This window comes from Medicago sativa, chromosome 1, assembly GCF_051527215.1.
Source record: "Medicago sativa cultivar Bolivia chromosome 1, Bolivia_mono, whole genome shotgun sequence".
Classification (NCBI taxonomy): Eukaryota; Viridiplantae; Streptophyta; class Magnoliopsida; order Fabales; family Fabaceae; genus Medicago; species Medicago sativa.
The window spans coordinates 30,398,364-30,470,452 of NC_140749.1; the positions used below are offsets into that span (position 1 = coordinate 30,398,364).

Here is a 72,089-nt window from a genome sequence, read left to right on the forward strand (position 1 = left end):
CTTAATCAAATTCTAAATCAATCTAATCATACTTTGAGTCTACCCTTTTTCAATTAAAAAACACAAACCAGCTTATTTGCCACTTGGCTTTTTCTTTTTTTTTTTCAAAATCTAATAAAAAACACAAAAACAAACAAAAAAACAATTTCTACCCCGAACTACGAGGTTTTGATCCCTCACGGGTACGTAGGCAGAGGACATTCGTCCTTCCAAATCAATAAAATGTAGATAATTAGGTCTTCCTTTTTTTAATCATTTCAAAGTTTCATTTTTTTTAAAAAAAAAAAAAACAAAAAACAAGCAAGTTTATAGCACAAAACGTTAAATAAAACCAAAAGGTTCTCGTAGAGTACTACGAATATTTAGGGTGCTAATACCTTCCCTAAACCCCCGGACCCCCCAATTTAAATAAATTTTTTCAAAGTCATGAAATAAAAAGTGAGTCAAAAGCTAATCAAATAGCCTTGATCTCCAAAAAATGACGCGACAGAAATGGCGACTTCACTGGGGATATCCTTAAGAGGGTTAAGCCTAACTTGGTTTTATTTAAAATTTTGTGCTTTGAACTTGCTAAAAAATCCAAAAAAAATATCAAAAAAATATGGAAATTCGTGTATATATGTGTTCTTCCTTCTTCTTTCTCTCCTTTCTAACGTGAGTGGTGAGATAAGTCCTACACCCGGATTTGAGAGAAATTTAAGATAGGACGGTGGTATAATCATAGTGCCTTGCCAAGAGTGAATTTTGGTTTGTGACACATATGATAACCCCACTCAACTGAGGGATCTTGGAAGTATACTATGTTGGCATGAGTATTCGTGTTTGGCATGTTATTTTCAAGTGACTGTCGAAAGTTGAGGACCTTTAGTTACCTTTAACCCCTCTTGGCCTTTTAGGACGTGGTGCGGTGGCTAATCATGAGTAATCTTGGTTTAGTTGACACGCGATACCACACTCAGACGAGACTTTCTTACGAACATTATTGGAACGGGAGTATTTCCGTAACCTGATAGTGTTCGGAAGTGGTTGATAACTCTGGGAACTTGGTAGAACCCGTGATACAGGTTTGGAACGGGAGTATTTCCGTAACCTGATAGTGTTCGGAAGTGGTTGATAACTCTGGGAACTTGGTAGAACCCGTGATACAGGTTTACTTGGAAACCATAGTCCTTACCAATGGCGTTTTTACCCTTGACTCCATCATTATGGGCCTAACCCCATTGTTTCTACCGTTTGTGTAGCATATTCATGCATACATGCATTCATTCATAAAACTTTCTTTTTCATCATCAAAACATCGAAGGACTTAGATAAGTCGTCTTGTAAACATCAGAGGTATGGACCTTATAAAGAGGGACACCAAGGAATACAATCTCCAAAAGTCTTAAACTAAACCTTAGCTTTGTTGGGGACTTTGTCTCTGGCTTTGCTTTTTCTTAAGGGAATTGTCCGTAATATTTCAAAATTATCAAATGAAACAATGTTCCTTATGTTGTTTATGATTACTTTGACAAGTCCTTCAACAAAAAAAATTGTGTCTATTTTTGCATAAGCATCTTGCATCATGCATTTCATAGTCTCAATTCCGAGTCTCACAATTTTTTTCTTTTCCGTCAAAGGTCAACCCATCTCAAAAGAGTCATGGCATCCTCGTCCAACTCGCATTTACAACACTCGAGCAATCGAAATGAAAAGGAGGAATATCTCGAACAGGAAAACCAAGTGCTTCGGGAGGAAATGGCAGTCATGCAGACTAAGATGGGCGAAATGACTGAATTGATGAAAACACTGACGGTTGCTCAGGCACAAGCATATCCTCCTCCTATCAGGAGTCAAGCCGAAACTGTTTCTACTGGCCCCGAATGGACGTTTTATGTCGATACTCCGAAGTACTCTACACCGCAACGTTCCGTACCTTGGTTCCCGCCTCTTACTGCTGGCGAAGTACTCCGTCCCATTGCTTGTGAAGCTCAAATGCCTACCCATCAATATGTAGCTCATGTTCCTCCACCTTTTGTGAGAGCTCCTCCAGCTGCCATAACTTACTCAGCACCTGCCGTTCATACTATCCCACAAGAAGAGGAACCCATCTATCATTCAGGCAGTGTGGGGGCCTATGACAGGGTTGTTGACCTACAAGAGAAGTATGATGAGATGCAACGAGAAGTGAGAGCTCTCCATGGGAAGAAAGTGTTTGGAAAAACTGCTTATGATCTTTGACTTGTGCCGAATGTCCAGATACCCCACAAGTTCAAGGTCCCAGATTTCGAGAAGTATAAAGGGAACTCCTGTCCTGAGGAACATCTAACAATGTATGTGAGAAAGATGTATGCCTATGCCAAGGATGATCCGGTCCTTATCTATTTCTTTCAAGAGAGTTTGGCTAGTCCTGCCTCAAAATGGTACATGAATTTAGACAAAACAAAGATCCGAACTTTCCAGGATCTGTGTGATGCTCTTGTGGAACAATACAGTTACAATGTGGATATGGCCCCAGACCGGAGCGATCTTCAGGCTATGACTCAGGGAGACAAAGAAACATTCAAGGAATATGCTCAACGGTGGAGAAATATCGCTGCCCAAGTCAGCCCACGTGTGGAAGGGAAGGAGATGACCAAACTTTTCTTAAAAACTCTCAATCAGTTCTATTACGTGAATATGGTCGGAAGTACGCCCAAGGACTTTGCTGAGATGGTTGCTGTGGGTGTACAGTTGGAAGAAGGAGTCCGAGAAGGACGATTGGACAAAGAAAGTGTCCCCGCTAGTAGTTCGAAAAAGAAAGAGCAGGAGGTTAGTATGGTGAAAGGGCGGCCTCAGCGAAAATATCCGGCCTATCAATATGTGGCCGCTATTACACCCGCTCATAATGCCGATCAACAACCGTATCAACAGCAACAACCTCGACAACAGGCTCCAAGGACACGATTTGATCCGATTCCCATGAAGTATGCCGAGTTGCTCCCATCTTTGCTCGAAGGGAATTATGTCCAAACCAAGCCGCCTCCTCCGATGCCTAGAAAATTGCCAGCAGGTTTTAGAGCCGACCTCTCATGTGACTTCCATCAAGGGGCGCCCGGTCACGATGTTGAGCGCTGTTATGCTTTGAGGAATGCAGTTCAAGATTTAGTCGAAGCCAATATCCTATGCTTCACAGACTTGAATTCGAATGTGCAAAGCTAATCCGATACCGGATCACGGGACCACATTCGGAAGAGGTAGTGCGTAGTTTTAGTGATGTATGGAGTGATTTGCCGCTTTTAGGGTCGTTGCTTTTTGTTCCTTCAACTATTTCATTTGTTTAAATAAATTGTTGTTTGTTGATTTTCGTTTTTCAAAAAGAATCCTTTCGTTCTGCCCGAGACGAAAGTGAACTCGTGTAGGGCTTTTTGCTTTAAGTATTGTCGTCATTAATAAAAAGTTCGTTTTGATCCCGACTTTAATTTTATTTTGTGCTTATTCTGGAAAAATGGTAATACAAAAAAACACAAAAATAATCAATCTATATCTGCATAATCATAACTTATACTTATCAAAATCAATAATCAAATCATGCATTAATAAACCCGTTGAACACATTAACCATGTACTCTTTTCCAACTTTGAGTTCGCTGTGTCCGAAGCGGAAGAAGGGAAGAATGAAGAGACTCTCGACAAGATCTCTCACATACTGGGGCATCTCAGCCCTCGAAGTTGTCAAAAATAAAGAAGGTTGTCCAGAAGATGGCATTTACTTACAAAGACTGGTATGAGATGTTACAGTTACCTTACATGGGTATCATGCTTCAATACACATTTCGACAGGGGCAACCCCCCTCCATCCCTCAGTATCGTGCTTCCCGCGGAGATCGAATTCCCGTCAATAGGGGTTTTGCTAAAATGCAAGACGACCTTGTACAACTATATCAACAGAGGTTGAAACAAAATTCCAACCAGAAGGTTTGTCCTCGTGAAATTCAAGGAGACTTTGTGCCCAAAAAGGTATTATCTTTTCAACCAGACTCCAGGGGCAAGTGGATGCCTAACTATGAAGGCTCGTGTGCAATGTCTTTCACAACTATGGATGGTGACAAACTGACACGTCCTATGAACACTGGTGCAGTCAAGAAATACTCTGTCAAAAAATAAAAAGCTCGATAAGTCGCAAATCTTAAAAAGCGGCTTAGGCAAAAATGAGCGTCTCGGTAGACTGAAAACCCGAAAGGGCAGTCTAGGCAAAAATTAGAGACAAAAAAAAATGATGATTATCCTGATAGATCGAAAACCCCAAAAGGGCGATCTATGCAAAAGTTAAGGATCATGACAAGTAACTGCATCAGTCAGCACAGTCCTCTCGGGGCATCCAGTCGTCAAAAGAACCTCTGATTCGAAGCATCTGCAGATCAAAGACTCGGAACTGGGGCATTCAAAGTTGTTAGGGAGAATAACGGTTATATGTGTTCAATGTACCCTTCCCATTATGTTTACCATTTTCCAAATTTTTCAAAGATCCGTGGAGCCATGCCATTGGCAGGGCACCACTGAATTCATCCAGTTTGAGCCTGTGCCCATTTATTTGGAACTCCTGTTTATTCTACTTGCAAAATTTCTTCTATTTTTGATGGCAATATTTGAAGCAAAAATTTTCAAAATTTCAAAATACAAAACTTTTTTTTTTTTACATCTTTTGAAAAGTGTGAACAACAAACACACTATCTTTGAACTTGTGAGTAGGTGAAGCGTACATCAGCATCCGCCTCGAGAACGGTTACACTCTGGAAGAGAAGCATGTCTAAGCAATGTGGAGAGGACCTTTGTTTTGAGCAAGATGCTGTCACAGTCCAAAAATACAAAAAAAATACAAAAATAAAAGCTCGCTAAGTTGAAAACCCGAAAGGGCGGCTTAGGCAATAGAGAGCGTCCCGGTGGACTGAAAACCCGAAAGGGAGGTCCAGGCAAAAATTAGGGGCATAAAAAAGGAATATACTCCCGGTGGACTGAAAACCCGAAAGGGCGGTCCAGGCAAAAGTTAGGGATTTTCAAAAAAAAAATTGACTGTTAAAGCATACTAGTGGAAGAACGCACTGCGCCGGTTTACAAATGGCCACTTGCTCCAGACTTTTGGTTAACAATAGGCTCTATCCCCAGGAGGCATCAGTTGCTACCTTGTGCCATATTTTTATCCCATCAACGGTTCAATTTGTTCACAAAAGTATCATCTCCAAGGAAGTTTGCCGAGTGTTTGTACTGGGATGTCAGTCCGCCTCCCATCTTACTTGACTTGTCTCGTTTCATCGAGTTACCCGTCATATACAGTTTATGCAGTCGTAAAAGTTACATTCATACATCCATTTACACAATCATACATTCATACATTAATACTTTCACATATTCATACATTCATGCATACACAATATATACACAACATCATTCATACATGGTTGCATCAGCCGCAGAAAGTCTTGTTCGGTCGTATCCTTTCGTTTCAGTCCTCAATCGTTTCAATCTGCCAGTCCTAAACAATGGACCGTTTGAGTTTACCTTTTTATCTTGTTTCAAGCTGCCAGTCCTAAATAACGGACCGCTTGAGTTTACCTTTCATCAGGTTTAAAACGATCAGTTCCAACCAATGAAAACGATCATGTTCGAGGTCACATTTTATTTTCACAAAAGTGCCATCCCTGCTTTGTCAGAAAACTAGATGTCACTCAATCTTTATCTTCTCAAGTATCTCATTCCCCGGCTTAAAGGATTACGGAATATAAAAAATGTTTCATTCCCCGGTTTAACGGATTACGGAATATCAAATCATCATTCCCCGTTTTGTCGGATTACGGAATATCAAGTGTTTCATTCCCCGGTTTAACGGATTACGGAACATCAAGTATCTCATTCCCCGCCTGGTCGGATTACGGAATATCAAGTGTTTCATTCCCCGGTTTAACGGATTACGGAACATCAAGTATCTCATTCCCCGCCTGATCGGATTACGGAATATCAAATGTTTCATTCCCCGGTTTAACGGATTATGGAATATCAAATGTGTCTTTCCCCGGTTTGTCGGATTACAGAAGATCAAAATCATCATTCCCCGGTTTGTCGGATTACGGAAGATCAAAATCATCATTCCCCGGTTTGTCGGATTACAGAATGTCGAAGAGTGTCATCTCCCGGTTTGTCGGATGACGAGGCGCCACTCAATTTCTACTTTCACAAATGTGTTATTCCCCGCGTTGTCGGATTACGGAATACCAAGTGTTTTAATTCCCCGCATTAACGGATTACGGAATATCAAATGTGTCATTCCCCGCTTTGTCGGATTACGGAATGTCAAGTGCTTCAATTCCCCGCATTGTCGGATTACGGAATATCAAGTGTTTCAATTCCCCGGTTTACCGGATTACGGAATCTCAATGTGTCATCCCCAGTTTTTCTGTTCTAGTGATGTCACTAATCAATTTCAATTTCAATTTCAATGGTGTCGTCCCCAGTTTATCTGTTTTAGAGATGTCGCCAATCAATTTCAATTTCAATGGTGTCATCCCCAGCGTAGCTGTTCTAGAGATGTCGCTAAAAAGTCTTGTCTTCTTTAAAGCTATCGTCTCAAATCACTACGGTAGTGGACGATCTTTTCCCCAGTGAAACTACATTCCCTCTAGCGGAGTCGGGTCCCTTTTTTCTTCAACGAATGTGGGTATCTCGTGTTGTTTCTCGTCTCAGTCAAGTCATATTTGTCGTCCTGCATTCATACTCGCATCATGAGCATTTCACGATATCTTAGGTCCAAAATTGGTGTACTTTTATATTTAAGTCTCTTCGATCCGTCAAATCAAAGATTCCATCTTCCAATCTCCGGACGAAGAAACTTAAATAGGGGCATCTGTCATACCCCAATTTTTGACCTAAGGTCCCACATTCATGCGCCGTTTGACCCTGATTAGTCTCTGACTTTTTAGTGGAAAATTCGGCAGAGAGGTATTTTAAAATACCTCATGTTTGGTTCCGAGTCGGGCCCTCTTCTCTCTTTATATTTTTATATTTTTAGTTTTCTTTAGTTTTTTTATTATTTGTTATTTACTCTTTAATTTCCATCTTTTATAATTTTAATTTCTATTTTCAATTTTCATTTTATCTTTTAATTAATCATTTTTCATATTTTATTTTAGTCATTTTTATTTTATTGTCCAAGTAAAAAAAAAAAACAAAGTGTCAATAGGTCATGAAAAAGTGTCCGAGGTCCAAAATTTGTTTGGTTCAGCTACGCCACAATCTCAGGATGTATTCCAAACAGTCAACTTTCTTCCTTGCCTTTCTCAGCTAAAACGCGTCGAACATTTTCAATGCTCTTAAAACCCATTCAATGCGTTTTTAATCAGAGTTAATTTCTGTCCAATTTGAGGATTGCAAAATTGTTTTAAGAAGGATAGAATCATCAACACAAAGGGGGGCAGCAGTAATGACAAATCATCAAAACCTCTCAAACCCAATTTTCACAAAACCAATTTTTAACACGCTCCACCCATCACAAACCTGCAAGAAACAAACAGCCAGAAACCACAGAAGCATTTTGCTAAACCTGCGAAACCGAATGAAACAATTCCACGCCATCACCAGTTCGTGAATCCGAACCAAAACCTGCACCAACACCGTTACACAAACTATCAGTCACGCACACAATCAAATCCACAATCACCAAAATCAATTCCAGAAATTCAACAACCCACAACTTTACCGTAAACCACAACCATAAACCCACACATCACAGCTGCAAATCCAGCAACACAACATCAAGCCAGGATCCATCTCAAAATCAATTCACAAACCATTCCCATAAACAAAATCAACCACAAAATTGACAAAAAATCCGGTACCAAACAAGTAAAAGGTAGTCTTTTTCATATTAGATTTAGGCTTATATAGTTTTTTTGTTTTGTTTATTTTGTGTTGATATATATAAAAATAAATAATGTAGAAAGAAAGAAAAAAGAATAGTGAACGAGAGAGAGAAGAAAAGAAGGATAGATGAGAGAAAAAGCATGTGCAGAATGAATAATTTGGGACGGTGGGGTTATGTATATAACCCCGTGATCCAGTGCATACGGGTGCATGTTTTACCATGCACCCTCGATCCCCAGGCTGTCAGATCTAAATCACATGGTTCTTATTGACTGACCCAGGCCCATGAGCGCCCACTGCCTGTCTTTGAGGCCCAGTCTGATTTCTTTTTACTGCACCCCCATATAACTGCTTGCACCCTCCCTGCTTTCTATTCTCATTATCTCTCATGCATTTTTAGTCCCTTCTAGCAATTTATTTTTATTTCTCATGCATTTTTTATTAGCTTAGGTTTATTATCATACATCTCTATTAATCGTTCATGCATATTTAGTTTTGTCATTTATTTTTATTGCAAGATTTAGCATGTAATTAGGTCCAATGTAAAATATAAATGAAAAATGAAAATAGTGTGTGTGTGTGTGTGTGTGTGTCTCTATTTATTGCTTTATATATTGTTATTAGGGACTTTGTGGTGACCCAACGCCACCATAAGTCCACACGCATTTATTTTCACCGCTCCGTTAGTTTATCTTCATGCTCTAATTAACCAAACCTCAAAATATTTTCATAATAAACCTTGGTTCCAAAACCAAGTGATCTTTTTCTTTTTTTTGTTTTCTTAATCAAATTCTAAATCAATCTAATCATACTTTGAATCTACCCTTTTTCAATTAAAAAACACAAACCAGCTTATTTGCCACTTGGCTTTTTCTTTTAACTTTTTTTTTCAAAATCTAATAAAAAACACAAAAACAAACAAAAAAACAATTTCTACCCCGAACTACGAGGTTTTGATCCCTCACGGGTACGTAGGCAGAGGACATTCGTCCTTCCAAATCAATAAAATGTAGATAATTAGGTCTTCCTTTTTTTAATCATTTCAAAGTTTCATTTTTTTTAAAAAAAAAAAACAAAAAACAAGCAAGTTTATAGCACAAAACGTTAAATAAAACCAAAAGGTTCTCGTAGAGTACTACGAATATTTAGGGTGCTAATACCTTCCATAAATATAACAAACCCCCGGACCCCCCAATTTAAATAAATTTTTTCAAAGTTGTGAAATAAAAAGTGAGTCAAAAGCTAATCAAATAGCCTTGATCTCCAAAAAATGACGCGACAAAACTACATCACTTAACACCCACAATATATTCTGAACTTTTAAACCATCCAACTTTGCCTCTTCATAGACCTTATTGCAATATATCTAAATCTTTTGTCTTTAGTTGATATGAAACAATCATAATCATAACAACAAATTCTGCAAAATTAAATGATAAATATTAAGACAATGAACTGGAGAATAGCATGATCCAAATAAAGAAAAAATAATAAGTATAAACATTTGCCAAGAGTTTAGTGGTTTCTCGTCACACTCTTACCACTTTGTGCTAGACGTTTGCTTAACGAAGATAGAGCAACAAATATAAGAGGAAATTAATCAAAAACAATTCGAGTTCTTTTCCTCGTAATCTAACAGAGTGAAGACATATAGAGTAGGAAATAGTCTCATATTCACCAAATCCCAGAAATTGTCCGCCACTTTGTGCACACCTTATGGAATCTCAAAGTAGGGGAGAATAATAAAATGGAAAAAGATTCATGTACACCCCTTTTCTATACACCCCTTTGTACCACTGCTTATGTGGCAGGGGTAGTTTGGTAATTTCACGCGCTAGGGATAGTTTGGTAGTTTCCACAATCTGTTCCTCTTCTCTGTTCACAGATCTGTTCTCTCTCAGTCTTAATCCCACTCTTACATCTCTCTCCCTCAACCGGACCGCTCTCCCTCAACCGTCCCATGTTCACTTCCACCGGAAGCCCGTCAGCCACGCGAAGAAGCTCTCAGTCATTGCATCGAGATCGGTGTCGAAGCTCTCAAATCCAACATGGCCCGTCTCCGTCACGCTCCGCCCTCTCCATCTCATCTGTCGCATCCGGTGCGTTCTATTCATCCTTTCTTTTGCTTTCCAACTTGTCAAATTTTTAATTCAGTTCTTTTGATGCTCACACTGCTTACCACGATCTCGATCTTCTTTTAATCATTTTCATCACGTAATTCATTTAGATCATCACTTTAATCTCCGATCAACTTGTTCCAATTCTCATTCTGTTTTCAATCTATAGATCTTAACATTATTTCAACCTTTTTTTTTCTCGACTCTGAATTGTGATTTTGTATGAAGAAATAAAAAACGTATTGTTAAGCTTTCAAGTTGATGCTGAATTGATTCATAGTAATCAAGGGATATTATGCATTTTATTCATCAATGCTATTCGTTGTATTTGTCTTCAGCTATTCGATATGGCCAACAGAGTTCTGATTCCTGCCAACAATTCATCACTTATTGCCATGATTGCTGACGAGGTAAGCGCGTGCCCATGTTGTATATACTTTCTTATCAGTGATATGTTGTCTAAAAGAATGTCAAATCAGATGATATGATAACTAGGATGCATGGAAATTGAATAGGGTTTAGCCGCAAAATCATCGTAGCTAATATAAGTTCGCTACTAGAGAATTTTGTGATATTTTAAAGATCTATTTTGCTATTGGCGTACAACTCATTATGCACCACTGCACACTTCTTAAGAAAACAAACTATTATTGTACATTTTCCTGGTGTGGAGTACCAAAAGGTTTGGGGTTTAATAGGTTAGGTTTAGGTTCTCTTGAAAGGATCAAATTCAGGGTATAGAAAATAAGTGGATGGATAGGTTCTCGAGAAAGGGACTTTCAGCCATAAGATGACTTAAGAACAATTAACTGAGAGGTCTAATCCTACCGTCTATTTGCACTTTCTTCTGTTTTGAATGTGATTCTCATAATAATCATTGTTCATAGGTTCGTGAGTTGGAGAATATTCCACACTTCAATGCTGGTAGAGGTTCTGTTCTCACCAAATGGAAGCTTCTATTATGAATGGAAATACAATGAAATGTGGTGCTGTTTCCGGTCTTAGCACTGTTGTTAATGCTGTTTCTTTGGCCCGTTTGGTTATGGATAATACTCCTCATATTTATCCAAACAAAACTTTAATATAACGCTTTACTATAACCAATGTCTTCAATCACGATAATGGTTGCAATCGCGTTGTGAAACTTGATATTGTTAAGAATGCTATTAATCAAATGTGGCTCTTGTGGCCTTCATTGCGATCACATCGCAGTTGCAACAGAGTCGTAAAAACCCTGACCTCTAAATGCAGAAAGAATATATATAGAAATACATACGTTTCTAGTTTGATACCTTGTGAAAAATACATATCTTTTGAGAGGTCCATTATTCGATAGGCCTTGTTTAAACAAAATTCATGACAATGAGGATATATGTGGATTTCATTATGAAAAAACTAGTCACCTTGAATTACTGGTGAATTTGTAAATAATGATCATAGTTTGTTGCTCATTTTCATTCATGATCTTGTATCCTTATTTTGCAGGGGGTTGAGACTGTAGATACAAGCCATTTCATTACTCCAGAAAACATTGAAAGGCTAAATCAGGCAAAAGAAGCAAATAGGGTCCAGGTATATAACTTTTACAGTACTAGTAGCATATTTATGTCACATTAGTCACCTAATGTGTTTTTTCCCTTCTCCTATCATATTGAATAACTTATATTCTTCACAAATATATAGATTGATTATACCCAACCAATCCAAAATGATACTACCAAGAGTGAAACAGAAACACCATTTGCTAATGGTGATGGTCATCTTGGAACTGTTGGATGTGTAGCTGTTGATAGCTACAGAAATCTAGCTTCAGCAACCTCAACTAGTGGATTAGTGAACAAAATGGTTGGTCGAATTGGCGACACGCCACTCATAGGTGCTAGAACATATGCCAACGAATTATGTGCAGTTTCTGCAACAGGGATAGGCGAAGCACTAATACGCGGGACAGTAGCAAGAGACGTGGCTGCAGTGATGGAATTCAAAGGTCTTTCTCTAGAGGAAGCTGCTGATTGTGTTGTACACGAGCGCATACCAAAGGGCATTGTTGGTTTAATTGATGTGTCTGCTGCTGGAGAAGTTGCAATGCCTTATAATACACCAGGAATGTTTAGAGCTTGTGCTACTGAAGATGGGTATTCTGAGCTTGCAATTTGTGCATAGACATTTTATCTACTTTGTCCAATTGTACTGTAATTTTTATTAAAAGAAATAAGATTGTTGTTGCCCATAGCCTAGTGGGAGTAGAAAAAGGTTTGGTTCTAACTCATGGGTGGGATATGTCCCTAAACCCGCAGCGTCTGCTGCTTGTACTAATTGAATAGTGGGAGTAGATTGCATAACTGATAAGTGCTAGGAAGTGATATTTTCATGTTATATTTTAAGCACTTTTGTTACTTGTTTTGCAAGTAATTTAGGGAAAAGCCGAGATAAAAGTGATAATTGCCTTATTACGCTTTAATTGCCTTACTTTACCCAATTGTGCAGGATTTGACCTCAAGACACTAAGCAAGCATGAAAAAGCCAAGAAAAGTGCAAAAGGCCGCAAGTACTACACAGCTCGCGAGGCGAGCACAGCAGCTCGCAGTGGCGAGCTTCAATTCAAGCCAAAAAGCCGTGAGCACCCTCTTGCTCGCGAGGCGAGCAGAGCTACTCGCCGTTGCGAGTAAGGGCGGTTTGACCCTCCCAGGGTGACGTGGCAGAATCTTAATGGTGAAGGAAACAGAACTCGCCATGGCGAGTAAGGCTGCTCGCGAGGCGAGCTCAAGCATAGTGGGAATTCTATAAATAGCCCACTTGCTATTCTTTGTAAATATCTTAGGAAATATCTAGGGTTTCTAGTTCTTCTTAGTTTTTCACCTTTAGATATTTTTAGAGAGAAAATAGGGTAGTTCTTCATAGAGTGATAGTGGTTTTGGAAGTTGGATCTTTATTTCTTTGTTGAGACATCACAAGTGTAATGAATCCTTCCTTTTCAATCCATCCTTGCAAGGCTTCCATGATGATGTGTAGCTAAACTCTCTTTGTTAGGATGAGAGGTACTTGATCTTGCTAAACATGTAATCCTTTTGATCTTGCAATATATGATTCTAGCAATTTATATTCAATATTGTTGTTATTCTTATGTTAATGCTTTCAATAAGATTCAAGATGATTTGGACACAAACTCTTGAATCTAGAGCTAGAGTAGTAGCAATATATCTCAGGTTAACTTCTTTGACAACTTTGTTAATCTTGTGATAATCACCATAATCAAGAGTTTAATGCTTTCGGATGCTTAATCAGGCTGGACACGGTCGATTAAGTTATCCGATCGACTTTGTTATCGTTTAAGGGATTTGGACACGAATGTTTAAACGATAACTTAGAGATAATTATATCACTTTGGACACGAAGGGTAGTTTAGAATTGATTGTGATAATGTTGTTTATAAAGTTAGAATTCGTATAGATCATTAGGTTACGTGTGACGCTTGGTTAAGGAACGCTACTCCTAACAAGTTTCAAACCTTATTTATCTCATCTTTTACGTTTTGCAATTAGTTTAGTTAGTTACATTTCAATTCAAACAAACAAGTACTCTTAATACTTGGAATGATAATTGATGTTAAACTGTCTTTGATAATGCACTAATCCCTGTGGAGACGATACAAATACTTATCTTGTTTTTGATGCTAAACTACTTCATCAAAATGGCGCCGTTGCCGGGGATTGGTGTTTAGATATCATAGATAGTACGATTGATTTATCGTTTTAAGTATTCGTACATAATCCGTAAATATTTGTCTTTACTTTATAGTTATTTGTACTAACCCCTCTTTGATGAACAAAGAAAAGTTCTTGTTAGTTGTTTCCGTTTTAGGATCACCACCTAGCCAAAATCATGGCTGATCATGGTTACTTCAACTTCTATACTCCACCCGAGTATGAATCCTATCCACAGTATCAGCAACATTCTTATGAAGATGAAAGATATTCGGAGATTGAAAATACTTTGAACATCTTCATGCAACAATCCATGATAAACATGCAAGATACCAACCAAAGATTGAAGACTTTATCACTTCAAATTGGGTTGATTCAAGCACAAATCATGGATAGCCAAGCCAACAATCAATCCACTCTTAGAGAACAAGAAAATAATCCAAACATGTTTGAGAGAGTTGGAGAGATTGTTGAAGAAGTTGTTGTTCAAAATGAGGAAGTTACAACATTAGAAGAATTTGGTGCACCACACAAAGACGAACTTCCTCAAGAAAGGTCAAATATTGAAGTGGCCAACACTGTTGATAATGGAGAAGTGATAGAGGTGGTAGAGAAAAAGGAACGGTTACTTAGCAAGGAAGAAACATTTGACCAAAAGGGGAAGAAAGTGAGCAAGGCTGAAATAGACCGGGTCATTGATGAAATTTGCGCCTTGTTCAAATCAAAGTTAAGAAGGACATGGACTCCACATCATCTGTACTTAAAGTTCATGGAATTCCTCCCAAAGAGAAGGAACACAAAGGATGATGTATTGTCCGTCTCATTTTGGCCACCCTAACGAAAAAGGCGTCGAGCTAACGACGTTAAACAAGCGCTTGTTGGGAGGCAACCCAATTTTGTGAGTTTATTTACTGTTTTTAATGCATAATAAGTTTAATAGTCATGAGCATGCATCAAAACATTCAAAACAGAAAACAAACAGAGAGCAGAATTCTGAACTGTCTCAACTCGCAATGGCGAGTGAAACAGCTCGCAACTGCGAGCAAATTGGTCATTGACCATTTTTGACTGCCTCTTAGCTCGCAACTGCGAGTAAAGCTGCTCGCAACTGCGAGTAGCTGCAGTTTGGCCAGTTTTAATCATTTTTTTTTTGGATATTGGTGTGTGATGACAATTGTTCTTAATTAGTATAGTGATGTTAGTATTCATTTTTAGTATTGTATATAGTTATCTTTTGTTAGTTAAAATTATGTGTTAGCACTTTTGGTTAATTTAGTACTTCATTTTAATTATGGAAGTTTCTTGCGTATCACTCTTGCTTAATTTCAAATCTCAGATGATTGATAATGATTCATAGTTGTGATTAAAGCGCAAAGCTAAGGTACAAGTTTCCAGTTTTTCTAAGCTTTTACTCGAATATGGAACGAGTACTTTGTGCAAATTTCATTTCATTTAGTTTTTTGCAATAATTTATTTATTTTTGAACCACGTAGTACTAGCCTAAAAGTGAGGAAACCTCAAATGTTTGTACATATGCAAGGAGACCGGATTCATTGTTTAACTCAATTGTGTTATTTTAAATCCGATATTTGTTTTAAAATTGTGTGAAGGCATGGAAGTGATCAAGGCATATTTTTGTTAATGAGAGAAACGTACTTGACCACAAATAGCCTACCTTGTGAGAAGAGCGAGTATTTGCTAACCCACTTGAGCCAAATGAATCGGAGTCCTCAATTATGAACTGTCAATTCATAAGCACAATGCTTGATGAATTTGCCTTTAAAACTTTTCAATATCCAGTTCATTTTTGACGCACTTTAGGACTCTGAGTTGTTTTTAATTGTTGAACCCTAAAATTTCAATGTTATTTGTCCCTTTTGCCTTAGAGTAGAGGAACATTCAATTAGGGTATTTGTTGATTCAAGTTGGGGAGAGAAGGTAGATGTAAATCTTATGTCAAGTACTATGGTGTAAATTTATCTTTGATCAAGACAACATGTTGTTGTAAATACAAAAAGAAAAGAAAAGCAATGTGTACATGAAAAGAAAAAGAAAAAGAGAAAAAGAAAGAAAAATCCAAAAAGAAAATAAGTTGTCAAGATCAAAGTGCTTCATGTTTAAGCACCAAGGGTTTGTATTGATTGGTAGATAAGATTGTGAATTTTAATGGTTGATACAAGGAATGTTCCTCTTTGATAGGCTTTTTGATTTCAATTGCCCCACATATGACATTTCTTTTGTAGCCAAGCCAAGTTTTAACCCTCAAAGACCTTTTGATCCATGTTTTTATGCCTTTTAAAATGATATTTGGATGGACACATAACTTGATTGGAATGTTAACTTGATTTTCGGATGTGTGTTCATAACCCTCATTTATATGTTTTCAATTGTTTATCTACTTGCAAAGAAGTGTGTTAGGTGTGGTTCGTAAATAAATGTATTATTGTTTTGAAATATTTGTCATGAACTTTGTACTTAGGACTCATCTCATGTTAGTAGTAGAATTTTAGATTAGTTGGAAACTTAGACTTGCCAGCGCATTCACTTTTAAATCATTTATCTGAAGATGTTTTCAAAAACCTTTTGTACTTGTGTCTTGTTCTATTAACTTGTTTGATTTTCAATCTTTTGTTTGAGGACAAACAAAGAGTTAAGTTGGGGAGAGTTTGATAAGTGCTAGGAAGTGATATTTTCATGTTATATTTTAAGCACTTTTGTTACTTGTTTTGCAAGTAATTTAGGGAAAAGCCGAGATAAAAGTGATAATTGCCTTATTACGCTTTAATTGCCTTACTTTACCCAATTGTGCAGGATTTGACCTCAAGACACTAAGCAAGCATGAAAAAGCCAAGAAAAGTGCAAAAGGCCGCAAGTACTACACAGCTCGCGAGGCGAGCACAGCAGCTCGCAGTGGCGAGCTTCAATTCAAGCCAAAAAGCCGTGAGCACCCTCTTGCTCGCGAGGCGAGCAGAGCTACTCGCCGTTGCGAGTAAGGGCGGTTTGACCCTCCCAGGGTGACGTGGCAGAATCTTAATGGTGAAGGAAACAGAACTCGCCATGGCGAGTAAGGCTGCTCGCGAGGCGAGCTCAAGCATAGTGGGAATTCTATAAATAGCCCACTTGCTATTCTTTGTAAATATCTTAGGAAATATCTAGGGTTTCTAGTTCTTCTTAGTTTTTCACCTTTAGATATTTTTAGAGAGAAAATAGGGTAGTTCTTCATAGAGTGATAGTGGTTTTGGAAGTTGGATCTTTATTTCTTTGTTGAGACATCACAAGTGTAATGAATCCTTCCTTTTCAATCCATCCTTGCAAGGCTTCCATGATGATGTGTAGCTAAACACTCTTTGTTAGGATGAGAGGTACTTGATCTTGCTAAACATGTAATCCTTTTGATCTTGCAATATATGATTCTAGCAATTTATATTCAATATTGTTGTTATTCTTGTGTTAATGCTTTCAATAAGATTCAAGATGATTTGGACACAAACTCTTGAATCTAGAGCTAGAGTAGTAGCAATATATCTCAGGTTAACTTCTTTGACAACTTTGTTAATCTTGTGATAATCACCATAATCAAGAGTTTAATGCTTTCGGATGCTTAATCAGGCTGGACACGGTCGACTAAGTTATCTGATCGACTTTGTTATCGTTTAAGGGATTTGGACACGAATGTTTAAACGATAACTTAGAGATAATTATATCACTTTGGACACGAAGGGTAGTTTAGAATTGATTGTGATAATGTTGTTTATAAAGCTAGAATTCGTATAGATCATTAGGTTACGTGTGACGCTTGGTTAAGGAACGCTACTCCTAACAAGTTTCAAACCTTATTTATCTCATCTTTTACTTTTTGCAATTAGTTTAGTTAGTTACATTTCAATTCAAACAAACAAGTACTCTTAATACTTGGAATGATAATTGATGTTAAACTGTCTTTGATAACGCACTAATCCCTGTGGAGACGATACAAATACTTATCTTGTTTTTGATGCTAAACTACTTCATCAATAACCATCTTTAACTCAATTCATGTTTGCTTATAAAAAATAATTGTTCATGTATCAATACCATTCAAAGTTACCATCATCCATGTAACGCCTTTGACAAATTATGGTTATATTGTTCGTTTATTTGGTTATCTGTAACTTACATGTGCAAAAAAAAAAAAAATCAATTCAAGCCAATTGTCAGTGAGACATTCTAATTTATGAAAAAATAGTGGTCACGCATATGTAAAAATGTGGTCGTTAAGACCATATATTTGGCTAGTTTTTCTTTCCCAGGTGTAAATAATATTGTTTTAGGCGAATCGAACGCATGATCTCATTTGATCACTGCACTAAAAGCATTTCCAACCATAAATAACATGTTTTACAATCCGCGAGTTTATCACGCCTAAAGACGGACAAGTTCTAATTTATGAAAAAATAGTGGTCACGTATTTGTAAAAACGTGGTCATACATATCATATATTTGGCTAGTTTATATTTCACAGATGTAAATAATTTCGTTTTAGGCGAATAGAATGCATGATCTCATTTGATCACTGCATTAAAAGCCTTTCAAACGATAAATAACTTCTTTTACAATCTGCAAGTTTATCACGCCTAAAGACGGACAAGTTCTAATTTCTGAAAAAATGGTGGTCACGCACCTTAAAATATGTGGTCACACAAAACATATATTTGGGTAGTTTATATTTCCCATGTATAAATAATCTTGTTTTAGGCAAATCAAACACATAAGCTAATTTGATCACTGCACTAAAAGCAATTCCAACAATAAATAACTTATTTTACAATTTACGATTACAATTTACGAGTTTATCACGCCTAAAGACGGACAAGTTCTAATTTCTGAAAAAATAGTGGTCACGCATATTAAAAAATGTGGTCACACATACCATATATTTGGCTAGTTTATCTTTACCAGGTATAAATAATCTTGTTTTAGGCGAATCGAACGCATGATCTCATTTGATCACTGCACTAAAAGCATTTCCAACCATAAATAAACAGTTTTACAATCGGCAAGTTTATCACACCTAAGGACGGACAAGTTCTAATTTATAAAAAAATAGTGGTCATGTATTTGTAAAAATGTGGTCATACAGACCATATATTTGGCTAGTTTATATTTCCCAGATGTAAATAATTCCGTTCAAAAGAGATAACTCATGGGACAATTATTGATGTCTTAATTTTTTTTAAATGCAATTAACTCCTTCAAAATAAGCTATAAGCAGTTGAAATAAACATGTCAATGTCATCAACCTTGAAAGCAAACACACATTCTTCAAATGACATCTTGACATGGATTTGTAGCAAATAGCCATGTATTCAAATAAGATAACCAAAGGGACGAGCACAATGATCCCTTAGGATATTGAAATCAGAAAATTCTCTCGAAGGGTGATCAGGCCTTTCACCACAGTAGGCAACATTCTCATCACTTGAAGCACAAACAAAAAACATAATAACATTTGGTGCCTTGTGGAGTCGTATATGTATTTGCAACAGAAAAATGAACAATGTTGCTGCTTCTAACATTCCAATCTGAATAAGTCTTGTCAATAGCATATCAACAACATATTCATAAGCAAATAAAAATATTTCTCGATGACTCAGACTACAAACAATCAATTTGAGACCACAATCCGGGACCGATGTCGTTGTGATGAATTTCACCGATCTATCTCGACCCTATCTCTATCTTTACCACCGGCTGCGCAGGCGATGAATCTGAACGGTGGTGATGAGGACGGTGGATCCGGCAGTTTAAGAAACAAGAGACCGGAGAAGAGGACGATGGTTATGGTGGTGGTGGGAGGTTGATGGGACAGTGGCGGTGAGGTGAGAGGAGGACGGAGTAGGGAGCAGCGGAGGTAAAGAAGTTGACGGAGACGACGACGACAATGGAGTGAGTAGAACGGAGGTAGCCCAGATCTGGAAAAAATGGATGGGAGATCGTTGTTTCCATCACCGTCGCTGGAAAAGAAGTGGACCGGCGGTGGTGGTGAGCTTTGGGGTGTGGTTGGTGGTGGTGTTCAGCGAGGGGGAAAGGAGAAAAAGGGTGAAGAAGAGAGAAAGGTGGGGACGAGAATGAAGGAAGAGATAGAAGGTGAAGAAAGAGCTAAAGTGTTTTTGTGTGAGAAGAGAGGGTGAAGGAAGAAAGAAAAAGAGAGAAAGAAACATTTGCTGAGTGTATTTGTGTAGGGTCCAGTTGTCAAATGTCAAAATTTTGTGTGGGTGTGTAGGGGTGGATGCCACCTATGGTGGTATGCTTATCACCACTCTAATAAAATAGCCAATTAATTATCCTTTACGAATAGAGCCAACATACTTATCAAATTTCTAAAGCTTTACCTAAAACTATTAGTCTCGTAGCACTGTAAACTTGTAAAAAAGCATTTGAAAGGGAAAAAGTTATGGAACCAACCGATAATAAAAAAGCATGACTAAAAAAAATATAAAAATGCAAATGAACCACAAAATCATTATGTTATTTTCTGATCTCCGACCACTGGCCATTCACTTACTCCTGGCTATTCCTCTATAATAGGAATAACTTGTCAAAGTATAGCATACGAATTTTCTGAGACTAAAATAAACCATAAAATTAAAGAACATGAAAACAAAGAGGAAGTTCAGAAAATAAATGAGAAAGAAAACACACCATGAGACTGAAATAGACATGAAGTATATGTTTGTATCTGTTGAAGCTAAATGTTAGTCTCATCAGAGGAAGACAAAACCTGATACGGTAGTGTTATGTGGACAAAGTGGGTTTGTTATTTCGAAATAAAAAATAAATAAAAATAATATCAAGAAAATGGGGTTTTATGTCGAAGGCAAAATGGCAAATACATGTTCTGAAAATGGGTTTGTAAAATTAAAACCTTTCTATTGTAGAAGTCGAAAAGCATTGGAAACTGAAGAACTGTGATGTTCTACTAAAGAAACTGAAAAAATATGGCTTTCATAATGTCTCCCTCTCCTTCACCACCAAATATGCAAAGAAGCCGAAAATGTGCATTGAAGAAGGCCACGGGGTGAGAGAGGCACGAGGATTATAATGAAAAGTTTGAAAGGCAAAATGAAAGGTTTGTTGTAAAAGTGAGCAGTCTCAAAGAAAAGAATATTGATGATGATATTTTGAGTGGATAGATTTCAGATTTCAAAGAAGAAAAAATGGGAAAATGCAAGGGGTGTATGACTTTATTTTGAAAGTTGAATGGTTTTTCTAGTTTTTTGTTTTTTGATTTCCTTTCTATTTATTCATTGCATGCGGTATACTCCCTCCGTCCCATATTATACAAAAAAAAATCACATTTATTAAGAAAACTAAAACATAGTAGTTTGTACCATAGTTTTTTGTGTTATCTTTGAAATAAATTTTATAGGAAGATGTAAAAACAATTTTCATTGGTAGTTGATTATAGAAAAAAAATTAAAAAGAGAGCAAATTGAATGCACTTTGCATTTAATTTTCCTTTAGAAAAGATAATTTTTTGAAAAAACATAATTAAATAAGATAAAGTTGGTCTTTTTTGCTTATAATTTGGGGCAAAGAAAATGGTTTTTTTTTGCTTATAATTTAGGACGGAGGGAGTAATCTTTTTGCTGAACACTTGCATTGAAAACAGGCTTTGCATTGAAAACTTCTAAAAAATTGGTTCAATAATAAATCAACAATAGTTAAATGTAATTAAAATTTTAAAAATAAAATAAGGGAAATGTTAACTTGTGCCCTTAAGGCACAAGTTAATGAATCAAATTTGAAAATATTTTATTGGAATGTACGTATTACATTTAATCTTTAACTTTTTAATGAATTGAATGCACAAAATTTTATAGAATATTTCTTCTTTTGAATTTCTTAACATGTGTCATAAGGACACAAGTTAACACTACCCATAAAATAATTAAGAAACAATAATAGAAAGATTACTACTAATAGTAAGTTTAAAACTGGTAAGCATCCTGGTTAGCTGACAAATGGGGGAGCGGTTATAGTGCATAAGGAAATCCTTATGCACCGTGCATAAATCCCATTTGAAATATAATTGCTTCCCTACACCCCTAAGCGAAACCAAACGAAATAAAACGAAACAACACTACAACCGTGGAAATCATCATTTTAGTTCAATGATGATTTCAGAGTGTTGATTTGGTTCAATGACAGTCACAAATGTCCTTATTATAGTATGTTTTGTATAAAATTTTGCCAAAACGATTTTGCTGTGGAAATAGTTTCTGTGAGTTGTACTCCAAAACCATTAAATGTACTTAATGGTTTCCAGCAGATGAAAAAAACTAAGGACCTAGAGCCATTGCCATCATTCAGTTTTGGACTGACACAATTGGAGGAGGAGGAAAGAAATGGTTTCTGTGAGTTGTACTCCAAAACCATTTTGCTGTGGGAATGGTTTCCAGAAATTTTTGCTGTGGGAATGGTTTCCAGCAATTCATTTTTTGAGCTTTCACTACAAATCCATCAAACACTTTTCCAGCAAACAATCATCAGAATCACAAACACATTACAAATTTCAAATTCTTCTCTTCTCTTCTCTTCTATCAATTTCAAATTCTTCTCTTCCGTGTCCTTTTTTTTTTTCGAATCTTTGAAGCTAGATCTAGGCATATATGTTTGGTTTTCGAAAATTTTAAAGATGGATTTGAGTTTAGAAAGAAAATGGATGTCGGATTCTTGATTTTTTTTTTAAAACAAAGGTTTTTGCTATCTCCGGCGCGGCGGCGCCGCCCTGTTAGGGCGGCAGCCACCGCGCCGGCGCTTGAAGAGGAGGTCGGAGAAGAAACTCTTTTGCAGAGCATCTCTCTTTAAGTTTCAGACTTAGAGAGAGAAAAAGTGTTGGTTTATGACTTTTTTTTGTTTGAAGTTGTTTTTATACTGTCTTTTCTTATGTGAATCCAATGGTTGTGAAGTGTTTATGCACGGTGCATAAGGAAATGACTTATGCACCATAACTTTTGCAGACAAATGGCAGACTTGCTAAATAATTAACCTTGCTTTATTATTATCTAGGGTTAAATATGTTTTTGGTCCCTATAAATATGTCAACTTTTCGTTTTAGTCCCTCTAAATTTTTCCTTCAACTTTTGGTCCCTATAAAATTTTCAATCACTACTTTTGGTCCCTATTTTCAAATTAATTTATGTATTTTTTAATGAAATTGTGCAGAAATGTGTAAAATATTCTAAAACAATTTCCTGAAAAAAATTAGAATTTTTTAACAAAACACAAATTAAATATGAATTTTTAACCTTAAAAAATATAAAAATTCATATTAAATTCATGTTTTGTTAAAAAATTCTAAATTTTTTTTGGAGTGATTCTTATAATATTTTGAATTTTTTTGGAAAATTTTATTAAAAAATATGAATTCTACATATGAGTTTACTTTAAAAGAAGGACCAAAAGTGAATTCTAAAACAATTTCCTGAAAAAATTAAATTTTTTTAACAAAACACAAATTAAATATGAATTTTTAACCGTAAAAAAATATAAAAATTCATATTAAATTCATGTTTTGTTAAAAAATTCTAAATTTTTTTGGAGTGATTCTTATAACATTTTGAATTTTTCTGGAATATTTTATTAAAAAATATGAATTCTACATATGAGTTTACTTTAAAAGAGGGACCAAAAGTGAATTCTAAAATAATTTCCTGAAAAAATTAGAATTTTTTAACAAAACACAAATTAAATATGAATTTTTAACCGTAAAAAAATATAAAAATTCATATTAAATTCATGTTTTGCTAAAAAATTCTAAATTTTTTTTGGAGTGATTCTTATAATATTTTGAATTTTTCTGGATAATTTTATTAAAAAAATATGAATTATACATATGAGTTTATTTTAAAAGAGGGACCAAAAGTGAAGATTGAAAATTTTATAGGGACTAAAAGTTGAAGGAAAATTTTAGAGGGACTAAAACGAAAAGTTGACATATTTATAGGACCAAAAACATACTTAACCCTATTATCTATAGATTGTCAACGAGATCCGACCCGAAAGGAATAGCTGGACCCGTGGACCGGGTATTTGGCCCAGGCCCGTGAATTTTCTTTCATACAAACACCAAATCTAAACAATTAGCGGTGATTTCTTTTTCGATTTAGTTTTCTCTTCGGCTTCGTTTTCTCGCTACCACTATTTCCCTCTCACTTCTCCAAAACCCAAAACCCTAATTTCTCATTCCTCAACCACGATGAACTGCTCCAGTTAATTTCTTTTTCCTCTATTCTCTTCTTTCGTTTCTTCTCTGTTTCGATTTCGAATTTCATCTTTTTTGATCTGCGATTTGTTTTTCTTTTTTTGGTTTTTTGCAGTTTCCGGTGAGGTTCCAGATGAGCCTGTGGTGTCAAAAAGCTCTGGGCTTTTGTTCGAGAAGAGATTAATCGAGAGGCATATAATGGTAATGATTCTTTCTCTCTCTGTTTAATTGCCTTTTGCAGTTCAATTTTGTGAATAGTAGTTTAGGGTAGAGAGGTAATTTGGGAATCATAATGGTTATTTCTCTCTGTTTATTTAACATTTGAAGTTGAATTTGTGAACAATAATTAGGGATTAGCGTGTTAGGGTTGAGGGTAATTTGGGAATAGTGGTTTAATTGAGAAATTGAAGTGGATAAAATGGGATTTTTTTTTTTTTGGTGAGTGTCTTTTGGTATTAGGGCCCATTTGGATTGGCTTATTTTTGAGCTTATGAAAAATAGCTCATGCAAAAAATAAACAAGTTTTTATGTTAATTCATAAGTTCTCACCACGAAAATTGTATCTTCATTAGCTGTTTTCTCATAAACTACCTTACAAGCTTATGAACAATACAGAAAAGCTTATTTATTTGCATAAGCTAAAAAATAAGCCAATCCAAACAGGCCCATAGTTTAGTTCATTTTAGGTTGAAAGTGTTCGGTCATTTATGTTCTTCAAGGGTAAAGTAGTGGAAATCAGGAGTGTAGGTAATTTGGGAATAATGGTTTAATTGAGAAATGTGTTACTGTTGTATTAGTTTTAGAACATTTTGGGTGGAAAATGTTTGGTATTGTAACTAGTTTGAAGGTTTAGTAGTAGAAACAAATAGCGTCGGTCTCTGTATACCCGACACTTCTGATCGAAGCCGTGTAATGACACCGACTCATGTTTTACATTGAGTTATGTAATTTTCTCAAAATTGTATTGTCGTCGTTGTGTCTGGTTTCCATGTTTCATAGTTGTCGGCAATTCGAAGTTTTAAATGGAGTTTAGTTGTACAACTCATGACTGGAATTTTGGACTTTATTTTATTTAAAGCGAGACAATATTTAAGGCGCGACATGTGGTTCTTTGGTTCTGGATACCGACTTTTGTATTGGTATTAGGAGATTAGGAGATGTGAAAGCTAAAGGCTAATTTGGAAGCAGTGTATTTGTTATATTTTGTTTCTTTTCTCTTTGTTGTATCGGTGCTATCTTTTGGTGAATGAAAGAAAGTGGGGCGCTTTTGTACATTATGAATTGCGTAGCATGTTTGAAGTTTGAGGTGGTTTGTTCTTTTAAGCTATTTAAAGTGTTTAGTAGTGGAAATTAGTAGCATCCCCAACTAAAAATTTGTAATGGAATTTAGTTACACAACCGATGACTGGAATTTCGGAATTTATTTTATTTGAGCCGAGACATCAGCATAACTAATATTTATTTTAATATACCGAATTTTGTATTGGTTTTAGGAGATTTGTTTAAAATATAAAACGATAGGAGTACCGAACAGCCAAAATGTGATTTGAATTTTGATAGAAACCGGTACCGAACATAGAAACAGAATAGAAATAACTTATTTTATTAATAATAGAATATGATTACACAATAGGTTCCCAAGGAATTTGAGAGTCTTGGGTCTCTCCCTCCAAGAATTCGAGAGCTTGGTCTCTCCCAACCAATAACCAGACCCCAATAAAATGCCTATCGACATTGTCCTTCAGATCCCTTATTTATCCAGTAACTTATTCTCTAGTAACTTCCTAAAACATAACTGTTCCTAATACATAACTGCTACACATTAATATAATAACTGTTGCCTAATAAAATAACAACTGCATAATAATAATAATAATAATAATAATAATAATAATAATAATAATAATAATAATAATAATAATAATAATAATAATAATAATAATAATAATAATAATATATCTATCAAATTTGTATTAGTTCTATTATATGAATTATGTTTATGTCCTATCTATCGGTGAATTATGTTTATGTCCTATCTATAGGAGATTTGAAAGATAAAGCATATATGAATTATGTTTTGGGAGATTTGGAAACATTGTAGCTATTATTTTTTTGTTTTATCGTTGTTGTTTATTTCCTATCTATCATTGAATGAAAGAAAATCGGGTGTTTTTATTCACAGCGAATCGTGTGGCATCTTTTAAGTGGTTTTTTTTTTAATATCTGTAAATGTTTTTGTTATGCAATAGGTTTTTATTGTCACTTCAAATGCAATTAGTTTTCATGATATTTTTCAGGCTTGTCATATGTTATTACTAATCTGATTTTGATACTTTATATTCAATTTTGTTGAAATCAATCGAATAGGATTTTGGGAAGTGTCCAGTTACAGGAGAGCCGCTTACTCTGGATGATATTGTGCCGATCAAAACAGGCAAGGTATGTTGGTAATGGTATTAGTTTCATGCTTTCTATATTGAGTGTGCAGTTTATAAGTGGACTAAGCCGTTCATGTTAGCCGTGGTTCTTTTATTTTCCTATGTGTATTTGCAGTTTGATAATTATCAGGATAATTTGTCATGCAGATAGTGAAGCCTAGACCAGTGCAGGCAGCAAGCATTCCTGGCATGCTTGGAATGTTCCAAAATGTATGTATGTATAGAATTGAGGCTTACAATATTGATATACGATGACTTTGTTTTAGACTGTTTACTGTAGAAGTTCTTAAAATTTATTTATAAGTTAATTGTTCCAGGAATTTAATGGTGGTTTCTGTTAATAAGTTTTTCTGACAAATACTTGGAAGGAATGCTTAGAAATCTGTAATATCTCTACTCATTACAAATAAATTTTTTCCCTCATTTATAGGAATGGGATGGGTTGATGCTATCTAATTTTGCATTGGAGCAGCAGTTGCATACAGCAAGGCAAGAGTTAAGTCATGCTCTATACCAGGTAAGGGTAACAAAATTATTGATCCAACAAATTATTATCTTCTACAGTTATGTCCCAATTGGTGGAATATGTTTGCAGCCTAAAACCGGGTTATTAATATTTCCTATAATTTATAATTGGTTTCTTGTAAGATTCGATTGGTCTCTTACCGATTTGTTAGTGTAAGTTTTCCATCCTCTTGAATTTCATTATTAAATCAAAATGATTTTTTTCTTTTCTGGATTTCCCATCACAACATGATAATGTACGGGTTACAAAGTTTGCCCTTGAGTTTACAATCCCCAAACCTTCCTGGTCTATATCTCTTAGCTTTTACGGCCTGTTTGGTGCGCAGGATAAGAAGACATGATATTATAACATTGTCATATCCTGCTTAAATCCGTTGCTTGGGTGCATCAGTAGGAAATGATAAAATAAACCTATTACTTATCCTATCCTATTGCTTCTTTGTAATTTTAATCCTTAGTTTTTGGTGGGTTAGCAACCTGATAGCATAAAGCTATCAAACGCGCATCCTCTATTCCTCATTAAACCTCTTTCGACTCTCTGCTTCTACGTTTTTCATGTTATATTCTTTTTTTCATTTTTTTCTTGAATTTCTTCCCAATCGATATCAATTCCAATCAATTTTCTTCATGTTTTGTTCCTCCAATATATTTTCTTCCCAATCAATTTGGCTGTTGCACCTGAATTGGAAAATACCATTTACGATTTTTCACTATTTTCTTCATATGAAAATTGGCAGTTTCGTGTAATTGATTTTCTGCAATCGATTTGCTTCCCAATGTTACTCCAATCATTTTTGCTTCCCAATGTTATGTTTTGTGCAACCGATTTTCTGGACAATTTTTTTTCCATAATTCTTTATAACTTTCTTCATAATTTTGTTCCCAATCTTTCTGAATTACGATTTTCTTCATAATTTTTTTTCATAAAATTACAATCAATATCAATTCTATCATTTTCTTCCCAATCTTGTTCCCAATCGATTTAATTATGTGTGTTGTTATTTTTATCATGTCAATAAAACCTTTGCGCCAAACACATGATAGAATAAAATAATGCTATCATATTTGTTATCATGTGTGCACCAAACACATGATAGGATAAATGTCTATCATGTCACTATCATATCCTATCTTTATCCATTTTCTAATCCTATCATGTGTCTATCATATCATACGCACCAAACGGACCCTTAAGGTTCTCATTTATGCGATAAATTTTTCCATTTGAGATTCATTTTATATATTCTCAGATAAGGATAGTGAACATGTCTTTTGTTTGTTAAAACTCCTATTTTATATATTAAGGCGTAAACTTTCAGCATCACATAGAACTTCTTCTCAAAATCAATTTTTAATTGTTGCGATTTCTTTTACTATTGGAAAATAAGGATAGTGAACATGTCTTTTGTTTGTTAAAACTCCTATTTTTATATATTAAGGTTTAAACTTTCAGCATCACATAGAACTTCTTCTCAAAATCAATTTTTAATTGTTGCGATTTCTTTTACTATTGGAAAATAAGAAATTTGTGATTTTTAACTTAGTTACCAAATTCAGTCACGCTCCCTACAAATCGCATACTGGGATTTGTGTTCATGTTCACGGTATCTTCATGTTACAATTCGTCAGGGAAGATGTGTTGGGAGTTTGGGGTGCACCTTGGCCTTCTAAGAGTAATCGAAGGGAGAAGGGAAAATGAGAAGGGAGTCTGTTCTCACTGAAAAAGGTTTAAGATAATAACTAATCAAAGGGGAATGTAAAAGATAGTCTTGTTTTTGATTAAAAAAAAAGACAGGCTTGTTTACACATTACAACTAAGTACAGGTGAAGTTGGAGAGTATTTAAATGGCGAGAAGTTTTTTTGGACGGGAAAGATTGATGACAAAGGAAATGTGAAAGATGGTGTGGGAAGTTTCAACAGTAAACATAAAAGAGAAATTATGCCAGTAAGAGAGGGGGATGGTTCAGGTGGTAGTGCTGTAGTGGGAAGAGAAATCAATTTAAAATTTTAAATGATAAATTTAATATTTGGTTTAGCCTTTTTTTTCATTTGTTTGACTTATGCATTAATATTTATTATTTTCTCCAACTGTTCTTTCCTGGTATGATTTCTTATCTTGATAAGATCCTGTGCCTGATAATGATTTCAAATTTTCACAACTTGTTCCTCTTGCTATATATCTGCCGCCCTAGTTGTTAATTTTAGTTTTATTCTGTAGCATGATGCTGCTTGCCGCGTGATTGCAAGGCTTAAAAAGGAACGAGACGAAGCTAGGTCTATACTTGCACAGGCAGAAAGGCAGTTCCCTATTTCTACTCCAAATTCTGTGACAGCTAATGCTCCTGTTCATAGCAATGGGAAAAGAGGTATTATATCTTATCATCTTGTTGAGGTTGAAGTGAATTTCAATAAAATTTCGTACCCCCTAAACATTAGAGTTTAAAGTGTTCAAAAACTAAGAGTTTGCACCTTAATAGCTTCCCCTATGTGCTGTTAATTCTTGCGCTTTGCACATTTGAATTGTCTTTTTTATGTTTTAGCTGCTGATGACGAGGAGTTGGCACCTAATGCGAAGAAATTACATCCTGGAATATCTTCCAGTATAATTTCTGAGCTAACAGACTGCAATGCTGCTCTTTCCGGGAAGAGGAAAAAGCGAGAGGTATTCTTCATTATAGTATAGATTATAGAAGTGTATCAAGTTTCGCAATGGTAGTATTTTCTTAGTTTGCTTAGATCCTTTGAAAAATTTGAAATTACACACACACACACACATTAATGGCATTTACATTTAACTTGTTTGTGACATGTTCTATGGTTTATTTCAGATTCCTGCGACTTTGGCTTCTGTTGACGCTCTAGAGACATATACGCAGATATCTAGCCATCCCTTAAACAAAACTAGCAAACAGGGCATTATAGCTCTTGATATCCTTCATTCTAAGGTATTACTTTCAATCTCTAAGTAATATTCAAAAGCAAAATATTTTTTAATTAAGGCATTATAGCTCTTGATATCCTTTATTCTAAGGTATTACTTTTAATCTCTACAAGTAATATTCAAAAACGACATATTTTTTAATTAGAAAACTAATGTGCAATGACTGAGGATCAACTTATTCCGTTTTACAGGACATAATCGCAACTGGAAATATTGATACAAATGCTGTTATTTTTGACTGTCCATCAGGACAAGTATTAGCTACACTCAGCGGTCACTCTAAAAAGGTCGGTCTTATTTTAGTTGGAATTGAAGGATTTATATTTTCTTCAAAATCTATTAGCTGACCTGTAATGCTTTTGGTAGGTAACAAGCGTGAAGTTTGTAGGTCAGGGTGAATCTATCATAACTGGTTCAGCAGATAAGGTAAATAGCTATCCCTTTCTAATTTTATAAGGTAGTTTGGTTTCACAGCTCAGAAGTTGGAATTATTTTATCTGATCACCCTCTTTCGTCTTAGAGCAGACATTGTAAAGCTTGATACAAATTTCAATCCATGTATTGCTACATTCCTTGTTTTCTCCAGACACAACCAATTGTGTTTTGCATGATGCAGCTAATCCAGACCTGTGAATTTATATGTGAACTATGGAATCCAAAATTCACACTTGATATTTTTCAGTCCCTTGCGATTTACATTTGCCTTTTGTTCCCCATAATAGATGTGTCTGTTGAATGTCATTCTCACTTGGCCGTCTTAAAATTGTGAATTTGAGTTACCCTGAAAAGATGTAGTTTTGCATTCCCTAATGGTCTATAAATCTTTTAATTTATTTGTATTGCAGACAGTTCGTTTGTGGCAAGGGTCAGATGATGGTCACTATAACTGCAAACAGATCTTGAAGGATCATTCTGCTGAAGTAAGTGAATCTAACCACATTGCTGTTCCTAATTTTTCATTGTTTCTTGTTTGTCTTTATCCTACTTGTAATTCGGTATGAAATTGAATCTTGGGCGACAAGAAACATTAAGAAAATAAACTCGTAGAGAGATGATAGTTATGGCGTTGTTTGAGCCACATGTAGTTAACCCCACCTAGTACAAGTAGGATAAAACTTGATTGTCTTTTTGGGATAATTGAATGATATAGATTCTTTTGTAAAATAATAAATGTTTTGGAGATAATACATGTTCTTCAAATTATAACACGACACCTCAAGAATCCAAGAGGTGAAGTCCTCAAAAAGGAAACTTTTCATTTTCACTTCCCCTGGTTCTCTGAACCGTTAACCTCCCACTTCCTCATTCCTCCTTAACTCCTTAACATTATGATAACAGGCTTATTCAGGTCCCTACTCTGTTGCTCCACAGTTAACTTTTACAAATCTGCAATTCTTTCTTGAAAATAATTTTTACTTCATAAAGATTTAGAGCTACCACCTTAGTCAGAGATATCTCCGCACATTGAGTTCGATCACATGAACAGTCGTAGATTATGTCGTGGGATGTCAGTCGGGACTAATGAGTATCCTTGGATTGTGGCAAAAGCTATTTCTCATAGCCTATGCCAATTAGACCACTTACCATATTGACCTTGACATGTTGGCCTGTGAAGTCCTTGTTGAAAGCCAGCATTCTCACAAACAGCTCTTAACAGACTTTAAAACATTTTTGGTTGTGGATGGGGATCTCTCATAGCCATGTTTTAGCAAAAGTTTGTTTTGGGAGATGCCAATGCAAAACAAACATGCACTTAATTATGTGTTCTGTATTTTGTACATAAGAATGCATACACCATATATTTCAATTAAATTAGTTAGAATCTGACGTATGCACTTTGAATTAGCAACATCCTCTTTACCCTGGTCAAATAGTTGCGTACACAGTCACCCGCTCACATCAAATGCATGCCATTCTGTACCAGATAAGAAGTTCTCAATCCTGAATCAGAATTTGAACGATTCATGCAAAAGCAGCTATAACATGCTCTATCCCGACAGTTTTATTTTAAATGCAGAAAAGAATGTAGACATCTGAAAGAAACCCATAAACTCTTGACTGCTAGGTTTTGGTATACAAATTATTGGGAAAAACCCAAGTCCTAGATTGGATAGATCTCTTGATAAGAATTTATAAATAGAGGCACTCCTCACCTTACAAGCCAGTTTTGCAAGGATGAGTTAGGCCCAATTTAAATTAAATTTGGTGGTTCTATCACTTCTACAACTGATGCATGACCTCTTTAGTAAGTCGTACATCCAGTCGAGTACCTTCACTACAATTTGATGTTTTCTAGTTTGATATTCAGCACTCATGTTATTTCTTTTTTTAAAAAAACTTGAGGTATAAAACACTATCTTTATCTTCAATCCAAGAATCAGGATTTCATAAACTATGAATGCCTTTATGATTGCTATTCTTGACTATCTGAGGGTGAAACTTTCAAATCTATGAATTTATGCATCCTTATTTCCCGCCAGTTATGTTTCTCTCATACACATATATTCTGTTGTGATGTAAGAACAAATTTGCCTTTCCAACTTTTCAGGTGGAAGCTGTCACTGTCCATGCCACCAATAATTACTTTGTGACTGCATCACTTGATGGCAGCTGGTGCTTTTATGAACTATCTTCAGGAACTTGTCTGACTCAGGTCCGAACATTTTTTCTTTTATATTTGTGTTAATATTGATTCATAAGTGTCTTGTGGAATAGTTTTGTAGAGGTGTCTAAAAGAATACGGGGTATTATTATTATTATTATTACTACTATTATTTTTTATTTTTTATATTTCTTGATAAGTCATCTGAAAGCAACAACTTTGAACCTTTACTGCATTCCTTCCTACCTAAGTGCTGAGTTGACAATGATTTGGCATTTATAGGTTTCTGACTCTTCCGAAGGCTATACATCTGCAGCTTTTCATCCCGATGGTCTTATTCTTGGAACTGGCACTACAGATTCTCTTGTTAAGATCTGGGATGTAAAAAGTCAGGTATGCAATATATGTTTGCTTTATTTCTAGATTAATTTCAATATTAATTTCTATTTTAATATTAATTTTATTTTGAAATGATATTTGGTTGCAGGCAAATGTTGCTAAGTTTGATGGACATGTCGGGCATGTAACTGCAATATCCTTTTCTGAGAATGGATACTACCTTGCGGTACGTGAAAAAAATGTAACCAGTATTAGCAGGTTTATCATTAATATGGTATTAACGTCAAAAAAAAAAAATCATTAATATGGTATTCTTATCGTACTCTTGAATTTGTGATAGACCGCAGCTCATGATGGTGTAAAGCTTTGGGATCTACGCAAGTTGAAAAACTTCCGGGACTATGGCCCATATGACTCAGCAACTCCAACAAACTCTGGTATTGACTCTCTCTTATTGTCAATGGCCCTACTATTTACATACTAGAATATTGTACCTATTTCATAAGGTCTTCATCTAATTCTTTGTATCTTGCAGTGGAGTTTGACCACAGTGGATCCTACCTTGCAGTTGCAGGCTCTGATGTTAGGTGAGGAGTAATGTCTAGTGTAGAAGAGTTATTGGAAAAGCTTATTTTCGATTATCTTACAACATTTATAATTTTGAAGTTCTTGATATTCTATAAGCTGTTTTCATTTTCAGTTTATTTTCATTAGTTTAACGACACGATAGTTCATAGAAGTTGTTTTTGCATAGCTTAGGGGAAGATTACAATGTTTTATTTTTTAATTATTATATTGAAAAAAGTTGTACATAAACTCTTCTATGATAATTGTTTACTTTTATATGATAATAATCCATTGATCAAATGTTTACCCAAATACCCTTTAGATTGGTAATGATTTAAAAATGTGACCGAAGAATTATATTGATTTTTGGTTTCTCTAACCATTCCATTAGTCTTTCCTTGAACTAATTTATTGTACCTGCTACTTTATGCAGGATATTACAAGTTGCAAATGTGAAATCTGAATGGAACTTGATCAAAACTCTTCCTGATTTATCTGGAACAGGTACCGTCTTGATTTTTCCTGCTCCTATCTATTATTATTATTCCTGCACCATACACATCTAGTATTTATTGTTTGTACAGTTATTAAGATGCAACTTGAACCGTTTATTTTCAGGTAAATCCACATGTGTAAAATTCGGCCCAGATTCAAAATACTTAGCAGTTGCATCAATGGACCGGAATCTTCGAATATTTGGCCAACCTGGCGAAGATATTTCTGACAAATCATGAAGTTGTGCTCCATAGTCTTGCCGATCCAGGGACAGTTGCTGCCTGCTATTAAAGCTTGGTCTAATTTCATTTGTTGGATAGTTAATGAAAGTTTTGATTAGTTTGATTCTTCTGTAGTTTTCCTTCACATACCATGGTGTATGTGGAGTGGAGCAAAAAATATATTCAAGGCTTTCTGCAGCAACATTACTATACATTTGTTCTTTGTCATGAAAATCTGAAGTCTGTATTGCCCTCGGATAATTTTTAACGTGATTACTTACTAGTGAGATAATGTAATTGTTGGCCATTGCTACCAGGAATTTTTGTTGTTAGACATTAATAACTTTGAGTAAAAAGCTTGTTAACTTGTAGTGTACTGGTGATAATATGGAAGGAAAATCACATGCAGGACTTTTTTCACAATATAAACTTTAGCCGATAAAAAACAAGGGAAAATTATCCAATTTGTCTCTTAATTTGAAGCAACATTTTTGTCCTATGCTTTTTTATGGGATTAAAAAAGATCAAGGATAAAAGTGTTATATGAAATTAGGTTAAGGGACAAATTAAGTAACTTTGTCAAAAACTAATGATTCAATAAAATTAGGGTTAAATATGTTTTTGGTCCCTAATATAACAACTTTTCGTTTTAGTCCCTCTAAAATTTTCCTTCAACTTTTAGTCCCTATAAAATTTTCAATCATTACTTTTGGTCCTTTCTTTAAAGTAAACTCATATGTAGAATTCATATTTTTAAATAAAATTTTACAGAAAAATGCATAATATTATAAGGATCTCACCCAAAAAAATTTAGAATTTTTTACTAAAACATGAATTTAATATGAATTTTTATATTTTTGACGGTAAAAAATTCATATTTAATTCTTGTTTTGTTAACAAAATTCTAATTTTTTTGGGAGTGATTTTTACAATATTCTATACATTTTTGCACAATTTCATTAAAAAATACAAAATTTTACTAAATACAAAATTTTACTTAAAAATAGGGACCAATAGTAGTGATTGAAAATTTTATAGGGACTAAAAGTTGAAGGAAAATTTTAGAGGGACTAAAACGAAAAGTTGACATATTTATAGGGACTAAAAACATAATTAACTCATAAAATTACTGCTTGTGTTTGATGTTCTGAACAGAATTATAAAGCAATTATACCTGTTGCCACAAATTTTTTATTCTCGAATTACACTGTTCATTGATGTTTTTAATGAAGATCTATTTGTAAAACTCAGTTTTAGCTGTCCTTGAGAAAAGTAACTGCAAATTTTACCCTGAGAAAACCGGGACAATTTTACTCTCTACCTTTATATTTTGTTTGGTTGATGAATCAAAAGGTAAAAGAAAGAAAGTAAAGTGAAAATAAGAGAAAAGAAGTAGAAATAAGGTAATCATTCAGAACCATTTGGTAGTGTTTCACTTGACTTATTATGATTAGGTACCTTTTAGTATTGGGTATTGTATTTCCTCACTAGAGTTTGCGCAGTTTCATTTACAGTTTATATAAAGAAAACACCCCCTTTCAACTCATTTGGGCTGTCTTTTTTCTTTCCAAAAATACCCTCTATTTTCAATATAAATAATACATGTAACAAATAGATAAAAATAATGTAACAAAGAGGATATGAAAAATATATGTCTAAATTGTTTTTTCCTTTATCATTTAAAATGTGTAACAAACTAGATGAATATATTTTATACTTACTTTTTCATTATTCCAATTATACCCTTAAACAACTTTTTCTATAATAAAGATCGTTGTTGGTGTCATTTAAAAAAATATTTAGATTATATTTTTTCGGTGTTATATTGTTGCTGTTATTAAAATAAATAATCATGATTAGTTTGGTTTGTTATAACTTGAAAGCAACAAACATCTATGTTCTTAGTTTTAGTTTTAATCCAAATCAAAATTTCATACAAAAAACACCATTAATAATTTTAAACGTTAGCACAATAAAAAGGGCGGAAATACGGTCACGTGAGTGTCCGTCTTTTCACTAGTTTGAAAATAAAAACATCGGGTTAATTTATATTATTTTGGGATGAAAAATCCAGTAGAACACTTTTCATAAAAAGAAACATTTGTAAGATAGATCAAATTTGTGTTCAATATTTGCCAATGAATTAAACAAAATTTCATGAATGGTTTCTGCACAATCCCATCTTATTTTTAGCAGTTTCAACCTTATTTTAAAAGCATTTTTTTTTATTTTTTTTTAGGGTTATAATCTAATTTTTAATGAATCAAACAATATCTAAATTATCCAGAAGATGGACTTGTTAATAAAGTAAACATATATGACCATGTTTGATAGTTTCAACATTTCAAAGACGAAGTCCTCAAAATCATCTAAGCAAACGAGTTTCAATTTTCAAGTTTTGTGTGTCTTATAGTAAATTGAAAATAATTTCAATATTGAAAAATTTCAGTGTGTAAAGAATCTTATTTTTTTATTCCTTTTATATTCTTTTAAAAAAATATAAATTTTATCGAAAAGAACTCATTTTCAACTTTTAAAAGTAAAATACATAGTTTTCAACGTAATAATTCTTTTTAGCATTTCCCTAATTTATATACAAGAATAAACTATTTTTTTGATGCCATTTTTTCCATAAAATATAAAAACTTAATCTATAATATTTGTTGAGAGTTTTTTCTATTAGTTATGAACTGGCAAAGAAATTTGTTTTTAATTTGTAAGAAATTAACTTACTACCCTTTGTAACATAGTTTTCAATAATTAAACAAAATTACTTAAAAAATATAGTTAAAACTTGACAAAATTTACTTACATATCGTAGGTGCTGTAGGTGGTGTTCACTAAAAATATCCATAAATACCTATTTTATGATGATTTTGAATGGAAAGCAATTAGATAAAATTATTTATGCCGACTTGTATTGTTTTAACAATCACTTCATACAAAATCTATTGTTAGTGGAATAATAACATCAAATTAGTTTGAAAGAATATAATTAAGATAGAGATACCCTTTATCCTGTTATGCTAAAACACATCCTTTATCTTCTTTTGGATCAAAATTCCTTAAAAGTAATTTGAATTATATGAGAAATCAAGGAATTCCATCCAAACACTTCGCCACTTTGCTTATACTTATTCTGTTTGCTTAATATCTTGGGCCAAAATCACAGCTTGATTTAAAAGCTGTATTAGATACACACAAATTAAGAGCTGTATCAAATTAAGGAGTATATATACCAAAACTTTGAATTACTTGTACAAAACATTTTAATTAATACCTACGTATTTATTAGACTCTATCATTGTGGAGTAGCTTACCATAAGTTCAACATTATTGATTTTGAGGATCACAAACTTTTTCTATTATTGAAAAGTTTTTATCTAAGAAAAGGAATGGAACACATGGTAGGGTTTGTCCAATTCTAAACATTCCCTTCATTGATTAATCACATACTCTTTCAAGGTAATTAAAATGCCAACATGCAACTTTATTTAGTTTTGTTTGTATAGATAAAACATTAACCTATGTAGCTAGCATATTTACATTATTTATTAAAGTTCATACAAAAATATCTTACAGATTTGACTTCCATAAGAAATATCTAAGGAAGTGGAAAGGAATGATTAAGATTCCATTTTATAAATGTTATCTTCCTCTTCCTGGATTTGTTTAGTGATATTGTAACATGTGATAGAATAAAGAAAACGTTGTTTGGCACAAATATGGTAAATGTTGTTTTGCTAGTGTGAGTTAAGAATTATTAGACAATTTTCTTGAGAATCTAAGTTAGGAGTGTTTGTGGGTTGAATTAGATTAGTTTTGAGAATAAAAATTATCCAATCTGATCATTTAGTTAGTTTGATTTTGGAATTAACCTTGACTACACAGCCTGAGCCAATTTATTTTGATTTGAATAGGATTGATTTTCGATTTTTGTTGCAATCTATAATTTACTCCTATAATTTTTCTTAAGAAATTTTATTTTTATAACCTCCAAAATGGTTACACAAAGCAAAGTAGACAATACATTCTCTACATTTGCCTTGATCAACAATATCAAATGTCAAATAAAATTTAATTGTCAATCATAATTGGTGCAAATAGTAGAGATATAATTTTGTTTCTTCGAGCTTAACTCAGTTCGTAAGAAACATTACACAACATATGGCTGAGGTTCGAACCCCGAACGCCATACTTATTTGAATTTCTAGTTATTAACCTATTTGATTAAAAAAAAAAAGTAGAGATATAATTTTTAATCTAATTACTAAGCAAAACAATATATTATTGGTTTGATGGTTTGAGGCAACAAGTTAAAAAGTGGAGTGACAAGAAGATTGAAGATTATATCTTCACCCACAATATAACATTAACATATGTTAATATTTAGAGCATTATATTCATATACCTTTGATTTACCTATATCCATTTAACCCCTCATATTTTCTCTATTTGTCTATTTCTATCATATCATCAATTTATCATATCTATTAGGCATGCAATGGGGAAGGGTAGGGATGAATTTCGGCTTCCCCGTCCCTGTACCTGAATCTTACCCGATCTTCAACGAGAATAAGAAATTGAACTTCAACCCCGTCTCCGATGGGTTCAAATATCCCACCTCCATACCCATGACGAAATCAGATTTTTTTTAATAAAAAAGAAGTTTTTCCAATCCTAAACCCGTCCCAGAGCAAGAATGTTCCCCAAACCCATAACCCAAACCCGAACCTACCTACTACCCAAAATTATTTTCCACCAATTTTACATTAATCTAATCCATTTAGTCTAGGAAAGCACCCAACAAATGTGTATTTATCAATTGAAAACCGGGAAAATGTTCATAGTGATTAAAACTTAAAAGTTCAATAATATCTCAAAACTAGGGATGATATTTAGAGGTTTGCATGTTACATATCAACAATTTTCTACTTTCGTGATAGGGTTCAGAATGGGTTTTGGAAGGGTACCTAGCTATATCTCTGTTACTCATTCTTTACCTGTATTTTGAAATCGGGAAAAACAAGCCCGTATCCAAACTGAGTAAAAACGGGAAAACTCATCAACTCAGGATGAGTTTGAGTGGGTACCCGTTAATACAAGTTTTATTGTCATGGCTAATATCTATCTATAACATCATACTCTTTATTTTTCTCTCTCTAGTGGTAAACTGAAATTTGGGTGTCTTAAAATTATTTCCTAATATTTATCATTTCAGGAAAAAAAAAAAAGAAAAAAGAACACACTAGTACTTAACAATATTTTTATAAGACCGGATATACATAAATCATATCATTCTTTTTTCAAGCAAGGGCTAAGTTTGATATGGTATTGGTATGGTGAGTGAGAGACCTTGTTGGCGACTTCTTGTTCGGATTATGACTTTGTGCCTTCTTTTTGTTGCTGGGACTTTTGCCTCCCTTTTCTTCGTAAAAATAAAATAAAATTTAAAGAGTGATATAACAGATATAACATTTGTAGCCGGGCGTCATTATAAAAAGAAAAAGGAACACCGTCAAAAAAATTGGTCGTGCGCTATTCTTCTCATGTAGTTTTCTTATTTTACTAGGATAGAGACCCGACGTTGTCCGGGTTAAACATATTAAATAAGGTCGTTTGCACAGACACATATATATGCATATTTGATTTAGAATGATGCATTTTTTAGTATTAAATAAGTGTACAAAATATTGTCAAAAAAAAAGGAATGAAATTGGTGCGATGAACTTTTTTAGTATTAAATAAGAGTACAAAATATTGTAAAAAAAAAAGGCATGAAATTGTGCGATGCATTTTTTTAGTATTAAATAAGTGTACAAAATATTGACAAAAAAAAAGGCAAGAGGATAAGAATTAATGAAATTGGTGCGATGCATTTTTTTAGATGAAATTTGTTAGGTTAAATGACTGCTAACATAATACAGCAAATTGGAGGGAAAATATTAGGTTAAGTTGCTGCAGACCTAATAAAATTAATAAATAAGGATTTATAGACTAAGTGACAAACATCATCACACACGTAACTATTAGGTCTCGAATTAAAATTTGAGTAAAGATATTTTTTCTAACAATATCGGTGTTGACAATTGAGTTAGGTCTTACAAACATTCTTCTCATATAGTTTTGTTTTTTTTTCTTCCTTTTAGTTTTGATATACTAAGATATATTTTTTTAATAAATAAATAAATAAATATTTTTTGTCTCGGTATTAACAAATGATTATATTAAGATAACCACTCATAGCGCAAGTTGCAATGTATAAAGTAAGACCAAAATTAAATCAAAATCAAGTAAACACGAAACCAACTCATAGCATACTACCAAAAAAATAAAGCATAACACTCAGGCCAATGACCTCAAACACATGATAAGATGTGAAGTTCAATATTGAATCCTTTGACATTTATTTTGAGCCACCATCATGACAACAATTTAATAGGTTTTAAAATATTATCTAAGACAAACTCTTTTTGTTGAATGATATTTGCATTTAGAGCTTTTCAAATATCCCACAAACAAACCATTCAAACTAGATGCAGCATTTTACCATGCAAATTACAATTCAAGCATAAACTAACAAATGATTTAGCATATTTCAGCACACTCTTTGACATAAGACTACTGATACTCATTGAGACAAAGTTACTCCACAACGAGAAATGTTATCCTTTCTAGGAAGACTTTTTTGCATTGACGGAGCCAGAAATTTAGTTTAGAGGAACCGAGTTTTACGATATAATTTAGTAAGGGAATTTTTTTTATATACATAATATATACAAGAAATTTAAGAAATTATATGATATATCCAAAGTTAATATGTATCCAAAATTATAAGAAATTTTAAAGATATAAGAAATATGAGTTCCTTGAGGTTTGCTTGAATATGACGAGAATAAAGAAGTTTTTTGAGAGCAAAGAAAGAAAACACAAATTGTAAAGGTACGAGGATAAATTCAAGATAAAATCATGAACATTGAATCGTTGGTACTTGGTACAAGAGTGCTAAAATAACACTGCATGCAATAAATCAAAAAATTTGAGCAATACTTTTGTAAATTATTGGAAACACAACTTTACTTTATTTTTCATTGTTATGCACTCTAGTTAATGATTAGTGTAATTAAGCTTAAAAACTTAAATGTTCTCATTATACACTACAATATAAAGTTCAAAGAAAATAGAAATAGTGGCAAAACATGATCACATACTAACTAATATGAATTTTTTTTATAAAGATCTGGGGTACCTTGGTCTCTTTGGTCCCCCTTCTAACTTCACCCCTATATTTAGATTTCAATACTCATATCTGACTCAACAACTGATAAGCCCCATTGACTGAAAACCAAAAATATTTCTCCACGTCCACCTATCCAATGTGTTTCATGCAAGAATTCTGCTCTTTACCTAAATGGTTTTGCTCACTCCCAAAGTAAAAGTCCAAAATGCCCTTACGCAACTTAACATGCGCTAGTGTATTCTGATCAATTATCACGTAGCGCATGTTAAGTCACGTAGTGTGACTTAACATGCGCTCAGAATACACTAGCGCAAGTTAAGTTGCGCAGCGCAACTTAACTTGCGCTAGTGTATTCTGAACAGAAATACACTAGCTCATGTTAAGTTGTGCTGCGCAACTTAACTTGCGCTAGTGTATTCTGAGCGCATGTTAAGTCACGTTATGTGACTTAACATAAGTACAGAATGCACTAGCGCAAGTTAAGTTGCGTAGGGGCATTTTGGACTTTTACTTTGGGAGTGAGCAAAACTGTTTGAGTAAAGAGCAGAATTCTTCATGCAATACAAGATTGCCAATCAAAAGAATACACTCCACAACCAACTCTTCTTGCCATTCAAATAGCATGCACCTCCAACTACACCTAACTCCTGCCCTCTTCTACATCATTCAACACTATATCAACAACAATAGCATTTTTATCACTGGCCAAACTACATATTCTACTAGTAGTGATTCCTTAACACTACCAAACAATTAATCCCTCCCATTGCCAATTACCTTGCCCAAATTTTCCTAACAATGCATAACTAACTTTCATATCTATTCTATATATAAAGAAAATAGCATGTTTTAATTTTTTTGGGTTGACTTTTTCTCTTTCTAAAATTACCATCAACTTTCAATACAAATAGAACATATAACAAATAGATAAAAGTAAATTTAAATGTTAAAATAAAAATGTAACAAACACGATATGAGTATATATATGTCTAATTTTTTTTCCTCTATCATTTAAAAAGTGTAACAAACTAGATGAATATATCTATACTTACTTTTTTTAGGAATCTATACTTACTTTTTCATTATCCTAATTATAATCTTAAAAAATTATTTTTCCTATAATAAAGATTGTTGTTGGTGTCATTAAAAAAAAATATAAAAATTTAGATTATATTTTTTTTGTTATATTGTTGGTATCATTAAAATAGATAATTATGGCTAGTTTGGTTTATTATAACTCGAAAGCAACAAACATTTTTATTTTTAATTTTAATGAAAATCAAAATTTCATAAAGAAACATCATTCATAATTTTCAAACGTTAGCGGAATAAAAAGAGATAGTATCAATAAAATTAATTATATGCATATTTTAAGTCGTAATTCAAAACTAATTATTTCATCTCATTTTTTATTTAATAGCCAAATCTCTTTCACAAAAATGCGACATATTGTTTACCAATTTTCGACAAGGTAAATTAATAACGTTTGTTGATAGCGATTTAAATATTTTTTTAATTAAATTATAAATTCGTTGATAACTTTAGAAAAATTTATACAGATCCAAGCATATTTTATATATGTGTGAAAATATGCTAAAATATCCAAGCATATTTTATCATATAGAACCACATAATATTTTCTAAAATATATTTACAATTATCTATATGGTGATGTGTGATTTGTATATATCTATAATATTTTTAATACTTTCTTTGCATAGTAGTTAAGCTCTTAAACTAATCGTAAAGTTTCAATATTAAAAATTTCAAAGTCTAATGTGTGTGTATATGTATATATTGTATGATCAATAATTTATTTTTAAAAATTGAACATGTACTAATGTCTTTACTATTTTCGATTTTTTTATATACTCACGAGCTTAATTATATTATTTATTACATGTATGAATACATTATACAAAATACATACTAGTCTACTCAATTGATTAGAAGCAAGCATAAGTGATGCTGGTTCATAGTCAAGAACCTTTGCACATATGCGACCATTTAAGTTTTGGTTGGTCATGCAAAAGTACGTACAACCTTTGGTCCTTTCAAAGCTTGGAATCTAAATTAACTAACCAATGAAGCTAGCTAGGAATCAAAAAATAACACTAAGAAAATTCGAACACAATTCTAAGAATCTAAATCACTAAGAGAGTATTTCCATTAAGCTAGGGAACCAATTTCATGCTCCAAAACTTTTTGCCAAAAGTGGCAAATTGGAAGCTATCTAGAAGGGAATTTACGTGGATAAATTAAGAGGGGCAGAAATGACTGAAAACATACAAGTGGGAGAGTATACCTTGACATGAATAGCACAAACAATGTCACTTGTTAATGTAACTTGTTTAGCTAGACAAATGCACAATGGGAAAATGAAGCTAGCATACGTGTCTATTGAAGAGGAGAAGAGTGTGTGAGGAAAATCGAATTATATTATATGGATGTTGATGCAAAGCAAGGTAGCTATATACTACAGCTATCAAGATAGGCTTTGTTTTTCACATGCAATGTGTACGATTGACTGGTTTGTCTTCTTTATCAACTTAAGGTTCAAAGCAAACTTGTTGGGGAAAAATTGATATGATAGGTGACCACATTTTTCTTTAATCTCTGAGCTTTACTTTGTTAATCAAAATCTTAAGTTATTCTTGTTGATAATTTATGTACATATATACTATCTTTTTGACTTACACGTTTGCTTGATTGCTTTTCTACTTAAATAATGATTTGATATTAGAATAAAGGTACTTTTTTTTTATTTAAGAAAGAATAAAGTGTATATTTAACTATTAAAAAATTGTCCTTGTGAGCTTAGCTCAGTTGTTAGGGACAATGCATAAAATATGCAAGGTCTGGGGTTCGAACCCCGGCCACCACCAAAAAAAAAAAATAAAAAAAATTCATTTTTTGAGATGAGAAAACTTATATCATTTCATTAATCAAAATATGTTCAATACAATTTTGTGCATTAACCAAGATCTGAAAACTAGCTGTTAATGTGACTGTCTTTGCTAGTTCATGTGCAACCTCACTTGTTTGTCTCCGCACAAACTCAACACTAGAGTTTTCATAAATTTGACTAAATAAAGTTTTACAATCGTGAATTATATTTCCAAATTTTGCGGCATCATTCCTATTAGACGTAAAACTATCTACCACTATATTTGAATCAAGCTCAAAATATATGGCCCTAGGCTCAATTCGTGAACCCATGAAAGAGCTGACAATATACCCAAAGCTTCTCCAATATAAACATCACACTTCAGATTGAAACATTTCGTCTTAGCCAATACAAAGGCATCATCCTCATCCTTATGCATATTTGTTGGGTATTTGTATTGGCTGCATTATTGCTAAAACAAATATCCTTGTTGTGTAAGTTGGAACCAATGTTCCAACATGTGGTTAGTCATCTCTGTAAGATGTTGGATACAATGTTCCAACATCCTGACACGATTCAGTGTGCCTGGGTTCATGCCTATTTGTACGCTCGCCCTTTATTGTTTAAGGAAACAATATTTCCTTATCTTATTGTCCAAGCAACGCGCATATCTATACAAAATCAGCTGTGGAATATTTCTAAAGTAGTATTTATTTTTTAGGAAATATTTGTTATTGGTTGGAACAATCCTAAAGATGTTCCGACATTTTAGGACTTTCCATATTTGTTTATGATTTCTGTTTTGCAGATTAACTGAACCGATCTGCTTTGTTCTAAAGCCAAACTAAGTATTTGGCCCAAGCTGCTTCAGTATATATACAAGACTTCAAGACGTAATTGATCATTCAAGCCGTCATACTAAAAAGTTTAGATTTTTAGGGTTTTGAGTGAACATGCGCTCTACTCTTGTATCATCTGTTACGCAAGTTTAGAACCTTATTGCGAGCCTTTCTTGTATCGTTTGTGATACTTGTTTAGGACTGTTTGTGTGAGTTTGATACTCTTGTGTACTATATCGAAGTTGTGAAACAAGGTGTTAGTTGTTTGTGTTTGAAGGTAACTTCATCTTTGTGTTTGTGTTTAGGTCTGATAGGTCACAGGGGCTGTGACTGACCATTAGGATAGTGAGATGGGATCTCAGATCTAGGAGTTCCTAGGTTGAAGTCTATACGGGTAGGTCCTAGGTCATAAAGTGTAAACAAGGAGTTTGCTGAGAGCTTTTGAATAAGGACTACACTAGTGGATTTCCTTTCTGGTTTGGTAGCCCCCAGAGTATGTGTGTTTGTCACTGAACTGGGTTAACAAACTCACTGTGTTCTTTACTTTCTTGTCATTTATTTTCTTGTTTTTATTTCTGTTTATTTCGTGATGTTGAAACATTGAACAGAACATCGCAAACGTTAAAACATCTTACAAAAAATATTAAAGCAAGTGCGTTAGAATTTCAATATTCATATACCAACTTTATTCTCATGATTAGGGAAAGATGCGTCAATGTTGTATTTCATCCTACCTCTGCTCGGGTTGGCTCGATTTGGCCCAATGTGCTAATCTTGTTGGTTGTGCTTGCGTAACATGGTTCATAACAACATCCTTATTTGCCTTTGCATGTTACAGTGATTCCCAATCAAATAACAAGGATTCTGCGCTTTCTACGACAAAGCATTGCACATGCGAAACAACCTCCCATACCTTATTGTTGCGTTGCTTTCAAATACTCCATAAAATGCAAGCAATAAGTGAAGAATCACCACTAGACAACTCCTGTAAAATGCGAAAAATAGTGCTACTGTAGTTTAACTTTTGTCTCAAAACAAAGTTGATAGAAGAAGCCAACACATACATGTTCCACATATTAATGCTGCATGGGCAAGAAAAGAACACTTGAAAATTGTTTTCTTGAGGTGAATTGCATAGAGCACATTGCGCCTCACAATTAACCCTCTTGTCCCTAAGACGCAATCTTGTAGGCTATACATTCTTGGCAATTCTCCACACTAAAATTTTAACTTAGGACGTGCTTTCAACTTCCAGATTAAATTCTAGGTTCAAATATTGAACCTAGAAAAGGAACATCCCACACCTTCTCATTAGGTAACAAACAATGAGATACCCGTAAATTAGAAAGACGAAAGTTGTCTCCTTGTGGTGGAACAAAAGAGACGTCGCCCGTAATCCACTTGTTATACCGCACCGAAATAACATCTCCATCTCCTATTCTCCATATACTCCATGCCTTTAAGAAACTTTGAGTTACAGAGGCTCCTCACACATAGATAGGTTAATGTCCCAATGTGGAATGTAGAAAATCACAGCGAGGGAGGTACCTAGCCTTGTAAATACGTGCAATAAGGATATTTAGACTGATAATTGATCTGTCCAGTAGTGATCAGAAAGTGACAACGGTTGTGTGCGGTGCTCCGACACAGTGGCGGTAGAGTCTTCACGGCGGGATTAGGGATGGCAATGGGTACCCAATGGATAGGGTACTATAGTACCCTTCCCCATACCCGTGTTTGTAAAAAATGTCCGTACCCGAACTCATACCCTCGTGAGTAACAACTTAGTGGCCTTCCCCATACCCTATGGGCACCTAAATGTCCATACCCGTACCCATTACCCGCACTTTAATTATAAAAAGACAATAAAAAACATCACAATTGAAATAAAACTATGATTCAATTTTTTTTAAAGCAACTCATAAAATAGTAGAAATTGTAGTATTTAGCCAAATAAAAAAACATCCAAAATATTCCTTGAAAATTAAAATAAAAACATTCAAAATACATATAAATAAGGGCATGCTAAAATAAACATCAAATTGATTTAAATCATAAATTTGTAGCTCGTGAACTTATGAAGATAAGGATGAAACAACCATCGTATTAGTTTTTTAGGTTTAGCTTTATGCTTAAATAGCTAAATAAATTAAATAATTGTACATCAAAATTAAATAAATTATTTATTATATTATATAAATATGTATATGCTGGTTGCGGGGCTAGGTAGTATAATGCCCTTACCCGCACCCATAACCATCTAAATTTGCAGGTAATTACCCGGACCCAAGCCCATACCCATAAAAACAGGGTTTTACCCTACCCATTGTGGGTATTTTTTGCGGGTGCCCATCAAGCCTAGGTCCAATTGCCATCCCTAGTGAATGGTGTCTTCACGTGGCACGATGTAGATATATAAGGTATAAAATTGTACTATTACCTACTCCATCGTGGCACGATTGGTGGTAACGTGGCACGATGTCGTGGGTTTCTTAACACTATTTAAGGCTTCATTCTTCAAGTTTTTTGTGTGTGGCTTAGAGAGAGAAACTTGGGAATACAAAGGAGATAACTTTAGGGTTGAATGTTTTTGTAGTGAGGTTCTCTTGGGTTGGAAGGATCAAAAAGCTTCCTTTTGTGTTTTCTCTTAGGATTCATTGAGAGTGTGAGTGATTTGAAAAATGGGTAGAAATTAGGTTTGTTCTTTGTGAGCTCTTAACTAATTTCTTGCAACCTCTTTGTACCACTTTCATCTTAGTGGATTGAATAGCTGCTCTCTCCCCCAGAGTATGTCATATTGGACCGAACTGGATAAACAATCTTTGGTGTGTTTGTTCCTTTCTTTCATTGCTTATCTTTATTGCTTTGATTATGCTAGTGATGTTGTTCTACACTAAGACTTAAGTATATTTTGTTGTTGTTGTTGTCGTTGTTACTTGAGACTACTTTATCTATTGATTACTACTTTCTTTGCTCCACACATCTTTGTTTCATTGGTGTGATTTTGTCCGAATTCACAACACCTACTTCTCCACACTTTAAAAATGTGTGATTTAGCCATTAGATTACTCGACACAAAAAATTAACAAAAATTATTTTGCTTTTTTGCTGCCGTGATACATCTACTAAACTAAATATAAAAATAATAGTCCGTTGAAATTACACTTTTGCCCTTAATAAGGGCATTTTCGTAAATTAGTAAATGGAGTTGCCTACCAATATATGTGTTTTTTTTTGTTGATGAAGAAAAGGAAAAAAAACAAGAAGGAAAACAGAACACGGGACAGAGAAGAAAAAAGAAAAAAAAACAGAACGAGAGAAGGGAGGGAGAGGAGAAGAAGGAAAAGAAGCCGATGGAGGAAGAAGGGAAATTGGAGAAGAAGGCAAGCTTTAATTTTAAGGTGAGTTTCCCTTTTCCTTTCCCTCATGCATGTTGAAATTTGATGAATTTAGGGTTAGGTTTTCATTTGGGGGAAAAGGGAATTTTAGGGTTTTTCATGAATCTAATGCCATGCATGTCTCAGATTGAATGAGTTTTGTGTGTTTTCTGTTTTATTTTTGTTTTTGCTTTTGTGGTTTGGTGATTCTGGGTTTTTTTGGTTGTTGATTCTGTTTTTGGTGTGATTATGTTTTTGTTTGTGAAGTAACTTGTGAAAAAATTGATTCTTTTGAGATGAAATCACACTTGGTATAAATTGCACATAAGGTGTTTGTGAAATTGACTAAAATTGGTGATGCATGAATTGTTTACTTGATGACTTAAAAATTGATGGCATATTTGTAGTCTCAGTGATATATGAATCTGTTCAATATGGATCCTCTCATATGTTACTATCTAAAATGCCATAAAAAATAATTATGAACAAGTTTTAATCTGTTGCAGAAAAGGTTAATGAACTTGCTACATGCCATGGTGAAATCAAGGTCGTAAGGGCAATTGAAGCTAAGAAAGATAAGGCCATAGAAGAGGTATTAATGGTAATTACTAAGCCACCATACTTACAAGGTAATTTTCTGAGGTTTTTTGTGTTTGTATGATGTTGAGTGATTGTTTTTGTATTTTGCATGTGTTGTGACATGTTTTTGGGTATGTTTGGTGGTTTTTTTTTTATGCATGTATGTTGATTTTTTTATTTGGTGTTTGTTTTATAGGAAAATATATGTTTAGTTTGATTATGGTATGGTCTGTTCATTTTGAGTATTATGATTTATAGTTTTTTGGTATGCATGTTTTGGAAATTTTGTTTGGTGTTGAAGGGATTGTAAAAAAAAATTATTGCTGAAAATGTGTGTCTGGATTTTGAAAATACTTTTATGGGTTTTCAATTGGTGAAAATGAAAGTTATAGTCTGTTTGATATGATTAATTGAAGACTCTTGTGGTTGATATGATTGAATTGTTCTTATTTGGTGAATAATTTACCTGTTAACATCTATTTAGAATATAGTTTGTTTGGTCTCATCATTTTTCTTGAGGATTTGTAGATTATGTCTCAATTTCATGTTTAACTTTGAGAGGATTTTGATATAATTTGGTTTGATACATTTAGCTTGGTGTTTTTGATGGTTACAGTTGGTAGCACAAGATTCTAGAGAAAATAGGTTTGCTCTGTGATTTGATGTGCTAAAAAATATTGACTTTTGGCAATAATATTAGATATTTTGAGATTTAGTACTTGATTTTTATCTGGATTGCAGCATTGAACACTATTAAATCTACATATGATGCTTTATTCTCTTATGATGTTCTTGAATTTATGATAGCAGAGATGTATGATAGCAGTAATGTTGGAAAGATAGCAACTGAAGCATGTGCATTTAAATTATGACATTAGAGTCTATTTAGAATATAGTCTGTCTGGTCTCATCATTTTTCTTGGTCTCAATTTCAAAACCTCTAGAACGATCCATCTGAAATAGGTTTAGATTAGTCCCAATGCAAAGAATTTTTTTACAGAAAAGAGCATTCTGGTAATGTGACAATGATATATAGAATACGCATAAAAACAACTTATAACCTTGATATTCCTCCCTGTCTTCCTTATTTTTACGCCAAAGCTCATAAGCAGCACAATAACTTCATGAGTACCAATCATGGAAAGATACATAAATATGAACTTTTATTTGTTGAAGTTGTTTATATATAGGTGTATTGAATCAACATAAGAGAATAAAGCATCATATTGTATCTTACACTTAAAATATTTTTCTTGCTTCTTTATCACTCTTTAAGAAAAGGAATTTAATATATTAGTAAATTTGAAAGAATTCTCACAAGCTAAATGATCCTTATATGCATCTGTCTGCCATATTGTACTCTTTCATTTGTCAGATTTGATGAAATTAAAATTTTGTAGCTTAAATTTTGAATTGGGTGTTCTTATTGAGGTTCAGTTGTTTGTTAGATTTGATGAAGATAAAAATGGGTTTATGAAATGCACTATTGATAACAGTTCAATGTAAACTGAAAAAGATTTGAGTAGGCAGATTATACAAACTAAATTTTGTTGACAAGTAGTTGTAGATAGTGATCCTATGATAGAGGTGGTTTGGATTTCTGACTATGCTATTGGGTAAGAGTTCATTTTCCAGAGATTTTAAATGCTCAGTTTATCTGTGATTGTAAATTTGTGGTAAGGCCAATTGTTCGTGAGGTCATTCTCAAAGGTTAGGTTTTTCTGTGAAATTGGATATCTGACTTCAGTTACTTTCATCTTGGCAGGGAGAACAAGCTTTATTGGAGCTGATAATCTGTGTTTCAAGGATTTTGTATGTTCTCTTTCTTCACTCTCTTGCTACACTCACATACCTTTGGATCACTTGCAAGGATATGATAGAAGCATATTTATGCACCTCATGGCTTAAATATTACATATAATATTAATATGTATGATTATAATGTAAAATAAGTGGTTCAATGCTTTTAGAAGTTTAGTTTTTGCCTAATCTTTCTAATGGAGAATTGTTTTTAAAGTATTTTTGAAAAACTAGCAATTGGTAGCACAATTCAAGTTCTGAAATTTCTAGAGTTGTGCAACCATGTAACCAGTTGCTTGCCTTAAAACCTTTTCCCCAATATCAGTTCCAACACAGCAATCAGGGAAATAATTCTCAATGCAATGGTTATGGCCATCTAGAAGCGATTGCAAGAGCAAAGATCTTGAAATTTATTGTGTGATCTGGTGTTATCACGAAAGTTTTGCAATTTGCAATACACTTTTGCTTCTGCTCATTTTCAACTTTCAGCTTTTTGTCGTGGAATTGAAACTTTAGCATAAAATGTTTTTTGCTACAGGTTCTACATGGTGCATCTGGTATGTACAGAAATTTGAATTCATTGGCCATGCAACTTACAAAAAGAAAATGTGTCGTTGCGTGCTGAACAAAAGGATGGATCGGTGGTGGAGAGTAGAACACAGGTTGGTGAACTTGATGGAGGGAAGGCACGTTCGAAGAAACAAGGGAGGAAGAGGGATGTTGTGGATTTGAGGGCCCTTTTGGTTCTGTGTGCACAAGCTGTGTCTGCTAATGACAATAGGACTGCTAATGAATTGTTGAAGCAGAATAGGAAGCATTCTTGTCCTTCAGGTGATGCATCACAGAGAATGGCTCATTACTTTGCGAATGCGATTGAAGCGCATGGTTGGTGCTGGTACCAGTACACAAATATTATATATGAGCCAAAAGATGTTTAATGCTGCTGATTTCTTGAAAGCTTACCAAGTTTTTATCTCTGCTTGCCCTTTCAAAAAATTTGCACATTTCTTTGCAAATATTAGCTTTCATTTTTGTGTGTTTAGATTCATTCGAATCAATTTTATTGCTATCAAAGACCAAAATTGCCATGTTTTTTAAAGATGTATGTTTGGATTGGCTGTGAGTGTTTAGATTTGTTTGTAGGAATTCTGACTTTTATAATTGTGTTTGTTCATGAAGGTTGGTGAAGATGATCCTATGATACATCAACTTAGCTTCCATATTTCAATATTTTTTTTTTATTTATGGCTGAAATATATGTTGTTTTGTAAATAGGAAACTTCTATTTGATTAGGTAGATTTGCTCATTTTTCCCTTAATTTTCTCATCTCTAACTTTTGTTTATTGTGGTACACAGATTCAAGTCAACAGAAGTGACTATGACAATGTAATTGGAGCTTTGCCATATCTGAAAGTAAGCAGAAAAGCTATGTAAATGTTGTGTTTGCAAATCTGAATTATGAATCTTGCATGGTCCTGTCTAAGGATTTGTAAGTCTCCAATATGCTTTTACATCATTTGAAAGTTGTTTTATTTTACAAATGAATTGAGGTGGTTTTTGCCACTTGAAGGTGGTCTCAAGGACAAGGTAAAGCATAGAACACATATAATTGTGTTTGGAATTTTGAACTTCATTGATGGTTGAAGTAGGTATTTATTGAATAAATGGCATGTATATTATCTTGCATATGGACTGTTATAAGTATGTATGTATCTTAGTCACAAATTATTGAGAAATAATGTTGGTTTATGTTATAATAATGAGTGAATAGGATAAAAATTAATTTTTGATTCATTTCATTCTTTTAGTTCCTGATGATTATATTTAGGTTTGTTGTTCCTTAGTGTATGTGAAGACTCACAATTTTTTTCCTTACCCATGGTCAGATTGGTGATAACTTATTTTATGCAGCAACAATTGCAATGCATTGTTGCAGCCAATGCAAAATATCTTCAATGATTTGTGTATGGAGGAATTTGTTACTTTGTTTCCTACCAGTTCTTCAACTATATGAATTTCAGAATTTGGCTTAATTATATACAAGATAAGTTCATTCCCACCATATTTTTGTTTGTTACATACTAGATGGCATTCACCTTTTAGGTAGTCAGCATGGTTAATATTTGAAACACATGTATAATTTATATAGTTAGTATCACTTTTAGGTCATTGCTTTAGGCATTTAACTTCTAATGCAAATCAGGACAAACTAATGGACTTATTGCTCGCTACCAGCCAACAAGCTTGCAGGACTGGAGCCTATTAATTTTATTACGTCTGCAACGCCGCACCTTGGTTGTAGAGGGCATAAGCAGCTAATTCTTTTGGACATGTAGTATATCATGTTTTCTTTTATTAAATTTTGTGTGATTTGTCTGATGAAACTTTACTGCAAATAATGTAATTTCTGTCTCCTTTACTTTGGCTGATTACTCTGCTACAAGTGATGGTTATTGAGGGTAATTAAATAGGAGTTTGCAACATCATTGTGTAAAAAAATATGCATGTCATACTAATCTGTGTTGGTGAAAGCTTCATGACATGGTTTTGGAATTTCACATACTTTAGGTTCCTTTGTTATGTGGATTTCACTCTTTGGAGAAAACAGCATCTCGTCTTTCGCGGTTTCTTGGTAAAACAGGGAAGCATTTATTTTTATCTGATGGTAAGAATGAAAAACCTCCTCTTCTTCTCCAGATGGTTCGTGACTCCAAAGATATTAAATTCATGTAAGGTTTATTGTTCGTTTAGTTTGATTTTCGCAACTTCCTTATGGTTTAGAAGCCAAATCATGAACAAACAACATACAACATATTATATCTCTTTCTCTATAGGTCTGCTTTACGGTCCTTCAAACTCCGCGTTGCCTATGCAAATATTCGTTACGACCGTATTCTTTTGTTTTAGTTCAGATACATTAACCTTTGCATATTCTATTACTATCACAATTAATTTCCACTGTCTGTAAGTTTAAATGAATAACTTGACTCCTAAACATAAGCAAAACTTGAAAATTGTTTTTCGACCACTTTTTATTATTACTTCTTTCACTAACTTTGTCACGTATTTAGCAATGACATATAAAAAATTGTATTTCACTTTTTCGCTTAGTTCCCTTAATTGGTGTTTGATGCAAATGTATAGCGACTATATGAAGAGTTATAGAGAGAATATGGCAAATTTCTTAGAATCTGAGCTACTGATAGACATTGAGGTAGGACTTGGCCCTGCTGGAGAACTTAGATATCTTTCTTTTTCAGAATGCCTAGGCTGGGTATTTCCTGGTATTGGAGAATTTAATGTGAGTTTGTGTATTTTTTGTTGTAGAAATTTGTGCACAGTTCCACGTGTATACATATATGTTCATGGTCATTTGTATCCTGCATATTGTTTCAGGGTGCTCATGATGCCGAGATTCTTACATTAAGCTTTACTCATGATGCTGAAAGGTGTAGTTATCAGTCTTATAAGCGTGTACGTGGTAGGTTGACCGAGGTATGATGGAACAATTTCATACGATGACTTGCCATTTTACTAAAATTTGTTATGTAATGTTTAATGTTGGAATATTTATATGAAAATTGGAAATGCAAGGGACAGGCTTCCAGTAGGTGCACCAGCCCTTATGATGTCACCATAAGCGGTGAGTCCAGGATTAGTGAGGCCAGATATCATGCATGAGAGGGACTCCAAATACAAAATTTCCTCAGAGATCCTTAAAAGCTCGAGGATTGAGATTCCAGAGCCAGAATGGCTGACTATTTGAAGCAGGATGGCAAAGGCTTTGTCATTGACTTTGAAGAAACTGATGAAAAAGAGGGCTTCTTTTCCTTGAACATATATATAGATATAGCTATATATATGTAATCTTGAGTGAATAAATCATATTATTATATATGTTTATAGATTAATTAGGGGGACAAGCTTAATAGCAGCCTTACTGGTTCATATTTGACAATTTGTGTATGATAATTTAATCAAAGTTGGTGACATTGTATAATCAAAATTGAAGAATCAAACCATAGAAATGAATCAATTAAACAATTACAAATCCATTCTCGACCAGGACTAATATACATTAAATCACTTTTCATGATGTTGAGATATACATGTTTCTCTCATACTCTTTTACTGTTAATGTTGTGTCCTAGATCTAGAAAATTAACTTCTAATAAGTCACTCCTAACTCATTTTTATGTGTTACGATTCACAAATAAGCTGGTGCATGTGCATCACAGTGCATTATAATTGCTCTTCTTTTTCTTCTATTTTTGTTGAGGTATTTTTACCTTCTTTCTCTTTCATTTTTATTCTCCTATTTTTTGAGATATTTGTTCTACATCTTTGTGACATAACCAAATTTGTCTCTCTGTATTTTGTGATGTAGATTGATTGAATTGAGAAGTGGAAATGACTTTTTCATTTTTAACTCCAATTGTATTAAGACTTGCAAATCTTAACGCCTCACACAACAACAACTTAGACTCATGTTCGTTATGATCCGATAGCACTTTGTATTTTTTCTCTTCATAAGTTACTTCTTTTGGCAATCTGAATGTCTCACTACCTTTATTTGTTTCTCTTCATAGAGTTTGTCCTTTTGGCAGCTTATATTCTTTTGGCAATTGTAGCATAATAATTTGTCATGCCCATGGAAATTATGATTATAAATACATTGCAATTATCGGATTTGATATTGAGTGATATGATTCCTATTTATATGCAACCCCCTCAACTTTGCAGCATATGTGGAAAATAAGGGTTTAATGCTAATTGATTCAAGTTAATTCTATTTTATTATTTTGCATTATGTAGTATATATTTTGTGGATGATAGGTTTATTCTTGAAAGTTTTGATTAGTGAATCCATTAAAAAAAGAGTGCTCACTTGCATAAAAATTTCAATGTCTACTAAATCATCTGGGCATCCTACTATTATGAACATAAGATAAATAACAATTGCGAAGCACGCGACCTTCGTTCTCAAATTTACGAAGAATAGAAATGTTCCGTAATTTGTACATCTCTCCAAGCTGCTGAAATCTTCTTACTCATAATTGCTAAATATGCTTGCTTGATTTTCATATTTATAAACGACAAAAATCTCTAAAAAAAATTGCGGCTATCTCCCTTAATTTACTCATTTTTCCTTTAGAACAATCTCTTTACAAAATACGTTACTGAACCCCATACTTTAGACCATGCATCACAAATGTTTGGATTATGCGACCTTCGTTGAAGCTGGAAGACAATATGATATAAATCAGGTAATAGGGTTTTCATTGGTATACGTTAAAGCTTTGGTAATAGGGTTTCATTGGTTTATAGATAGATATCAATTATTAATAGAAAAGTGTTTCTACTGCTGACTAAATATGTTTTCATATGTTTTCGTGATCAAGCCATTTTGGATATTTCATTTTGTAACCCGTAATGCATGAATACTCTAAATATTGTATTATGGTTTATAATTATCTATCATTTCGCGATTTATCATTCCGATATAATATTTTGTCAAAAAAGTAGCTGAACCCCGTGCGAAGCACGGGTTTGTAACTAGTTATGTAGATAAAATTGTAGACACTGATAGATGATTCTAAAAGTTTATTTGATCTAATTTGTATCATGTATATAGTCAAACTAACGTCTAATTGAAATTATGTTCAAAGTTATTCCATAAACCTTAACGTGGTGGTTCAATCACCATCCTAACTACTTTATGACAAATCCGGTTAGTAAATAATACATTAATAAATTATATCAGAATTAAATTCGAATATATTTCTACGAGATAATTTGACTATTACAATGAATTAAAAATAATTTTAGATGCAATTTATTTGATAATTGTCTTTGGAATAATGTTTATTTTTTAAATAATAGTTTACTAATTATGCCCAACCAGGGGCGAAGCTATGTTGTGTGCCTAATTTAAATAATTTATTTTTAAATATTTTTTGACAAGATATTCGGTAAATATGTCAGTATATTTAGTAAATAGCTACCCAATAATATATATTTATCTACCATAAATAAGTTTATTTATCGAAATTTAGAATAAATAAAAATGTTACTAAGATATTCACCTGTTTTATAGATGTATTTTATCTTATTTTCACACTTTTGATATCTTAAAAAAGATACAAAAAGCGGTTTACTAACAGTAAAAATTTTCAAGACAACAATCAATATATATTTCATCTTATTTTTGTATATTTGACCCCGTCATATAATGATGACTAGCTTCGCCGTTAGCACCAACAATATAAAAAAAGTTTTCACATAAGTCTAATTATATTTAGCAAATTCTAAGGACACATGTTAAGGAACCAAAAGTGAAAATTGTATCTTAGAAATTGTGTCAATTTATTTCTCAAAAAGTTGAAAATTAATGTTTTTCAATCAATATTTATCATTTATGAAATCCTTAACATTGACATAATAATGATATTTAAAAATAAAGCACAATTTTATCAAATAAAAATGCACAAATTAAATAATAATAATAATAATATTATTATTTTTTGAATGAAAATAATAATAATATTATTAAATATAATACTTTTGACAATTGAAATTTGTACCAAAAAATAAAAAAAATAGTGTTAAATTTCATATGTACTTAGACACATAGATGGACCGTGTTCTAAAACCTACCTCATTTGCATATTTTTGTAATAAAAAACGATTTGATTTTTATTCGATAGTAAGAGATAGGTGAAGCATCGAGATTTGCATATAAATGAATATAATTTTCATGCAATTAGAAGAGAAATGACATCTTCGTGAAGAAAAAAAAAAAAGAAAAGACATGACATAAAATATATGATAGGCATGTTGGCACCAACCATTTCTATGAATCTTTGCTGACAGATATAAATAAAAGGTAACACAAACCTTTTTAGTCAAAAAAAAGATAAAAAGTAGCACAAACTTTTCGTGTTGTGATTAATTAACCATAGAAAATACTAACACATACTCTTAAGATATTGTTAAAATAGATCGTTCTTGAGCCAGAGCAAGGATTTTTATGTAGCCGAATCTCTAATTTATGGGGGTTCTTAAGTATTTGAAGGGATATGAGTATAATTGTTGGGATGTAGTAATTTTTTTTCTTCTCAAAACTGTTTTTTTTTTCTCAATCGAATTTGCTCATTCTCATCTCAAACGTCCTAAAATAACCTCAACGTGACTTAAGTCACGTTCGCTAGCATCAATTTGAGTTAAATCACGTTGAACCAACATGAATGAAGTCACGTTCGATGGCCAACGTGAGTTAACTCACGTTGGCTTTAGAGCGACGCCTAAGTAAGTAAAATTTTAATTTTATTTAATTACTGTCTTTTTATTTTTAATGATTCAATTGTTATTTTTAATTGTTTGATTTTAGTCTTTTTTACGGTTCAATTGTTATTTTACATTATCAGAGGCTGACTCAAATTCAGACTAAAACTTTATGTGATCAGGTTGAGCTAAGGATGTTGTAACATACAACGCAACATCAGGTTGGGTCAGGGTTTCCTTAAGAGGGCCAACACCAACAGTTTTAGATGGGGCAGACAAAGGGTCAAAAACAACAATTTCAGAAGGAGTCACATTAGAGTTTTTGAGGAGTTCAACATAAAAACTTGACATGGAACGGGACATATTAACGCCATGTACAGACTCAACAAGGTTGCCAGACTTAGTCAAAACAAGCGGAACACCAATCGACACAGAGGAAGTCACAAAGGAACTTACATTTGGAGTTTTCCTTCTTATTGCAGTAGGAGTTTTGGGTTTTCATTCTTTCCTAGCTTGAACAATCTTACCACTAACCTTTGGTTGAACATGAGGCTGAGGATATCCATACAATTTATAACAGTACGACCTTATGTGACCATATCTACCACAATGGTGACATATCCAAGGTGATTTCTTTTTGTTTCTTGGTTGGGGATTCAGATGTCGGATAGGATGTTGAGGCATGTGATCCAACATTACAAACTCTGTCTTCTTTTCAGGAGAGACAAACTTCTTTATGGGAATTTTGATTTCTTTGTTCACAGTGCCATAGTCAAAGACTATTCCTTTCATATTTCCAGATGACTTCCCAACTTGCAGTATTTCATCTAACACATAAGAACCATTGTTCAACATCCGAACAGATTTGGTCATGTTTTCTAATTTGGATTTTAACAAGGTGTTTTCCTCTTGTAAACCAGTGATGATTGAGATAAGTTTATCTTTTTCCAGAAAAAAAATCATTGATAGTTTTCTTATGTTTCTCTAGTTTGGAAGATCGAAGAGTTACCTCATTTAGAAGGTCAGAATTAGCTGACAATAGTTTGTTCTTTTCAGCTTGCAGTTGAGTTGTGATTCTCTTATGCTCCTTTTCTGACTTAATCACCTTTACACTTCTGGCAAAAAGCTCTTTGTAGGAATTAGCCAATTCCTCATAAGAAACTCCTTCATCACTAGATTCTTCATCAGACTCATATCTTCCTGGTCTGTTCACAAATCCTCCTTCATTGTCCATTATGCCAGAAGATAACTTCCCTGGACGTCACCCTAAAACAGGAAGGGTGCCTGCTCTGATACCAATTGAAATTCTGGCACGCTAGCTTTCTGATGTTTTATGCGATGTATCAACACAAGACACAAGTCGTATGTTGAGATTAATGTTTAAACATTATGCTAACAATAAACAAACTGATCAAGGAAAATATAAAAGATAGAAACGTAAATGGCACATGTTATTTGTTAACCCAGTCCGGTGACAAACACACCTACTCTGGGGGCTACCAAACCAGGAAGGAAATCTACTAGTAGTCCTAGTTCTAAGTTCTCAGCAAACTCCAAGTTTACAACTTATCACCTAGACACTACCCGTACTGACTTCAACCTAGGAACTGTTAGATCTGAGATCTCATCTCACTTCCACTCAATCACACACCCTGTGATTATATGATTACAACCAATATGATGAAGACATCTTCAAACATAAACTAACTCCGTATTTCAAAGCTTAGGAGTAGTATACAATCTTACAACTCAATAAACATAGTCCTAAACTTGCACGAAGGTGATACAAGAAAGACTCACAATTAACAGAGACTCAAAACCCTAAAAGCTCTAAACTTGATATGACGGCTTCAGTCGTGAATTAGGTTTTGCGTCCTTCTATTTATACTCTGAAGTAGTACGGGCTTGATCTTCTTGTTGGGCTTCAAAACAATGCAGATCCATGAAGTGACCCGCTTCACAAGAATCAGAACCAAAACAATGTTTCCTAAAATGTTGGAAAATCTTTAGGAAATAAATACCCAAATACAAAGTTTCCTAAAAAGTTGACACATCTTTAGGAAATAAACACAATGCTGATTCTGGACAAAACACGCGTCTTCGCCAACAAGTAAATAGGCGTGGATTACTCAAATAATTAAAGCGCGTTAACTATGGCACAAAATCAAGGCACACTGAAATCGTACCCACATGTTGAAACATTGGGTCCAATATCTTGCTTGTATATTTGATTTAGCAAAAATGAGGCCAACATACAAATATCCAACAATTTTAATTTTTGTTTTTTTACGATCAAATTGTTATGTTTTTTTAGTTATTCAAATGTTTATATTTTTAATGGTTTGTTGTTTGTTTATATTTTTTGTATTTCAGTTTCGAAAGGAGCGTTGGCTGAACCCTTCCTCGCACGGGAGGAAGATTAGGCATGACCAGCTGAGTGTCCCGAATATTGGTGTAGATTTGTTCTGGCAGCGGGTGAATGCATTCGGTCTTGCCCCCTCCTTAAAACTGGGTATTCTACCATCAACTCTGGCCTCATCACAGCTTTGTCAGAGAGGACCGTCACACTCGATGATTTGGCGTGTCTTCTACCCATCCCCATCCAAGGGAGGCTCACGCACTACGACGACTGCACCTACGAGTTTGGTATTCAACTGATACAGTCTGAGCTGGGTTTGACGGAGGAGGAAGCTAAGGAGGAGACGAGCACACATTGGGGTGGGAATATTAGCATCACTAACCTGAAGAAGTTGTATGGTAGACTCCTTCATAGGTGCAATTAACTAGAGGATCGACTGATGAGGAGGAGGCGGAGGAGCTCTGAAAGACTAGGGAGTATTGCATCAAGGCATTTTTGTTGTTCTTGGTTGGAGTAACCATATTTGCCAACAAGACCAACAAAAATGTTAATAAGATATGGCTGATGGGGATGCGGGATTTATACAGGATGCACACATGGTTCTGGGGCAGGATGACACTTGCTTATCTCTACACCCATCTTTCAGAGGCTACAAACCCTACGACTAGCTCCATTGCGGGATACATGTTGAAGGTGAGTAAAACACACAAGAAAGGGGGTTGAATTGTGTGAGTCTTTTCTTCGATTTCTTCTTCTAAGTGTTAACAACAAATCTGGACAGAATCTGCAGTTGCAGATTCTGACTCAGAGTCTGAATGCAGCGAAAATAAATAACATGCATATTAAAGATAAAGAGTTAGAGAGAGAGAGAAAATACACAAAGTGATTTATACTGGTTCCTCCTACAAAATAGGAGTAGTCCAGTCCCCTTGCGCTTCCAAGGAATTTCACTATAATCAATCTTGATTAAAATTTGCTCAAGGAAACACCAAGAGTCTTCTCAATGCTCAAGCACACAACAAGAGACTTTTATGCTCTAGGACTCTACCTAAAGACTTATTTTGCTCAAGTACCCCTGCAAGAGACTTCCCTTACTTAAGCACAACTATTTAAGACTTTACCCTGCTCAATCACAACTGGTTGAGACTTCCTAGGGGCTCAATGTTTCACCAAGAGACTTGTATGCTCAAGCACGCAAGTGAGAGGCTTTCTAAAATGTTTGCCCCAACTGTAAACAAGTTAATTTGTTCTTACACTCTTTTTAACTAGTGAGTGTAAACTAAACAAATGAACATACTCACTCCTTAGAATTTCTAAGATATAAACTTGAAAATAATCCTAAGTGTTTTGCGCTATTTGGTTTGACAGAGTTTTGGCATAGAAAAATAGCATAGTCTTGTTGATTCATCGTCAGGTCTTCAATTCCTTTTATAGGCAGTGATTTGAGAGACGTTAGAGAAGAGTGCCAGCGCAAATAGAGTTGTTGAGAAGCTTCAATCACAAACGTTGACCCTTTTGTCTGATATGGATAATCCCGTTGGAAAGTACTTTGAATCTCCTTTGCTTAAAGGGGAATTATCCGTTGCTTTATTCGTTCCTGATGTCCTTTACACGTAGACGAAAGAAGACAAAATAGCTGCTCTACTAGATGCAATGATAGAGACAACTCACATAATAAGACAAAAGATTAAATGGATTTTAGGTCCCTTAGAACGACGTAGCCTAGTTAGCTTATGTGTTTTTATGTCCTTCACAAAATCTGTGGATGTCACTCCCCAGCTTCTTTGAGACTCTCATATACTAGGATGTTGACTTCTGGTTGACCTTTCAGTAGATCTTCATCCATAGTCTTCTAAGTTTCTCAATCTCTTTATGATGCTCTTTATATGGTCCTTCTTCATGATAAGAGTTCCTGCACACCTGAACATATGTTAGTAATCCAATTGTTCTTTAATACTTTTTTTATCATCAAAACCCAAGAGAGCTTGTCTGAACCATTCTTGTTCTAACACATGTCTCTACTTAAGGTAGTAATTTTTTCTTTTCTATAGCATATTATAAATGTGTTGATATTTGTTTGTATATACTTGTGTTAATATGGTTGTTTGTTTGTTTGTGTTTGTAGGCATGGGTATTGGAGCACTTCGAGAAGCTGTATTGTGTGTGTGTGTGTGTGTGTGTGTGTGATATCCACTTTTTAGTTATAACTTTGCTAAAAGACACCTTCATCAAAATTAGTTGGTGTCTTTTAACAAATGTCAATAGGATAACTTGCTAAAAGACACCTTCATAAAAGGTGTCTTCTAGCAAAACCCATATATATATATATATATATATATATATATATATATATATATATATATATATATAATGTTGTGAATTCGTGCTTAAATCTCACACCGATAAACTTAGATGTGTGAAGCAAAAGAGAAGTAGTAATCAATAAGCAAAGTAGTCTCAACCAACTACAACAATAACAAACCTAGATCTTACATAGAAACCAAGTGGAAAACACAAAATCACAAGAAAAATGTAAACAAAGAACAGAAACAAACACATTTAGAATTGTTTACCTAGTTCGGTCTGAATTGACCTACTCTGGGGGAAAGACATATCACTCCACTTTGCTATCAATGAGTTATTTACAAAGAGATACAAAAGGGTTACAAGAAACTAGCTTCAACATGGTCTTCAAAAACAAACCTACTTTCTACCCATGTCCTAATCTCTTCTAATGAACAAGAGATTCATTGATTTTTCACTCACCAAGGTGTTTCCCAACCCATGAGTCTCACCCAAATACACTGAACTCTTAGCCAATATGTTCCATAAAAGTTCTCTCCTTTGATTACATGAGATTGCCCAAAAAATGATGAATTAAACCCTTTTATAGAGTTCTGAACCAGGCAAAATCGTGCCCTAATTTGCCTAGACCGTGCCTCGTTGAAACTAGTACTTAGTACAATACTACAACCTGATCCAAATTTAGACTTAGATATTGTCATGATCTACAAAATCGTGTCACGATTTTATCCTTCGAGAACCTCAACAATTTTTGAGCCAATTTTATTCCAATTTTATTTATAATTTTGTGATTCTTTACCCAGTTAAATAATTGAACTTCTATACCCATATATAAAGGAGTACTAAATAATTTTGTCCTTCTTTTAACATATAGATTTGATTTTCAATTGTTTGTCATTTTTTTCAACCAAAGAGAAAAAAAAAACACATGAACAAACATGTTCGCACCTGTTAGCTTGCCCATATTCACAGTAATCAATACCTATATTTAAAATTTTGGTAAAAAAAAAATACCTATATTTAAAATGAATATCATATTTTGGTTTATACTTTTTCTTTCCATTTTACCGTTCATTTATATTTGAATTTAGTCATACTTATAAATTTGAATCAAATCAAGTTTAATAAACGTAAAGTTTAAATTTAAACCAAATACAATCAATCTTAACAAATTAAATTTCACTTAATCCTAATTTTTTTGATAGGCCAAGAGCAAAATGACATCAAAAAGAATAGTGTCATACTCTTATTTGTTATCAATTGCTCATATATATTATTAAAAAAAAAGGGAAAATTACATAAAACTTGGGGGACATAAAACATGACCTAGTCAACAACCCTAACAGGCAAAATCAAAACAATAAAAATATAATGAAAAATAAAAAAGATCCACAAAGTGGATCCAACCCTAAACAATTCTAACAATTAAGCGCGGGTTGAGCAAAGTGACTTAATCCTAATTCAAATTCGAATTAAAAATATAATAGTTAAAATAAAAATAATAATATCAAGCGATAGAATAACATCAACAACTTCATGTTAACGGAGACCTACTATAATTTTTAGGGTTGAACATGAGCCGGGTTGAGCCAATTTTTGTCAAAACCAGAAACCAAATCATGCAGAGAATCCCAATTTGGTTCTAATTTAAAAACCACCCATAATAGCATTGAGCTGGGTTGGGTTGAGTAAAACTGTTAATTTTTTGAACCGGGTTGGGTTTGATTTTGATTTATCCACATTATTTTTTTATTTTATTTTTTAAAAAATTTATTTGATTGTAATTATGTAAACGATGAGTCATTGTATTCATAAAAAAAATGTCAAATTAACCTTTTTTTTTATCCCTAAAACATGGGGTAACTTTTTTTCAATACTATTTTGGTATCAAATATATAAACTTACTAAAAATAAGAGTACAAAAATCATAAAATTTATCATCAAATATGTACAACTAACTTTACAAACATAAAAAACCAAAGTGCAAGGCCTAAAATTGTATAAAGTGCTTGCAAACATCAGAATAACCAAAGCGGAAGACCCTAAATTAAATTAAGTTATTGCTCACAAAATAACAAGGCTAAATGCATCATTAGAAGTAAGAGCTCATCAAGAGCCAAACTCCAATTACAAAATTTAATTGGTTTTAGTTTGAAAATGGATAGATTTGGTAATTGGATTGACTTTTACTAGGTTCTTTGTATATTTTGATTTACCCGTATTTGTTAACTAGTTTTGCAATTTTGCAAACCACTAGTTAAGGATGGCAATGGGTAGGGTATGAATAGGGTACTATAGTACCCGTCCCTGGGTTTGGAAAAATCCACGTATTCGGACTAATACCCGTGTGGAAGAGCAACTTTCGTACTCATGTCCATTCCCTTTGGATAGCTAAATACCCCTGCCCATACTTGTTACCCGTATTTCTACTAAAAAAATTGATCAATTACAAAATTATCATATCATATTAACACAATTTAAAAAGTTTTCAAATATAATAACTTAGTTATGAAATATTTTTATCAAGCCCATGTACCCATGCTCGTACCCTGTTACCCGACCATTACTTTTCATCTAGATTTGTTACCTAAATATTATTATCAACCATGCACGAGTTCATATTATGTTATAAATAAATATTTTCATTAAAAATGTATCATACTTTATATTGTAATTTTTAAAACTGGTGTATATATAATATAAATAAAAAGATATAAATAAATATTATGCGGGTATTAGGCGGGGTGGACATTAAAGTGTTCATGCCCATTTATTTTTGTGGGTATTTACCCACACTCGTGCCCATACCCATTGTGCGGGTTTGTTACCCTACCCGTCGTGAATATTTTTTACAGGTACCAATTGAGCATGAGTCCAATTATCATCCTAACCATTAGCTAGTAGTCATTTATCCAACTAAAACCATCAAATTGGATCAATATGGGTCGGTTTTCCTGGTTTTATCCAACCCATTTACACCTCTTATAGTTTGTATTCGAGATATGTGACAGACACATAATTGTCCGTATACACATTATTATTATTAGAGTAAATTACACTCCCCTCCCCTCAAAGATGTTTGAATTACACTCCCCTCCCCTTTTATGTTAAAAATACACTCCCCTCCCCTCTTATTCAAAATATATTAGAAATTTTTTCACTTCCCTCCCCTAAGAGAAGCTTGAATTACATTTCCCTCTCTCCTTATGTTAAAACCTACACTTTACTCCCTCAATATTTATTTTTTATTTCTAATAATCTGGAAAAATAATAATAATCTAACACGCTTCCAAAAAAATAGTATTGCGGGTCTATTGTAATATAATAAAAAATTGAATACATATTTTTCGCTATTTTTTATTCACAATTTCATTAACATGTAGTTTTAAACCCTATTATAAAATATGAAACAACCCAAAATAAAATTAAAATATGTGAAAAATTACTAAAGACAATAAAACATGGTTATTTAAAAGTTAATTTTATACTCTAAATTATCAAATCAATAGTAAAATATTTAAATTTAATTATCATTGACATTTAAATTATAAAGAAATGAATTAATTTTTCTTAAATGATGGTTCAAAATTAATATATATCATATAAATATTTATTTATGTTAAAATAGATTAAAGTGTAGTGCATATTTAATTATTAAGGGAGAAGGTTGTAATTCAAGCATCTTATAAGGGAGTGGAGTATAAATTTTATTTTTCAAGGGAGGTAAGTGTATATTTTAACATAAGAGGGGAGGGGAGTGTAATTCAAGCATCTCTGAGGGGAGATGAGTGTAATTTACTCTTATTATTATTATTATTATTATTATTATTATTATTATTATTATTATTGTTATTGTTATTGAAGAAAGGCAAAAGGAGTGAATGAATGGGCCACCGGAAGTGTCGCCTTGACACCCCATTTCCATGTCTATATATGCACATAACTAATTTTCTCTGTTTTTGACACCCTCATACTCTCCATCATCTTAGCTAACTACTCTCTTAACTTCTCTCTCTCTTCCCCCCTTAAACCATTTCACATTAATTCTCTCCTTCTATATATCCTTACATATTCCTCACTTTCTCTCCTTCCTTCCCTTTTTTATTTATCATGCATATTCTTTTAAGTAGCCAAATTCTAGCTTAGGAACACTTGTGTGAAACATTTCACCAATTCAAGCATATTAAATTAATTTATTTGTACATATACCTAATTCATTGCCTCCAATCCATTCAAGAAGATTCATCACCATGTTGCAAGATGTTATCCACCCTCCATCACATGATGATCAACTATCCATTGTAATTGCCTCAACCTTGTTAATTATATATTTTATCTCAATAATCTTACATTTAATGTTGTTATTATGCATGCATGCGTTGGAATGGAACTATATGTTATCTTTAATTTTGTCATGCATGTATGCACCTTCTCAACAGTTAATTTGTTTGAAAAGAGGGTTGTTTTTCCTTAGGGTTACTCTTAAATTTTGGTAGCCAAAGTAGTTGGTTATTTATGTCTTCTTGCAATTTATTCTCTTTACATGCATTAGAATCATGCATGAATCATGAATATAGTTTTCTTATGATTCTTACATGTTTCATGTTAATTAATTTAATTTGTCTCTCAATCAATAGTTTGAATATTTGTTACACCTAGTTATAAGTATTAATTACTATTATTTATAGCAAAACAAGAAGCCATATACATACATATACCCTCACAATTTATTGGACTATTATGTCTTCTTTCCTCTATTTATATGGTTGGCAAGCATAATATTTTCTTTGACTGGAAACAAATAAGAAGGAATCAAAGTCTCCGTGAGAGTAAGGCTTTGTTCTTTCAAATACTTATCCTATTCAAGACAATGCCCCTACCATCAAAATGTCATTTTCTAAGGGCAAATTAGTAAAATGGTGTAACATTTCCTTGATAGTCATTTTAGACATAGCTTTCAGTTCCTGTGGAATATATATCTCTTTGGAGCTTCATTTGTAAGCTTTCTTAATTTTGATATTCTTTATTCAGTTAGATGGGAAGAAAGAGCTAAATAATGTAATGACGAAAAAAGTTCATATAGGCATAGCATTATGAAAGTGTTCCTTTAAGTGGCTTTTCATTCCCATTGAAGGACAAATTTCCATTTAATGAAAAGAAAAATGACATATAGCATGAGGTTCTTTCTTTGTTTTTACTTTGTTGTGTTTTGATGTTATTAACATTAGGTAATTTGGTTCCAACGACACATGAAGCATAGATGCAATTGCACATTTCTTTTTCACAATAAATAACTTGAAATAGAAATCACTTTTTGAAGAATTTCTTATATGTCTATTACCAATTATGGACAATGACTGACTAGACTATGCAACCAACTAGTTATATGTAGAATGCCCCAATAAGGCTTTGCATATTGCTTTGTTTTGTTTTCTTCTTGACAATGAAGGAGTAGTATTGTGTGAAAGCTATGTAACATTGACAGCTAGGATGAAAGTGTGTCTCGTGTCCGATACGTGTTAGTGTTCGATACTACTGAAAAAATTGCATTTTCGGACGGAACATATTACGTCCTAAGTTACATTAAATTTTAAAACATATTTATGTTAAACTCGGGATGGAATAATTATTTTTTTGAAATACCTATACAAAATTTGATTCGTCCGAATATTTGAGAAATATTTCATACAAAACAATAATAGTCATCCAAAATATTAAGATAGATTGCAGATAGGAAGTAGTATTTTGCATAATTTAAATATTTTAGCAAGTTCTTTCGTAAATCCATCAAAAAGATTGAGATCGATTTTAGATGTAGTAAATAACTATTTTATCACGACATCGACACATGTTATATTCAATTACTTCCATTTTCTTAAATTATTCTCGATGTTTACGTATCAGTCTTGTGTTCGATGTTTGAGCCGGTAGTTCATATTGAGAAAGATAGATACAAAGATAATTATGTTAATTGGCTTGTTTTTCACTTATGAATACCTACTAATTGATGAAGACATTTACAAGCCAAAGTTTCAATTTGATATTAGAGAATATTATTAGCTTTTGAAATTTGAACTTCTATTATGTTCCAAGTGATCAGATCAGACTCATGTCTATCAACAAAAAGGGGAATTGGAATTAGATTCAGTTTTCAAACTCCATAATGAATAGAGAATCACGTATCTACCTTATGTTTTTATATACAAGTCTTTCTTTGTTACATCCTAAACCTTATGTGTTCAATAGTTTTTAGTAACATGTTGCTTACATTGTTTTTATGTCACACACTGCAGGATGAAATTTCAAGTCCAATTAGTGCACAAATTTTTGAACTTTGTGACCCTAATTTTTTCCAAGACTCTCTACAACAAAATTCTGATGTTACTTCTAGCTCAAATTGTTGTCATGAAGAAAACAACAACAATTCTTCATATACCTTAAACAACATATCTCAAGCTTTAGATTTAGACAATAACATCAATAGCAGCAATAACAATAGCAATAGCAATAGTACTGCAACAACTACTAGCACAACAAGCCCTACCACAAACAATGTTAACAACATCAACACAACAAATACCAATAATAATAACAACCTTTCCATTATCTTTGATTCACAAGAAGATATTGACAATGACATTTCAGCTTCTATAGATTTCACATCATCACAATCTTTTCTCGTTCCGCCGCTTCTTCCGATAACAACTCATCAAGAACAACAATTTGATTTCTCTTTAACACAACCTCATCATCTTTCTGGTTTGAAAGGGCTACCACAATATCAAACTGATCCTATATCTTCGGCAGCACCGCTTATGAGTGCTTCACTCCCTTCTGTATTTGAAGATGATTGCATATCTTCGATTCCTTCTTATTCTCCTTCTTGTTCTTATCTTAGTAATGGCTTAGGTGTGTATCATGGAAATCTTGGTACTGCTTTATCTGCTGATAGTTCTAGCTTATTTGGTGGAGGGATTCTATTAGGTTCTGAAATGCAGACACAAGATTTGGATTATCAAGGTGAAAATGGTGGAATTTATTGTACAGATTCTGTTCAACAGGTTTTTAACCCTCAAGATTTTCAGGTATGATCAATAATACTCAAACTATATTACCTTGTTAAATTTTCCTTGATTTCTTATTATAGAAGATATTATGGAAGCTTTTGAAATTGCATTTAAGCCACCTACATACAAAGTAAAAATTGAAAATGTTTTCATTGTAAGTGTGAAATGAAATTGTTAAAAGATTAGAAGAGGCTATATCAGAAGTGTACTTTTGGTTAAAGCTCATGGTACAAAAATATCTTAAGCTGCATAGATATTATATAATATAAGTTCTTTTATAAAGTCAGCTGCATTAAAAAATACTTTTGATTTGGCCTAGTAGAAAGGAATAACCACTTTAAGTTGATAATAAAAAAGAAAAGATAATATAGACAGAAGCATCATTAGAAAAGACCATCTTTATGATTGGTTCAATGTGTATATCTCTTTCTACAGTCTATAATAAAAGTAGTATTTTATTACTATAAAGCACAAACACTTACACGAACGCAAAACATAACACTGATGTTGAAACACAAATATCAGTAATAATTTAAGAAAATAAAAATGATTAAATGTAACCACATATGTTGATGTTAGACATTGATACATGTTGGACATCAGACACGTCATCGATTTGAAGTATCGGTGCTACATGTTATAATTGATCTTTATAATTGTATTTTCTTTTATAGGCACTTGGTACTGAGAATCACAAACTAGTATCTGGTGCTGGAAGTTGTTCTGCCACTTTGGCACCAGAAATTTCACACTTGGAGGACTCTTCTTTGAAAGTTGGAAAACTTTCTGTTGAGCAAAGGAAAGAGAAGATTCATAGATATATGAAGAAAAGAAATGAAAGAAATTTCAGCAAGAAAATCAAGGTACTATATGATACATAGATTTCAATACATTCATCTATCAAAATTCATTTATATTTTCAAAATTCAGCTAATGATGCAAAAAAATACATATGCAGTATGCTTGTCGAAAAACTTTAGCCGATAGCCGACCGCGAGTTAGAGGAAGGTTTGCAAAGAATGATGATTTTGGAGAGAATCATAGGCCAGGTAGTAGCAACCATGAAGATGAAGATGAAGTAAGATTCCCTAGCCAAATTTATTTAACAAAACGATATTAATAATCATTTTACAATTGTTCTCGAGGAGACTTGAACTTTAGCCCTAGACTCTGAAATGTTCAACTTACTTTAGTCAATAAAAAAAATTCCACATCACTTTCAGTATTTTTTTTTTCCTTTTCAATTATTTGATGGTATAATTCTTTAATCTAAGATTCCTTTCATTTTGTACTTGCAGATAGCTGTTAAAGAAGAAGATGATATGGTTGATTCCTCAGATATCTTTGCACATATCAGTGGACTTAACTCCTTCAAATGCAACTATTCCATCCACTCATTGATTTGAATTAATGAATTAATTAATATATAGTTTGACTAGTATATGTATATGTATATCTATAATATAAATAATATATATTTAGCTTGTGTAGATTTTTGTAGGGCCCTTTACCATCTTCAGGGCTTGATGGCATAAGGATATTGAATAATTGGGGTCCAAAATATTATATATCAATAAGTGAGTTAGGAACACACAGGAACTAGAAAATGTATACATTTTTGCAGATATTGTCTTTTTCTATGTTGTAACTATTGTATTTACCACATGAAAAAAATTCGGCTGCCCCACAAAACTTGTATTATTTGGTTCTGTTTTGAATGTCATGTTATGATTTTCTTTCTTATTTTTTTCCTAAAAAAACAGAGGGAAACATAATATTTTTTTCTAATATAATTAATGAACCGTACCATGCATGACTTTTTTTACAAAAAAAAAAAAAAAAATTCTGATTTGGGTTAATTTACATTGCATTAGTATGCCATGGATCTGACTTGGGTGTTCATGATTTGGATCAAGGTTTGAATGCATAAATACTCATAAAGTGTATTGCAATTTTTTTTTAAGAAGCTAAATTAGTCCACTTAAATTGACATTGGAGAGAATCGAACTTAAAACCTTGAGGAGGAGCATACTCCCAGGTCTCAACTAATACCACCAGGACAACCCAAGTGAGTTCAGTGTATTGCAATTATTACCATTGGCCATTGTTTGGATGGTGTATAATTTTTTTCCTCAAGTGTAAATAAATATGGAAGGTATGTATTCTTCAATATTCAAGGGATATATTTTCACAAAGGCTCAAATAGAGACATTCTATTGAGAAGTATCCATGTACAATTTTGATAATTTCTTATCTCATCCTTCGACCTTTTTACGTACTCTAT

The 72,089-nt window shown here is 33.4% G+C and overlaps 5 protein-coding genes across 15 annotated transcripts; all 5 read left to right on the forward strand.

Annotated features, from left to right (window-relative positions):
• Positions 1 to 9,622: 9,622 nt before the first annotated feature.
• On the forward strand, positions 9,623 to 12,258 carry LOC146954190 (isoaspartyl peptidase/L-asparaginase-like). Its single transcript, XM_085715041.1, has 4 exons — positions 9,623 to 9,971; positions 10,328 to 10,399; positions 11,475 to 11,561; positions 11,673 to 12,258. Exons 1-4 carry the CDS (start codon positions 9,921 to 9,923, stop codon positions 12,150 to 12,152), a joined length of 690 nt encoding a protein of 229 aa, XP_085571167.1. The 5' UTR covers positions 9,623 to 9,920; the 3' UTR covers positions 12,153 to 12,258.
• Positions 12,259 to 13,746: 1,488 nt separating this feature from the next.
• LOC146954191 (uncharacterized) lies at positions 13,747 to 15,664 on the forward strand. Its single transcript, XM_085715249.1, has one exon. It carries the CDS (start codon positions 13,872 to 13,874, stop codon positions 14,529 to 14,531), a length of 660 nt encoding a protein of 219 aa, XP_085571375.1. The 5' UTR covers positions 13,747 to 13,871; the 3' UTR covers positions 14,532 to 15,664.
• An 8,167-nt stretch (positions 15,665 to 23,831) lies between these two features.
• On the forward strand, positions 23,832 to 34,384 carry LOC146954192 (pre-mRNA-processing factor 19 homolog 2-like). Its single transcript, XM_085715247.1, has 18 exons — positions 23,832 to 23,946; positions 24,055 to 24,140; positions 26,307 to 26,378; positions 26,525 to 26,587; positions 26,808 to 26,894; positions 29,122 to 29,269; positions 29,444 to 29,565; positions 29,732 to 29,848; positions 30,036 to 30,131; positions 30,211 to 30,270; positions 30,690 to 30,764; positions 32,393 to 32,497; positions 32,729 to 32,839; positions 32,934 to 33,011; positions 33,126 to 33,222; positions 33,321 to 33,372; positions 33,786 to 33,856; positions 33,971 to 34,384. Exons 1-18 carry the CDS (start codon positions 23,934 to 23,936, stop codon positions 34,084 to 34,086), a joined length of 1,569 nt encoding a protein of 522 aa, XP_085571373.1. The 5' UTR covers positions 23,832 to 23,933; the 3' UTR covers positions 34,087 to 34,384.
• Positions 34,385 to 48,286: 13,902 nt separating this feature from the next.
• LOC146954193 (beta-amylase-like) lies at positions 48,287 to 54,842 on the forward strand. 10 transcript variants are annotated; one of them, XM_085715078.1, is made up of 10 exons: positions 48,287 to 48,435; positions 48,918 to 49,040; positions 50,756 to 50,802; positions 51,329 to 51,675; positions 52,148 to 52,204; positions 52,678 to 53,157; positions 53,360 to 53,520; positions 53,936 to 54,092; positions 54,188 to 54,286; positions 54,386 to 54,842. In XM_085715078.1, exons 6-10 carry the CDS (start codon positions 53,134 to 53,136, stop codon positions 54,470 to 54,472), a joined length of 528 nt encoding a protein of 175 aa, XP_085571204.1. In that variant the 5' UTR covers positions 48,287 to 48,435; positions 48,918 to 49,040; positions 50,756 to 50,802; positions 51,329 to 51,675; positions 52,148 to 52,204; positions 52,678 to 53,133; the 3' UTR covers positions 54,473 to 54,842. The 10 variants fall into 10 exon arrangements, 8 of the variants coding, with proteins under 8 accessions (XP_085571204.1, XP_085571175.1, XP_085571191.1 ...); XM_085715049.1 differs by having other exon boundaries at positions 51,329 to 51,621; positions 52,148 to 52,280; positions 52,362 to 53,157; XM_085715065.1 differs by having other exon boundaries at positions 51,329 to 51,621; positions 52,148 to 52,280.
• An 11,857-nt stretch (positions 54,843 to 66,699) lies between these two features.
• LOC146954194 (uncharacterized) lies at positions 66,700 to 71,497 on the forward strand. 2 transcript variants are annotated; one of them, XM_085715113.1, is made up of 5 exons: positions 66,700 to 67,039; positions 69,032 to 69,823; positions 70,480 to 70,668; positions 70,764 to 70,883; positions 71,104 to 71,497. In XM_085715113.1, exons 1-5 carry the CDS (start codon positions 66,989 to 66,991, stop codon positions 71,209 to 71,211), a joined length of 1,260 nt encoding a protein of 419 aa, XP_085571239.1. In that variant the 5' UTR covers positions 66,700 to 66,988; the 3' UTR covers positions 71,212 to 71,497. The 2 variants fall into 2 exon arrangements, with proteins under 2 accessions (XP_085571239.1, XP_085571231.1); XM_085715105.1 differs by lacking the exon at positions 66,700 to 67,039 and having other exon boundaries at positions 68,965 to 69,823.
• Positions 71,498 to 72,089: the final 592 nt, after the last annotated feature.

Excerpts from the sequence above, each read along its gene's own strand:
- LOC146954190 (XM_085715041.1), top strand. The coding sequence starts at position 9,921 with ATGGCCCGTCTCCGTCACGCTCCGCCCTCTCCATCTCATCTGTCGCAT. Across the intron at positions 9,972-10,327 it reads CATCTCATCTGTCGCATCCG|CTATTCGATATGGCCAACAG; the intron begins GTGCGTTCTATT and ends ATTTGTCTTCAG. Across the intron at positions 10,400-11,474 it reads TTGCCATGATTGCTGACGAG|GGGGTTGAGACTGTAGATAC; the intron begins GTAAGCGCGTGC and ends CTTATTTTGCAG.
- LOC146954191 (XM_085715249.1), top strand. The coding sequence starts at position 13,872 with ATGGCTGATCATGGTTACTTCAACTTCTATACTCCACCCGAGTATGAA.
- LOC146954192 (XM_085715247.1), top strand. Across the intron at positions 26,379-26,524 it reads TGCCGATCAAAACAGGCAAG|ATAGTGAAGCCTAGACCAGT; the intron begins GTATGTTGGTAA and ends TTTGTCATGCAG. Across the intron at positions 30,765-32,392 it reads TGAAGGATCATTCTGCTGAA|GTGGAAGCTGTCACTGTCCA; the intron begins GTAAGTGAATCT and ends CCAACTTTTCAG.
- LOC146954193 (XM_085715056.1), top strand. The coding sequence starts at position 53,134 with ATGTTTTCTTTTATTAAATTTTGT. Across the intron at positions 53,158-53,359 it reads TTTCTTTTATTAAATTTTGT|GTTCCTTTGTTATGTGGATT; the intron begins GTGATTTGTCTG and ends CACATACTTTAG. Across the intron at positions 53,521-53,935 it reads TCCAAAGATATTAAATTCAT|CGACTATATGAAGAGTTATA; the intron begins GTAAGGTTTATT and ends GCAAATGTATAG.
- LOC146954194 (XM_085715105.1), top strand. The coding sequence starts at position 68,972 with ATGTGTTCAATAGTTTTTAGTAACATGTTGCTTACATTGTTTTTATGT. Across the intron at positions 69,824-70,479 it reads TTAACCCTCAAGATTTTCAG|GCACTTGGTACTGAGAATCA; the intron begins GTATGATCAATA and ends TTTCTTTTATAG. Across the intron at positions 70,884-71,103 it reads ACCATGAAGATGAAGATGAA|ATAGCTGTTAAAGAAGAAGA; the intron begins GTAAGATTCCCT and ends TTGTACTTGCAG.